Below are 72,089 nucleotides of genomic sequence, written 5' to 3'. Positions count from 1 at the left end.
ACGGAGGGATTGTCTGCCGAGTCTCTGTGCGTGGGAGTTAGAGACAGTAAGGGGTCAGGCTACTGGGTGTTTTTAATAGACCACCCAATAGTAGCAGGGGACATAGAAGAACAGATAGGGAGTCTGATCCTGGAAAGGTGTAACAATGTCATAACCACGTCGTGGTGGGAGATTTTAATGTCCCAAATGTTGATTAGTAACTCCATAGAGCAAGAGTTTTAGATGGGGTGGACTTGGTGCCGTTTGTCCAAGAAGGTTTCCTGACATAATATGTAGATATGTAGATATGCCTAGCAGAGCAGAGTCTGTACTTGGCCTGGTATTGGGTAATGAACCCGGTCTGAACCCGGTCAGGTGTCTGGTCTCTCAGTGGAAGAGCATTTTGGAGGAAGTGACCACAATTCTATCTCCATTACCATAGCATTGGAGAGGGAGAGGGACGGACACGTTAGAAAATCTTTACTTGGAGTAAGGGAAAATAAGAAGATGTCTGTCGGGAATCTGGAAGCATTATTTGGTAGTAGTTGCTCCAAGGGAAATGTACGGCAGGAATGTGGCAAATGTTCAGGGGTTCTTTACGTGGCATTCTGCAGTGGTACGTTCCAAAGAGACAGGGGAAGGATGACAAGGTACAGGAACCGTGGTGTACAAAGACTGTTCAATGTCTCAGGAGAATGGGGGCGGGGGTGTTCGTGAAAACATTCCGAATGTCAAAAGCCTGAACAGAATAGATATGGCAAAGTTACTTCCCGTGATAGGGGAATCTAGGACAAGAGGACAGAAACTCAGGATTAAAGGATGTCTATTTGGAACGGAGATGCTCAGAAATCACTTTTGTCAGACGGTGGTAAATATGTGGAAATTGTTTCCACGAGCGGCTGTGGGGGAGAAGTCATTGGGTGCATTTAATGCAGAGATAGACAGGCTATTGATTAGCCAGGGAATCAAAGGGTATGGGGTGAAGGCAGGGGAGCGGGGATTACTGGAGGAATTGGGTCAGCCCATGAGTGAATGACGGAACAGAGTCGATGGCCCGAATTGCCTATCACTGTGTCTTATGGTGTTATGGTGGCGTGGTCTCTCCACAGCTGCTCATGAAAAGGAGCCGAAAGGGAACATCGGAAGGAGACCGTACCGTCTGATCTGCCTACTCTGCCTTGTTATGTCCGCCCTCGCCATTATTGTGGCCGGTCTCTCGATCCACGGTGAGTGGAACGGGCTCCTGGTGGAGACAGACCGTAAGTAAAAAGAGTGGAATAAATAGTTATTGTAAAAGACCACAGGGGCACCGACACGCCCCTCACCGTAACACCGACTAAAACCCATCACCATGATACGGTCACCACTCTAACCGTGATGAAGACACCGCCTTTACCGTAACACAATCAAGACTCGTCCTGACACTGACACGCCAGTCATTCTACCATGAACAACACTGTCCCGGTCACGACCTTGAACGAGACACAGATGCACTCCTAACCGCGACACTGACACGGCCATCGCCGTGACACACACGTGGCTGTCACACTGACCACAACGTACCCCTCACTGTCACATCGACATTCTCCTGACCGTGTCACTGATAAGCTCCTCAAATGGACACATAAACACACTTCACAGTGACACCGACACGCGGTTCACCGTGACACTGAGGTACCGTATTCCGAGACACCTTCAAACTCATCAACGTGATCCGCCCCGCAACGCATCGTGACAAAGACTCAGAAGTCACGGTAACACCACTTACCGAGACAGTATCGTCCCTCAACATAACACCGATGCACAGCTCGCTGAGGCAATTACCCACACCTCACCCTGACACAGGCAAATCCGTCACCGTGATACGGACACCTAAATTCACAATGACACCGACATAGTACTCTCCGTGACACCGACACACACCTCAGCGTCATACCCTCGCTAAAACTGTGGTGATGATTTGTCTCTTGCCGTGACACAGACATACCCTTCTTAGCACACCCCACACCATGACACAGATACTCCACGAACAGTGCCACCACAGGACCCCTCACCCTGACATTTCCCTCGTCTTGATATCGAGATACACTTCATTGTGACCCGTTACACCTCTCGGTGGTGCACAGGAACTCCTATTAGAGTGACACCGACACGTCCGTCACAACAACCTGAACATGCCCCGCACGGTAGTGACGCAAACCCTCATGGTAAAAACAAAAAAAAACCTTCACCGTGACATTGATATACCCCTCAGCGCGACCCCGACACGTCCCTGATGGTGACGCCGACACTGCTCACTGTAACAGCCCTTACCGAGACAATATCACCCCTCAACATAACACCGATGTACCGCTCCTTGAGGCAGGTACCCACACCTCACCCTGACACATGGAAACCACTTAACGTGAAACAGACGTTCACAATGCCACCGAAGTCCTCTCCATGACACCAACACATCCCTCAGCGTGACACTCTCACACACACCGTGGCCATGACATATCTCACCGTGACACAGACATAACCCCGCTCTGCGAGAACGGCACACCATTACACACATACTCCACCCTCGGTAACACCCCAGGGCCCCTCACACTGAAATGTTCCTCGTTTTGACATCGTGATCCAGTTCGTTGTGACCCGGCACAACTCACGCCGGGGCACAGAAACTCCTATTAGATTGAACACTGACAAGTCCCTATTCGGACATGTCCCGCACGATACAGACGCAGCCCTTACTGGTAACAACAATAAAAACTTCAGATGGATATTGAAATACTCCTCAGCGTGACAACGACACGTCGCTCATGGTGACGCCGACGCCTCTCACTGTGCCACAATCACATCCTTCACTGTGACACACTTCACCGTGACACTGACACCGCACTCTCAGGGACCCGTTCGGTAGCGTGACGCTGACTCACGTGTCACTGTAAACGCTAAACATCCTTCACCATCTCTCTCAGTATCACAGAATCGTCAGTCTAATGTCACCTCCGGCCGAAACTGCGATGAGTTAAACTCAACCGTTGAATCCAAGCTTTCTGCGCTCAACTTAGATCTGTCCGATCTTAACCGAAGGCACAGCGATCTCCATCACCAGTTCACTGAGATGGAAACGAAGTACAGATCTGTCAACGAAACCAAGGCTCAAATCTGTGAATTTTTGACCAGCAGAAGAGGTGAGACGTCATTCCCCTCTTTCACCCGCTCCTCATCACAGGACAGGCATGGAGACAGGAAGCGTCACTCCGTGCCTAACATCGGGAGAGTGTGTAGAGATGGTATATGGCGTGATTCAATCTGGGTTTGACCCGTGGGTGTGTGATAGGTCTACGAGAAGGAAGTTTCACTCTATCACTGAATCCAGGAGAATATGATGGGACGTTGTGAGGTGGAGTCACCGTGTCTGACCAGGGATTGTGAGACGAAACATTAACGCTTCACTCTATGTCTCACTCCGGGAATCTCTGATGCGGCAGTATAGATCCAGCTTCACCTTGTGTCTGACAGCCGGATTGTGTGATGGAACAGTGCCCAGAGAGCTTCAACCCATGTCTGACCCTTGAAAGTTGTTATGGGGCCATGAAGAAAGAGTTTCACTCTGACTGAATCCGGTAGTGTGTGATGGGACGGTGCAGAGAGGTTTTCAGTCTGTCTGAATCCGGGAGTGTGAAACGGGACGGTGCAGTTGGAGGTTCACTCTGTGTCTGACTCCGGAGTGTGTAATGATATCGTAGAGAGACTCCTGGTATTTTTACTTGAGGTGTGAATGATGGGTTCCTGGGAAAGAAGGATTCAGTCTGCGTCTGATCCCGGGAGTGAGTGGTAAGACAGTGTGATAGGATGGTTTGACTGGACCTTCACTCTGTGTCTGATTTCCGGAGTATGAAATGGCAATGGAGAGAGAGAGAGAGAGAGAGAGAGAGAGAGAGAGAGAGAGAGAGAGAGAGAGAGAGAGAGAGGAAGAGAGAGAGAGAGAGAGAGAGAGAGAGAGAGAGAGAGAGAGAGAGAGAGAGAGGAGAGAGAGGAGAGAGAGAGAGAGAGAGAGAGAGAGAGAGGGAGGAGAGAGAGAGAGGGAGGGAGGGAGAGAGAGAGAGAGAGAGAGAGAGAGAGAGAGAGAGAGAGAGAGAGAGAGAGAGAGAGAGAGAGAGAGAGAGAACAGCGTCTAAGTCTGACTGCGGGAGTGAGTGTGGGATCTGGCCGAGATAGTTTCAATCTGTGTCTGACTCCTAGATTCTGTCATGCGACGTGTAGAGCGAGGTACACTCTGTGTCTGAATCAGCAGTACGTGATGGGACGGTGTGGATGAAGCTTCACTGTGTGTCTGACTCCCAGAGTGTCTAATGGGATCGTAGAGAGAGTGCGTCTGTGTCTGAATCAGTGAGTGACTGTGCAGAGAGAAGTTCACTCTGTGTGACACAGGATATGGTGACTGGATGTTTTCGAGGGAGTCTGACCCAGTGAGTGTGCCATGGGTGGGGATGGGCCGAACTACTCTTTGTGTGAGAAGACAGGAAGGAGTGATGGGGGTGGGGGGGGGGGTGTCAGACAGAGCTACACTCTGTGAATCGCCAGGGAGTGTGTTGGGACGTAAGGAGGGGGATTCACGTTTTCTTAGACTCGGGAGTATCTGATGGTACCGAGTGGAGCCAGCTTCCCTCGATTTGCTGTGTTGTGTGTTGAGAAGCTCTGGAGGGAGAATCACTCCCCCTCTGACATTTATCGTGTGTGCTGAGGGAGTTTCTTTCCGTGTCTGACTGCTGGAGTGTGTGATGTGGCCGGGGAGAGAGGGATTCACACTCTGCCTAACCAAGGCTGTGTGTTATTGGAATTGGTGGAGGTTACTAATTTCTGATCTCTGAACAAGGGAGTGTGTGATGAGACAGTGTGGTACGATGTTCACTCTGTGTCTTATCCACGCGAGTGTGTCGTGGATGGACTGCTGGGAACTTCACTCTTCCTGATCCTTGTTAATGTCCGATTGGATGGTGTGGGGGGAGTGTGGGGGTGTTCACTCTGTGCCTGACCTCAGGTGTGCGTGATGAGATACACTCTGTGTGACACTCCACGTGGTGTGTGACGGGACAGTCTGAAGTGAGATTCACTCTGTGTCTCACTGTTCCCTTGTTCCTGATTTCCAGAGCAAACGTGTTCCAAGGAATGGGTCACAAATAATGACAGGTGTTATTACGTCTCGACGTTTGAAGCTTCTTTCCCCAGAGCGATGCAAGAATGTTCAAACCGTGATTCAAGGCTGCTCGAAATCAATTCAAGTGATGAAACGGTATGTATCACAGCACGAGCAAATCCCACAGTAACACGGGAATCATCACAAAATCCCGGGATCAGACACCGAGTGAATCTCCATCCATACCGTCCCATCACACGCTGCCGGGGCCAGACACAGATTGAATCTCCCTCCACACCGTCCCATCACACACTTCCAGTGTCAGGCACAAGAGTGAATCTCCCTCCCCACCGTACCATCACACACTCCCGGGGTAAATAACAGAGTGAATCCGCCTCCAAACCGTCCCATCACAGAATCCCAGGGTCAGACACAGAGTGAATCTCCCTCCACACCGTCTCATCACACACTCACATGGTCAGACACAGAGTGAATCTCCCTCCACACCGTCCCATCACACACACCCATGGTCAGACACAGAGTGATTCTCCCACCATACCATCCCATCACACACTTCCGGGGTCAGGCACAGAGTGAATCTCCCTCCACACCTTCCCATCACACACGCCCCGGACCAGACACAGAGTGAATACCCACCATGCACTCCCAGCACACTCTCACGGTGTCTAATGCGGAGTGAAGTTCCTTCCACACCGTCTCCGCACACACTCTCAAGGTCAGACACAGAATGCACACCGCCCCATCACACTTTCCTGTTGTCATCAACAGAGTGAAGCTCCGTAGATATTTTTCAATTTTTGGCAATAATGAAATAAATTTTATTTTCCAGAGCCTTGTATCCCACAAACTTTTGTACCGAAACCTTGCACACTGGATTGGAAAATGCGAAAACGGGTGAGATTTGTACTGATACATGGGGTAAGAGTTGGACTTTGACCTAGTCCTGACGGGACAAAATGGGATTAGTTTACGATTAAACTGTACGAGGTTGTCGGGAGCGTGTGGTACAATGGGAACGTTTTTTGGCCGACACGTGTCTGTCGGGGAAGGACAGGGCAGTGGAAATAGTTCGGAAACTGTTAGGTGACAGTGGGGAGAGTTCAATACACAGAAATTAATTCATTCTTGTAGTGACGCATGATTTTGGAGATAGTCGCCGGGCAACAGTGGAGAAGGAGCAACAGTGGGATTAGTTTGGTGAATTACATGGCTCTGAGGGGCGAGAGTAGGACAACTGGATGAGTTTGGAGATCGATACAGGGCGGTGGTCACAGAGTGGGTTAATGGGATTAGTTTGCGAACTGAGGCAATGGTGTGGGAGAGAGGGTGCCAGTGGTATAATTCTGGAGGAAAACGAGAGGCTGTGGGGAGAGCGCGGTGTAGTGGCATATGTCTGGAGACAGACACGAAGCTCTGGATAGAGGGAGGGGCAACAGGATTGATTTGGGACCGAAAAAGGCCTGACAGATATAACTCTGTGGGGGGACGGTGGGACAGTGGGGTTTGTTCGGGGACTGAAACAGATCAGAGGGAAGAGGGTTGGTCTGTTCGATTCGTATGATGACTGACAGAGGTCTGTGGTGAGAAAGCGATTCGGTGGGATTAGTTTGGGAGACACAGGGCTGTCGGGAGACATTGGGACCGTGGTATCTGTCTGTATGCTGACACGGGACGGTGGGGAGGGAGTGGTTGAGTGGGATGAGTTGTGGGTGTGACGCAGGAGAGAGCGATTTCATAGATTATCTTGGGGACGGTCTCGGCTCGGGTTCTCTGCTGGAGCTGTTTTGTCTCTGTTGAAATTGCTTAACCCTCTTCGATAGGACTGTTGGCTTGGCCCTCCTGTACAATGTGTCCCCGGGGACGTCCGTCTGCAGAGACTGCGGACCACGCGTAGGAAGTTACCCTTGTGATAGTGATCGGCGTTTCATCTGCGAGAAGTCGGCACCTTTGCTACCGGATATTCCTGAAGAGATCCAGGGTCTCTGTCAACAGCCAGTGGAGTCGATATGTATCTATTGAATACCCGGACATTCTCCTCCTTCTGTCTCCTTCACTCTCACTAATAAATTCTTTCAAATTTGCTCCCCACACTCCAACTCCCTCCTCCTCTTATCTCAAGCATAATCTCTCCACGAGACACCGACAAACCCCTCCTGCCGTCTATCTCCTATTCCCCGCGTCCCGCTCTTCCGAGCTCCCTCTACCTTTCTCTCTGCCGCTCAGCTCCCCTTATTCCCTCGAACCTACTCCGCCCGCTCTTTCTCTACATCATCTGCATATATCTTACCCCTCTCTTCCCTTCCCCCCTCATGAACTCTCTACCTCCACTCCCCGTTCTCTCTAAAACCTCCGTCTCTCTTTCTGCTTTCCACACACTCTCATCTCAATCCTGTGCCGTTGTTGCTCGACAACCCAACCCTGGATAAATGGCTATGCCTATTTCCTCTGTCTGTGCCCCTCTTGGGTTTAAGGACATCTGTAAATGTACAACTACTCTACAGGAAATAGTCCCAACTTTCCCTCCCTCCCTCCATAACTCAGTCCTCCGAGTTTCAGTCACATCCCTGGAGACATTCTGTCCAGTTCACTGACATTTTTCCTGAAGCAGGGCGGCCACACCGCTATTTGATTTATTATCTGTAACTTATAAAACCTGGAATTTGTTGTGTTGCAGCATCGATACGGCGCAAAGATGTAGAATCAATGTAAATTACCAAAAAAAAAGTTAATGAAAGACCTGAAAAATGTGGGGGTGGTGCACATGCGTTCGAAACCGTGGTGCTGGAGGGGAAGGAGGTGTTTCCGAATCCTTGAGTGTTCAGGCTTCTGTTTCTCTTCCCCGATGGTGGTATTGAGCAGGGAGAATCTCCCGGGGTGAGGGGCCTGACTGATGGATGCTCCCTTCTCGAGGCATCGCATCTTGAAGATGTCCCCAATGCTGGGGAAGGTGGTGCATTTGACGCTGGTTGAGTCTACACCCCTCTGCAGCCTCCGGTGACCCTGTCCCTTGCGGCCTCCACACCAGGCGGACATGCTCCAAGTCAGAATGCTCCCAACGTTAATCTGTAGACAATTCCTGGTCTTCAGTGAAAGGTCAAATATTCTCAATCTCCTGGCGTTGTAACGCCTTCTGTAATGGGAGAGATACGGGTGGTGGTGAAGGTAAGTGTGGAGTATGGTCCAGAATATACTCAGACTCAGACTCGAAATAAACAAGACGACAGTGACGAAAATCCAAAGATTAAATCACAATCTGTACCATTAAAACTACTAGTACAGCACGAGCCCTTTAATTACTGCCGGGCAATCATTGGCAGTCACACCCTTAAAAGGACAGTGACAGCTAACCATTCTCCGGGGAATGGAGGTTCCGAATCCTGGACGCCCAGTGTCGATCCTCTGAGATGCCGACTCTCAGCAACACAGGAACTTCAAATGCGATCATACGGTTGAGAGGCAGAATTAAGCTCTTTGCCCCATCGGGTCTGCTCCGCCATTTCATGATGGCCGATCCATTTCCCTCTCAGCCCCAATCTCCCGCCGTCTCCCTGTATCCCGACATGGCATGACTAATCAAGATTCCCTCTGCCTCTCCTTTAAATATCAGGCCTTAACTTTCGCAGCCTGCTGTGGCAACAGATTCCATAGCTTCATCCCAGAAAGGCGAACGAAACTCTCCTCAGCTGCGTTTTAAAATGACGGCCCGCTATTCCAGGTGGGCCCACTGGCCTTAGACTCTCCCACCGTAGGGAAACTTCTCTCCACATCTATTTTAGCGAGGCCTTTAAGCATTTGATCGGTTTCAACAACACTAACCACCACCCTCCCACCTCCCACCACCCCACCATTCTTCAGAGCTCCAGCCATAAAACGCCCTTAATTTGATAAACTTATCAATCCGGAGCGATTTCCGTGAACTTCCTTTCAACCCTTTCCAATACAAAGGCATCCGGCCGGGTTAGGTAAAGGACCCGGAACTGCTTACGATCTTCGTTGAGACCTCACCAGTGCTTTATAAAGCCTCAACTTTACATCCCTGCTGTTCTATTCTAATCCTCTCGACATGAATGCTGCATTGCATTTTGCTTCCTCGCCACCGACTCCGCCTACAAATTCATCTTCAGGGAATCCAGCACAAGGACTCCCAAGTCTTTTTGTAGCTCAAGTGTTTGAATTCTCTCCCCGTTTATAGAACAGTCTGTGCCATTATTTTCTCCACCAAAGTGCATGACCATACACATCCCGGCACTGGGATCCATGAACCGCTTCTTTCCCCATTCGCTGAATCTCTCTGGAACATTCTGTAGCCTCTCTGCTTCCTCAACACTATCTGTAGATCGGGGATTTCACTGCCGATCTGCACTGACTGAGGTTTCCCGATGAGGAGGACAGCTGCCCGGTGTTGTATTGTCCAGGTGGTCCAGTGACCAGTGGGGAGAGAACAGGGTCGTATCGGATGTAGACCTATTGTGCTCATCGTCAGGGTGCAGCGCGTCCACGTCCTTGCTGGAGAAGGTGTGACCCGACTCTCAAAGCACTTAATCACAGCAGTTGTGAGGGTCACTGGGCGAGTGTAGTTGAGGAAGCTCACCCTACTCTTCTCGGGCATGGTGTGATTGTTGGCATTTTCAAGTGGGGGTGGGTAAATGCGTCTGCAGCAGTGAGAGATTGAAGATATCCTCGGCAACTCCAGTTCACTCTACTGTCCTCCCCGTCTCCGCCACCGTGTCCCGCATCTACACCCCTCCCCACTCCGTCAGCTTATCCCTCATCTACACCCCTCCCCGTCTCCGTCACCTTATCCCTCATCTACACCCCTCCCCGTCTCCGTCACCTTATCCCCCATCTACACCCCCCCCCCGCCCCTTCAATCGAAACGAATTGACTTTATTACTTCCATACTTCATATACATGAGTAAAAATGTTTATGTTATGTCTAAATGTGGAATGTGCATTTTATAGCAATTTGTAATAAACATTGTGTACAACAGGACAGTGAATATAACTTAGAAATTCTGTTGTATCAGCGTGCATTAATCAGTCTGACGGCCTGACGGAAGACGCTCTCACGGAGCATGTTGGTCCTGTGTTTTTTTTTTTTGCTGTGCTACACGTTCTCGGATGGTAGCAGCTGGAACAGTTGGTTGTTGGGTTGACTCGGGTCCCCGATAATACTTCACGCCCCTTTTACACACCTGTCTCTGTAAATGTTCTGAATCCTGGGCAGTTGACATCTACAGATGCGCTGGGCTGTCCACACCGCTCTCTGAAGAGTCCTGTGATTGAGTGGGATAAGGTTCCCATACCAGTCAGTGATGTATCCACTCAGGATGCTCCCTGTTGTGTCTCTGTGGAAAGTTCTAATGTTTTGATGACCCATACCAAACATTGTCTACTGTCTGAGGTGTAAGAGGCGCCGTTGTGCATTTTTCACCGCACAGCCGCTATGTACAGTCCGCATTAGGTCCTCGGTGATGTAAATGCCGAGGAACGTAAAGCTGGTCACCTCTCAACCGCAATTCCATTGATGTCAATAGAGCTCAGCCTGTCTCCAGTCCGCTTATAGTCCAAAAACAGCCCCTATGTTTTTGCGACATTGTGGGATCTACACCCCTCCCCTTCTCTGGCATGCTCTCCCTCCCCGATGCCCAGTTCCCGTTTCCGGCCTCATCACCAGCAGCCCCACCGTCTCCGATACTACCCTCTCGCATCCAAACGCTTCCCGCTCTGTGATCACAGGGAATTGTGGGGAGAATGAGGGAGACCTGACGTCCCGTGTTACACTTCCTCCTCACCATCTGATATCGATCTCTCGGGCTGAGCTTCTCTGCGTTTCCATGTGGACAGACCGGTCGTGTGGTTCAAAACGGTTTCCTGTCAGTAACTGCAACCTCACCACATCTTCAGTGCCCTCACTCTCCCCCTTTTCCTTCTGCGCTGCTTCCGGTCACACACACATACCATCACTGAAACAGACACAGAATGCAAGACTAGAGGAACGCGGAAGTGCTGGGGATTGGTGAGAGGAGAGAGTGGTCAGAGAGAAAGGGATTCGCAGAGTTTCTGACCCCGTTACCGTATTATGGCAGAGAGCGAAGGGAACTTCACTGAGGGTCTGGCCCACGGATTGTGTGATTGGACGGTGCGGACGAAGCGCCACCTGGTGCCTGGCCTTTGAAGTGTGTGATGGGACGGTGTGGAGGGAGATTCACTCTGTGTCTGACCCCGGGAGTGTGTGATGGGACGGTGTGGAGGGAGATTCACTCTGTGTCTGACCCCGGGAGTGAGTGATGGGTCGGTGTGCAGGGAGGTGCACACTGGATTTGACCCTATTAAATATGTGATATTTCAGGGTGTAGGGACCTTAACACTGTGTCCGACACCGGGAGCGTATGATGGGGCCGTCTTGAGGAGCGTCACTCTGTCTCTGACCCCGGGAGGTGTGTTCGAGCTGTCAGATTTCCGTCAGGAGACAATTCTGTGGGAATGGGAGAGAGAGGGAAGAGAAAGGTGTGTTGAATGGATAGGGGAGATATTCCGAGACGGCCCAGTGAGGAGTGCAGTGAGGTGGAAAGGCAGAGGGATAGAGAGAGTAGAGAGACGGAACGAGCTGGGGAGGGAGAGAAAAGGACAATCAACGTGATAGCAGGCATTAGAGAGAGGTCACGGAGATATAGCGAGAGGTGAATGGTTGAAAAAGTTATATAGGGACGGTGAGAAAGACAAGGGTGTGGGATGGAGGGAGAGGGAGTGGAGAAGGAGGGGTGGTTGTTGAAAACACTTCTGAATTTCTCTGAAGCTCCAGCTTCGTATGGCAAGACTCTATTTTTCCGTTTGCTTTGCTCCTTCCAGCGGTCTGCTGGGCTGACGTCACTACTGTTTATTTTTGTTGTTGCTGTCTTGACGATGGGCCAGTCCGGGTAGCCGCTCGCCTTCAAGGTTTCTGTCAAATACCTGCGCTCCCTGACTTTAGCTGTAATATTGATGGGCTTCCACTTGGCCGGGTGATGTCGTGTTCTGATAACCCACAATTATGTTCTAATGGGTGATCAGAGTCAAACCGTAGATGGTGATCTGTCTGTGTTGGTTTCCTGTGAACTTCAATATCCAGATGTCCATTTCCTTTGATAAGGACTCCACAGTCTAAAAAAGGCAGTCCATTGTTCTCGACGCGTCCGGTGTAAATTTAATGTTTTCATCCACCGAGCTGATGTGTTCTGTGAAGGCTTTGGCGTCATGGAGTTTGAGGTTAACCCTATAACAATAACAGCACGGAAACAGGCCATCTCGTTCCTTCTAGTCCGTGCCGAACACTTAATCTCACCTAGTCCCAACGACCTGCACTCAGCCCATAACCCTCCATTCCTTTCCTGTCCATGTACCTATTGATTTTTTTTATGACTAGCACCACCATCTTCATCTACCACTTCTACTGGAATCTCGCTCCACGGAGCTACCACTCTCTGAGTAAAGAAATTCCCCCTGGTATTACCCCTAAACTTTTGCCCCCTAACTCTCAGCTCATGTCCTCTTGTTTGAATCCCCGCTACTCTCAATGGAAAAAGCCTAACCACGTCAACTGTATCCCCCTCATAAATTTAAATACCTCTATCAAGTCCGTCCCCCCCTCAACCTTCTTCTCTCCAAAGAGTAAATTCCTAACTTATTCAACCTTTCCCTGTAACATAGGTGCAGAAACCCAGGTAACATTCTAGTAAATCTCGTTACTAACTATATTTTGTTGACATCTTTCCTATAATTCGGTGATCACAACTGTAACAATAGTCGAAATGGATTCTCTCTATTATAGACACACATCCATCCGTGATTCCCTCCAATTCCACCTCCTTGCGCCTGTCCTCTCTCTACTCCCCTCCCTCCCCACCCCCTCGCTTAAATTATTTCCTCTCTCTCCCGCTTATTCGAGAACTCTCCGCCTCCATCGTCATTCTCTCTCCTTCATTCCTCCCTTCCATGAGCCCCTTTTCACCCTTCCCGCTCTCCCTCTCGTCCCCCTTCTCCTCTCCGTTCCTCACATTCCATCTCTCACTCTCTGTTTTCCCAGTTTGCTCGCCTTCTCCTTACTCCATCTGCGTCCCTCTCCAAGTCTTCCTAACCTTACGATTGTCGTCTCCATCTCTTACGTTCCCAGGTCACGCCTCACACTCCCACTTCTCTCTTTCTCTCTAACCAGACTGCAACCTGTTAGCCAGTTCTCTCTCTCCAGCAACACCAAACTATCTAACTCCCCCCTACCTCCCCACTCTCACTATTCATTGCCCCGCCACCTTCGACTCACTCGATCACGCTCCCAAACATCCTCAATTTCTCTCCTCCCCCGGTCTCTTTATCAGCTGCTCATCCGATATTTGTGTCGTTCTGATTCCCTTATCAACGCAGGCTTCCTCTGACAACGGTTACTTCCCCTCACTGAGCTCAGAGACGCAGAGAATCCTCGACAGGACGACTGAGCGATACATACATGAATGCAAAGGTCGCCAAGCTGGAATCACGGACTCCTTCCAGAGGTGAGCGGGGCAGAATGATGAAGGGAGAGAGCTCCATTACATGCCTGATCACGGGTGCGTTTGATCGGACAGGTGGAGGGAGTTTCGCTCCCTCTCTGAATTCTGGAGTGTTTGCTGGAACGGTGTGGAGGAAGCATTATTCTGTGTCGGACCCCGAAAGTGTGTGATAAGATGGTGTGGAGTGAGATTCACTCTGTGTCTGACCCCGGGAGTGTGTGATGGGACGGAGTGGAGGGAGAGGCACTCTGAGTCTGACCCCGGGATTGTGATGAGACGGTCTGGAGGGAGATTCACTCGGTGTCTGACCCCGGGCGTGTGTGATCTGAGGGTGTGGAGGGTGATTCTCTCTGTGTATGACCTCAGGTGTGTATGATGGGACGGTGTGGAGGGAGATTCACTCTGTGCATGACCCCCTGAGTGTGTGATGTGACGGTGTGCAGGGAGATTCCCTCTGTTTCTGACCACGGTGGTGTGTGATGGGACGCTGCGGAGGGAGATTCACTCTGTGTCTGAACCCGGTAGTGTGTGATAGGACGGCGTGGAGAGAGATTCACTCTGTGTCTGACCCCAAGATTGTGTGATGGGCGGTGTGGAGGGAGATTCACTCTGTGTCTGAACCCGGGAGTGTGTGAAGGGACGGTGTGGAGGGAGATTCACTGTGTGTCTGACCCCGGGAGTGTGTGATGGGACGGTGTGGAGGGAGATTCACTCTGCGTCTGACCACGGAAGTGTGTGATGGGACGGTGTGGAGGGAGATTCACTCTGTGTCTGACCCCTTGAGAGTGTGATGGGACTGTGTGGAGGGAGATTCACTCTGTGTCTGACCCGGGAGAGTGTGATGGGACGGTGTGGAGGGAGATTCACTCTGTGTCTGACCACGGGAGTGTGCGATGGGACGGTGCGGAGGGAGATTCACTCTGTGTCTGACCCCTTAAGTGTGTGATGGGACGGTGTTGAGGGGGATTCTCACTGTGTCTGACCCCGGGAGTGTGTGATGGGACGGTGTGGAGGGAGATTCACTCTGCGTCTGACAACGGAAGTGTGTGATGGGACGGTGTGGAGGGAGATTCACTCTGTGTTTGACCCCTTGAGAGTGTGATGGGACTGTGTGGAGGGAGATTCACTCTGTGTCTGAACCCGGGAGAGTGTGATGGGACGGTGTGGAGGGAGATTCACTCTGTGTCTGACCACGGGAGTGTGCGATGGGACGGTGCGGAGGGAGATTAACTCTGTGTCTGACCCAGGGCGTGTGTGATGGGGCGGTGTGGAGGGAGATTCACTCTGTGTCTGACCCCGGAAGTGTGTGATGGGACGGTGTGGAGGGAGATTCACTCTGTGTCTGACCCCGGGAGAGTGTGATGGGACGGTGTGGAGGGAGATTCACTCTGTGTCTGACCCCGGAAGTGTGTGATGGGACGGTGTGGAGGGAGATTCACTCTGTGTCTGACCCCGGGAGAGTGTGATGGGACGGTGTGGAGGGAGATTCACTCTGTGTCTGACCCCGGAAGTGTGTGACTGGACGGTGTGGAGGGATATCCACTCTGTGTCTGACCCCGGGAGTGTGTGCCGGGACGGTGTGGAGGGAGGTTCACTCTGTGTCTGACCCCGGAAGTCTGTGATGGGACGGTGTGGAGGGAGATTCACTCTGTGTCTGACCCCGGGAGAGTGTGATGGGACGGTGTGGAAGGAGATTCACTCTGTGTCTGACCACGGGAGAGCGTGATGGGACGGTGTGGAGGGAGCTTCACTGTGTGTCTGACCCCGGGACTGTGTGACGGGACGGTGTGGAGGGAGATTCACTCTGTGTCTGACCACGGGACTGTGTGATGGGACGGTGTGGAGGGAGATTCACTCTGTGTCTGACCCCGGAAGTTTGTGATGGGACGGTGTGGAGGGAGATTCACTCTGTGTCTGACCCCTTGAGAGTGTGAAGGGACTGTGTGGAGGGAGATTCACTCTGTGTCAGACCCCGGGAGAGTGTGATGGGACGGTGTGGAGGGAGATTCACTCTGTGTCTGACCCCGGAAGTGTGTGATGGGATGGTGTGGAGGGAGATTCACTCTGTGTCTGACCCCGGAAGTTTGTGATGGGACGGTGTGGAGGGAGATTCACTGTGTGTCTGACCCCGGGAGTGTGTGACGGGACGATGTGGAGGGAGATTCACTCTGCGTCTGACCACGGGAGTGTGTGATGGGACGGTGTGGAGGGAGATTCTCTCTGTGTCTGACCCCGGGAGTGTTTGATGCAACGGTGTGGAGGGAGATTCACTCTGTGTCTGACACCGGAAGTGTGTGATGGTACGGTGTGGAGGTAGATTCACTCTGTGTGTCTGACACTGGGAGAGGTTGATGAGACGGTGTGGAGAGAGATTCCCTATGTGTGTGACCCCGGTAGTATGTAAATTGGACGGTGTGGAGGGAGATTCACTCTATGTCTAATCCCGGGAGTGTGTGATGGGACGGTGTGGAGGGAGATTCACTCGGTGTCTGACACTGGGAGAGGTGATGAGACGGTGTGGAGGGAGATTCACTCTGTGTGTAACCCCGGGAATATGTGAATGGGACGGTGTGGAGGGAGCTTCACTGTGTGTCTGACCACCGGAGTGTGTGATGAGACGGTGTGGAGGGAGATTCACTCTGCGTCTGACACGTTGAGTGTTTTCTGGAACGGTGTGGAGTGAGCTTCACTCTGTGTCTGACCCCGGGAATGAGTGACGGGACGGTGTGCTGGGAGATTCACTCTGTGTCTGACCCCGGGAGTTTGTGATGGGAAGGTGTGGAGGGAGATTCACTCTGTTTCTGACCCCTGGACGGTGTGACGGGACGGTGTGGAGGGAGATTCACTCTGTGTCTGACCCCGGGAGTGTGTGATGGGACGGTGTGGAGGGAGATTCACTCTGTGTCTGACCCCGGAAGTGTGTGATGGTACAGTTTGGAGGGAGATTCACTCTGTGTCTGACCCAGGGAGTGTGTGATGGGGCGGTGTGGAGGGAGATTCACTCTGTGTCTGTCCCCGGAAGTGTGTGATGGGACGGTGCAGAGGGAGATTCAGTCCATGTCTGACCCCGGTAGTGTGTGGTAGGACGGTGTGGAGAGCGATTCCCTGTGTGTGTGACCCCGGGAGTGTGTAACGCGACGGTGTGTAGGAAGATTCACTCTGTGTCTGACCCCTTGAGAGTGTGATGGGACTGTGTGGAGGGAGATTCACTCTGTGTCTGACCACGGGAGTGTGCGATGGGACGGTGTGGAGGGAGATTCACTCTGTGTCTGACCCCGGAAGTGTGTGATGTGACGGTGTGGAGGGAGATTCACTCTGTGTCTGATCCCGGAAGTGTGATGGGACGGTGTGGAGGGAGATTCACTCTGTGTCTGACCACGGGAGTGTGCGATGGGACGGTGTGGAGGGAGATTCACTCTGTGTCTGATCCCGGAAGTGTGATGGGACGGTGCAGAGGGAGATTCAGTCCATGTCTGACCCCGGTAGTGTGTGGTAGGACGGTGCGGAGAGCGATTCCCTGTGTGTGTGACCCCGGGAGTGTGTAATGCGACGGTGTGTAGGGAGATTCACTCTGTGTCTGACCCCGGGAGAGTGTGATGGGACGGTGTGGAGGGAGATTCACTCTGTGTCTGACCACGGGAGTGTGCGATGGGACGGTGTGGAGGGAGATTCACTCTGTGTCTGACCCCGGAAGTGTGTGATGGGACGGTGTGGAGGGAGATTCACTCTGTGTCTGATCCCGGAAGTGTGATGGGACGGTGCAGAGGGAGATTCAGTCCATGTCTGACCCCGGTAGTGTGTGGTAGGACGGTGCGGAGAGCGATTCCCTGTGTGTGTGACCCCGGGAGTGTGTAATGCGACGGTGTGTAGCGAGATTCACTCTGTGTCTGACCCCTTGAGAGTGTGATGGGACTGTGTGGAGGGAGATTCACTCTGTGTCTGACCCCGGAAGTGTGTGATGGGACGGTGCAGAGGGAGATTCAGTCCATGTCTGACCCCGGTAGTGTGTGGTAGGACGGTGCGGAGAGCGATTCCCTGTGTGTGTGACCCCGGGAATGTGTAATGCGACGGTGTGTAGGGAGATTCACTCTGTGTCTGACCCCGGGAGAGTGTGATGGGACGGTGTGGAGGGAGATTCACTCTGTGTCTGACCACGGGAGTGTGCGATGGGACGGTGTGGAGGGAGATTCACTCTGTGTCTGACCCCGGAAGTGTGTGATGGGACGGTGTGGAGGGAGATTCACTCTGTGTCTGATCCCGGAAGTGTGATGGGACGGTGCAGAGGGAGATTCAGTCCATGTCTGACCCCGGTAGTGTGTGGTAGGACGGTGCGGAGAGCGATTCCCTGTGTGTGTGACACCGGGAGTGTGTAATGCGACGGTGTGTAGCGAGATTCACTCTGTGTCTGACCCCTTGAGAGTGTGATGGGACTGTGTGGAGGGAGATTCACTCTGTGTCTGACCCCGGAAGTGTGTGATGGGACGGTGCAGAGGGAGATTCAGTCCATGTCTGACCCCGGTAGTGTGTGGTAGGACGGTGCGGAGAGCGATTCCCTGTGTGTGTGACCCCGGGAGTGTGTAATGCGACGGTGTGTAGGGAGATTCACTCTGTGTCTGACCCCGGGAGAGTGTGATGGGACGGTGTGTAGGGAGATTCACTCTGTGTCTGACCCCGGAAGTGTGTGATGGGACGGTGTGGAGGGAGATTCACTCTGTGTCTGATCCCGGAAGTGTGATGGGACGGGGCAGAGGGAGATTCAGTCCATGTCTGACCCCGGTTGTGTGTGGTAGGACGGTGCGGAGAGAGATTCTCTGTGTGTGTGACCCCGGGAGTGTGTAATGCGACGGTGTGTAGGGAGATTCACTCTGTGTCTGACCCCGGAAGTGTGTGATGGGACGGTGTGGAGGGAGATTCACTCTGTGTCTGATCCCGGAAGTGTGATGGGACGGGGCAGAGGGAGATTCAGTCCATGTCTGACCCCGGTTGTGTGTGGTAGGACGGTGCGGAGAGAGATTCTCTGTGTGTGTGACCCCGGGAGTGTGTAATGCGACGGTGTGTAGGGAGATTCACTCTGTGTCTAACCCCGGGGGTGTGTAATGGGACGGTGCAGAGTAAGCTTCACTCTGTTTCTGACGTCGGGTATGTGTGTATGGGCATTGCTGAGGTTGTCCGTGTCACTTTTCGTGTCTCACTCTCTCTCTCTCTGCACCTGTCCGGACAATCCCCACCTGCTCCCTCTCTACACCTCCATCATTTCCAAAGATACGTTCTGCTTTCCCCGCGCACCTGCCTTACAGCGGAATGTGTGACCGATCCCGATTGCGGTGATAAAAATGGTGACGAGTACGTACCTGTCCAGCTGGGGCGCCTTTCCCGGAAACGGAACAGTGAGCCGCTCTGTTATCGGATATCAGTCTGGTGCGAATTCAGTGCGGGCGGGAGAGATTGGGAAGAGAGAAAGGATGAGAGTGAGGGTCGTGGAGAAAGGTAGAAGGGAGAGTGAAAGAGAGGACTGTGTGTCAAGCACAGTGAGAATGATAGGGATAGGGAGAGAGTGGGTACAGTGCGTGAGCGAGCTGGACAGAGGAGCTAAATTTAAGGAGGTTGGGGATATTCATGGTGGATAGCGAGGGTGGTTAGTGACGGGGAGGCAGAGAAAGAATCGTAAAATAAGTTTAGACCGTTAGAAACTTTCTCCTATTGAGAGTGAAGGCAGCGAACCAGAGAAAGGGGGAGTGGGAGAGAGAGGAGAGGTGAACGGAAGGGGAGAGGATGGGATGGAGTTTGGGGAGAGGAAGTGTGTGGGAGAGAGAGGGTGTGGGAAGGCACATGGGCAGTTAGAGAGGGGGTAGCGGCATAACAGAGTCGGGAGAGAGTGAGGAATATGGGGAGAGAGATGACGAAGGGTGGTCTAGAGGGAGAAAGGCGATAGGGACGGTGATGACGGCGAGAGGGGTAATATGGAGGGGGGAGAGAAAGTTAGAGACGGTTGCAGAGGGAGGCTGTGTGACAGATGCAGATGTAACTGTAGGGAGAGATAGGAAGTGAAACGTTTAGAGAATCCATGGCTGGCGGACAGTGAAGGAGAGTGTGAGACAGGGAGAAAGGATCGTGAGGATGGAGAGGTGAGGAACCGTGAGATTCAAGGGATAGGAGCGGGATAGGGAGAGGGAGGCAGAGTGGAAAAAAAAAACCTGTGCATTTATATCTAGAAGAGAGAGAGACAGCGAGGTTGGAGAAACAAGTAGGGCAGACGGCGTTGTTGTAGTGAATAGGAGAGGGAGATGGAGTGGATTCCACTCTGTCCCTCGCCTTGCCGTGCGCCGCCATCGGCCGTGATGTTTCCGTTCGGATGTTCCGAGCCTTCACAGAGAGGCAGAGAGCCACGGTCAGAGACGGCCGGAGTGGAGAACAGGGTCATGAAGCAGATCTCTAACATTTGCTATCCAACCCGCCACCCCTCCTCACATCCTCCGTTCCCCTCTCACCTCTCTACCCATTCAGTCTCTAACTTCTCTTTGAGAATCTCCTCCTTCTGAGCGAGGGAACCACGAGTTAGGGGGGAAAGATTTTCCTGCCTATAATGTTCAACCCCACCTGCACTCTCTACTCCACTCCTAATGTTGATCCGAGGCTCCAACCTGTCCACACAATAACTCGTCAACAATCTCTCCCTACCACAACACTCCCCCCGGGTTCTTACCTCATTCCGTCCCGTTGCCGTTTTCCTCCCTCTTTCGAACATTCATTTATCTCCCACTCATCTGCTCTCTCCACTTCTATCGCTTTAACAAACGGCCCACACATATCGCTTGCTTGTCCCTCCCTCCCCCTCCCTCCATTTCCTCATCCTCTGCACAAGAATCGGTCCGTCTGTTGCAAAACTCACCAGTCTTTCCCTTGCTCTCCTCGCCTCTGCACCAAGAACAGCAGAAGACTATCGGAAACTCATCCTAACGCCGAGAAAAGAGGTGCGCCGGGCGGAAGGCGTGGGTGGGTGGGGTCCCTCTGACTGAGGGGGAGAGAGAAAGAGATGGATGCAGCGGGCGGGTGATATGGGTAAGGAGAGAAGGGGAGTGAGGCGGGAGGGTGGGAGAAGTGGTGGGGGGGTGGGGTAAACGGAGAGGGAGAGAGCAGTGTGGGGGTGGGAAGAGGGACAGGAACAGAAAGGCGAAGGGTTGTTATATGGATAGTGGAGGAAGCGGAAAAGGAGATGAGTGAAAGAGGTGATGTAAGGTTGCAGTGGAGTAGGGAGGGAGTTTGAGGTACAGCAGGAGGGAGAAACAGAAGAGGGAGAGAGGATCCTGGAGAGTGGAAAGGCGGGTAGTTAGAGGGAGGGGTGGAGGGCGAGAGCGATTTTGGGGCGGTGGAGAGAGAGGCGGTAAGTGTTGGGAAGTGAAGAACCATGGGAGTAGAATGTGGGAGAAATGGAGGGGAGTGGTGGAGCGAGAAGGTGAGGATGACAGTCCGAGGGAGGCGGATGAGAGAGGGTACCAAGGGGACTGATGCAAGGGAGGGGCAAGGTGGGGACGAAGGAGATTTTGGAGGTGGAGGACAGAGAATGGCAGGCAAAAACAAGTGTGGGTGAACGAGTGGGAAGAAGGAAGGATGTCACGGGATAACTTATCTCCCGCCACCCCCGTGAATGATTCCCGCATCTCCCGGATCTGCGCGACGCTGGGGCCTTCTTTTCCCGTTCCACGGTGCCCCAGAGGGATTACCCTATGGCGGACGGGCATGGAAGTACCCTCTCCTTCTCCTTCTCCTCTTCCCCACGCGTCCCCCTCTGATCTCCTTCTTCTCCGCTCTGATCTCTTCGCGACCTCTCTGGCGATCTCTTCCTCGCCTTCACGGTCTTGTGTGAAAGGCGGCGGTTCCTGCAGAGGGACATCGGCAGGTGAAGGGGGTGCGAAAGCTGGGGGTGAAAAGGAGGTGGAGGGCAAAATTTGGAGGAAACTCGTCTTTGGAATCGCGGCTCCTGGGGAAGTTCCGAAAGGCTACTTGGCCTTCACCATTTTATTCATCCCCCTGCCCCGGAGGGAGCTGGCTGCCCACCAGCGTGGAGCGATGCCCGGGTGGACGTGACGGCGTGGAGCTCCCTCATCACAGCGCTCCACAGGGGAGGCTCTAACGGAGTGGGTGGGTCCCAGCTCAATATCGGGAACTGTGGATAGCGGAGTAGGGAGGGATGGATGGAGGGGAATGGCAGAAGGTAGTAAGTGAATGACGGGAGGGAGCTGGACTATGACGGAGGAGAATGAGGAAAGGGGAGGGAAGAGGTGAAAGGAGTGCTAACAGGAGTTTGGAGGGGAAGGCAGCTGTGGTAGTGGGAGTTGTGATGAGCGAACGATAGGTTGGGAGGTACTGGGGAGGGAGGGAAGGCTAGGAGGGGATAAATTGTAGATACTGGCGATGTTGGGAGAGGAGAGAGAGGGAGGGAGTGTGGCAGAGAAAGGTGGCGGAGAGGGCAAAATGAAATGAGGAACGATGTGGTGCAAGAGAAGGGGGAGTATTGGGTGGAGGAGTAACGAAGGGAGAAAGGGATAGAGGGCCAAGGAGGGGGAGTTCGGGAAATTGGAAGAAGGGAGAGAAATTCTGAGACAGCTGCAAGTCCCGATCTGAACATTACCAAGTTCCCAAACTCTTCCTCAACCCCCCTCCTCGGAAAGGCGGAACGGACGGGGAAAATTCAGTGGGTTGTGGTCGGGGTGTAAGGTTGGTGGGCAGAGGGTGTTCTCTCCAGATTGGGGTGACACTGGTGTTGGTGGTGGAGAGGAAGCAGAGGGAGGGGCAGACAAATGGGGCAATGGGAATGTTGGAGGCAGAAGGCTGAGAGAGCAGGGGCAGAGAAGGAGAAAGAGAGAGAGAGAGAGAGAGAGAGAGAGAGAGAGAGAGAGAGAGAGAGAGAGAGAGAGAGAGAGAGAGAGAGAGAGAGCGAACGAGAGAGAGAGAGAGAGAGAGAGAGAGAGAGAGAGAGAGGGAGAGAGAGAGAGAGAGAGAGCGAGCGAGCGAGAGAGAGAGAGAGAGAGAGAGAGAGAGAGAGAGGGAGAGAGAGAGAGAGAGAGAGAGAGAGAGAGCGAGCGAGAGAGAGAGAGAGCGAGCGAGAGAGAAAGAGAGAGAGAGAGCGAGAGAGAGAGGGAGAGAGCGAGAGAGAGAGAGAGATGTGATAAAGGGAAGGTATATTGCGCCAATGGCAGGGGAAGTCGAGGAAACACGAGTTTTGAGGGGAGCTGTTCACGTTACTCGGAGGGAGGGGGCTCACTGAGATCGGTGGGTTTTGGGAGTTTGTCCTGGGCCCGTGGTTTCTCGCAGACTGAAGTGCCGGCGATGCGCAGGAGCAGTGGGAGTGTCCGTCATACAAACCAGGAACAAACCGGGAGATGTAAATCTACAGAACAACAGAAGCTCTGTATGAGTGAAACAAATCACTCCGACATTCTTTCCACACGCCCTCCTTCTCCACTTCCTCCTTTCCATTCCATTCGTCTCTCTCCCCATTCGACTACTCCCGCCATCTATCGTCTACATTCCTTCTCCCTCATCCCTCCCTTTGCTACACTCCGCTTTCTTCTCTGTAACACCCTCTCTCTCCTTCCAATCCTCCTCTCCGCTCCATTCTATCTCTCTCCCTCTCTTCCTCACTTTAAACGCGCCCACATTTCTCCCTCTCTCTCCCAATTTCTTCTCCCTATATTTCTCTACTCATCTTTCTCATCCTTTCCCGTTTGGCCATCTCCATCGCTCTTATTTTCCCTTCTCTCCTTCCTCTCCCATCACTCCCATCTTCTACCCTCCCCTCCACCCACTCAGTCCACTGTCACTCACTTCTCTCACGGCCAATACACTATCTCCCCCACTCTCCTTCCCCCTCTTTCTCCCCACTCTCACTACTCTTCACAGCGCCACTCTTATCACTGTGGGCTGCCCTCTCACACACTCTCAATCCCTCTCCACGACACCTCCCCCGCCCCCTGCTCTCGGTTCCTCTGCATCAGCTGTTCAGCTCGAGTTTGTTGGCGTCGGACTGACTCCCTTGACATATCCGGCTTCCTCTGACAACGGTTGCTTCTCCTTCCTGAGCTCAGAGACGCAGAGGATCCTCCACAGGATGGACGACAGCGAGACTTACATGAATAAGAAACCCACAAATACCCGGGCTCCTTCACGAGGTGATCGGGGCAGAAAGTCGGAGGGAGGGAGTTTCAATCTGAGACTGATTCCGAGAGCGTGTGATGGACAGTATGGATGGAAACCACTCTGCGTTTGACCTCGGGGGTTTGTGACGGCACAGTGGGGAGGGAGCATCACCATGCGTCTGAGCACAGGTCTGTGAGACGCCGCAGTGGGAGATTCGCTCTGTGTTTGACCCCGGGAGTATGTGAAGGAACGGTGTGGAGGGAGATTCACTCTGTGTCTGACCCCAGGAGAGTGTGATGGGACGGTGTGGAGGGAGATTCACTCTGTGTCTGACCCCGTGAGTGTGTGATGGGACGGTGTGGAAGGAGATTCACTCTGTGTTTGATCCCGGGAGAGTGTGATGGGACGGTGTGGAGCGAGGGTCACACCGTGTCTGATCTCGGGTGTCAGTGCTGGGTCAATGATGAGAGAGCCTCAGCCAATTTCTGAACATGCCGTATCTTTGCCTAAAGTCAAGACCCTCTCTGTGCACCAGGTCCGTAGAGATGGAGGTCAGCTTCATTATTTTGCCTTGACTGTGTTCATACAATGTGTCCTTTCCTGTCGAAAGACCTCAGGGCAAACTGACAGATGACCATTTAGATTCAGTGTTTGAGAATATGTCGGAGGGAGCGCGCAGGAGAGGCGAGTATGAGGAGCAACGTAAGGGGGTGGGGGGGTGGGGGTCAGTGACAGTGGCGCGCTTAGGGAAGGGTGGATTGGATCGGCCGGCATAGGAGGGCGGTATCGAGGCAGCAGTGTGGAGTGAGGTGCAGAGAGAGTGGTGTGGGAGAACGGAACGCCATGGGAGGGGCAGTGCTGTGGAAGTGTCGTGGTCGGGGCGCTGGGGTGGATGGGTGACTGAGGGGTGAGCGTTGAATACTGCAAAAGGAGGCAGCGCTGTGGAATGGCAGGTATATAATGAGCGCCGTGGGAAGGGTCGTGTTTAGAGAGGGGATTGAGAGATGCCGTGATGTGGGAGACCTCCAGAGTGTATTTTTAATCCCCCCTCGCCTCTTCGCTCTCCTCTCCCCCCTCTCTCTCTTCACAAGCCTTATCTCGTCCCACCTTCCCTCTCCCTTTTTCTCTCACGCTCATTCATGTTACCTTTCTCTTCTCCCGTCGATCCCCCTTTTCCCATCTCATCCACTCTCACTTCTCTTGTCCTCACTCTTTGCACTCTCACTATTCTCCACATGCTGTCTCTCTCTAACGCCCCTCCCCTCGCTCTCAGTCCTTCAACCACTCTGTCCTCCGTACACCCTCTCCCCCTACCCTGTCTCTCATGGTATCGTTCCCTCTATTCACTCTCTCCAAACCTCTTTACCTGCCCCTTCCTTTCCATCCTCTCTTGCCTCCCTTGCACACTCATTCTGTCCGCTGTCTAACTATCTCCCAGTCTCTCTCTACTCCTTCTTCCCCATTAAATCTTCCCTCTCTCATTGCTCACTTTATCATTCCTCTTCGCTCGGTCACCGTCTCCCGGTCTCTCACTCTCGTTCTCCCTTCTGCACTCTTTCCCTCACTATCTCACTCCGTTTAACTCTTCCGACCTCCCTTTTCCACATTTCTTCACCCTTTCGTTTATATTCTCTCACCCCTCTGTTTCACCTCTGAATCCTACTCTCCGCGCTGACTACCTCATTCCTTCACCTCACTTTATTCCCTCTTTCTCCCCATCTCTCCTTGTTCTCTGTTCCCATTCTATTCCATTTTCCCGCCCATCGCCTCTCTTCGATCACCCCTCTCCCAACCACTCCATCCATCCATTTCAGCCTCTCTGTCTTTGTACTCCGTCTCGCTTCCCCCGCTTGCCCATTTCCCGTCATCCCTTTCGCTGTCCCCAACCTTCTCTTCCCTCTCTGTCTGTACTCTCTTCCTTTCCCTCTGTATCTCACTGTCCCCGATTCTCCACCGCGCTCACTTTTCCTTGTCTATCTCTCTCTCGCAGACCAGCTGACATCCACATACACCGAACTGAATATTCGGGAAGTCGAAACCCTCATCAATATACAAACAGGTCAGTGATGCAACAACGATGTCATTCTGGAGGCCTCACATGTCATACACCCAAATGCCCAAGTGTGTGAGGCATTCGTGTCCATCAATTACCTGGCAGCTTGTTCCACAAACTGACGACCATCTGGGTAACAAACGGTTGGATCTATTTCCCCCTCTCTCCTTATACCTGTACGATCAGGCCGTCGATTGTCCAGGTCTAGGGGAAATAATTGCACCCATTCACTCTGTTGATGCTCCTCGTGGCTTTAAATACCACTCAAAGATACCCCCTGCGCCTCGAGGAATAAAGTTCCAATCACCACAACCTCTTTACCGAACTCAGTCCCTGGAGTCCAGGCAACGTCGTCGTACATTTCCCCGAGCACTCATTTCCAGTTCGATGGTATCTTTCCGGGAAGAGAACGTCCAACACTGAGCACCGTACTACACGTGTATCCACGTCATGTACAAATGCAACATGTTCGCCTAATTCCTGTACTCAGTGACATTCTGTTGAAGGTCTGCGTTCAGGCACATTCTGCACCGCCCTGTATACTTATGGCTTCACTTTCTGGGAACCGTGTTCCTGGACCGCGAGTTCGTCTGTTCTCCAACACTCCTTAGTGTTCCTCCGATACTCCGTGAAAGCCCAACCCTGGGCAGCCTGTCAGAAATACCATAGTTCGCACTTAACAGATTTAAAATGCATTTGCTTCTGCTAGCGACGGGTTCCCAGTCCGAGAAAGGAACAGCAACATTAACCCTTTGCTTCTCACACAGAGCCAATTGTATATCTCTTGTATATCTTCATCTCTCGCCCTATTTCCTCTCTCCATCCATTCCTCTCTCTGATGTTCTGTCTCCACGTCTTTCCCTACTCACTTCCTCATTTCCATCATAATTCATCCGTCTCTCACTCCACCCCTTCATTCTCTACCTGTCCCTTGCACTTCTATTTGTCTCTCTCTCACATTCTCTTCCATTCTCTCCCAGATGGTCTGGACCCCACCTATTCTCAGCTGAACATTCGCCAAAATGAACTTGTCGTCGCTAAGGATGAAGATCCTCCTGTTGCGTCGGGACTAGGAGAAATGCCAGTGACTGCTCAGGCAGGTCAGAGTTCACATTGATGACGCCATTCTGATGGTGGTTACGTGCTATACGCACAAGTATAGAAGTACTAATACATCTGAATCGACCATTTCTCTGGCAGTTCCTTCCAAAGATATAGCATCGCCTGATTAAAAAAAAAATCACTTTAGTCCGCAGTTAAATCTCTTTCTACTATCACCTCAGAACTGTGCGTCCTGATCCTCGATTCTGCAAGTGTATATAAAATAACTCTGTGCATTCACCTTGCCTTGCCCCACGTTTTTTAAGCCTCTGTCAGTCACCCATGAAAGCCAAGGTGTAAAATCCTAACCCCCCCTCCACATTAAATTCCTCAATCTGCCTGTTTAGTAGACTCTTCAATTTCACTAGTGTATCTGCCTCTCCCTCTACCACTGACTCGGGCAGTGCATTCCACGCACCAACCAATTTCTGGGTGAAAATCCTTCCTCTAATATCCCCCTGGAACTTCCCTCCCCTTACCATAAAACCATGTTCTCTTGTACTAAGCAGTGTTGCCCTGGGGAAGAAGCGCTGGCTGTCCACTGTCAATTCCTCTTAATATCTTGTAAATTTCTATCATGCATCCTGTCATCCTCCTTCTCTCCAAAGAGTAAAGCCTTAGCTCCTTTAATCTCTGATCATAATTCATACTCTCTTAACCAGGCAGCATCCTGGTAAATCTCCTCTGTACCATTTCCAGTGCTTCCACTTCCTTCCTATAGTGAAGTAACCAGAACTGGACACAGTACTCCAAGTGTGGCCTAACTAGAGTTTTATAGTGCTATATTATTACATCGTTTCTCTTAAACTCTATCCCTTGACTTATGAAAGCTAACACCACATAAGCTTTCTTAACTACACTATCTACCTGTGAGACAACTTTCAGGGGTCTGTGGATATGTACCCCCATATCCCTATGCTCCTTCACACTACCAAGTGTCCTCTCATTTACTTTGATCTCTGCCTTGGAGTTTGTCCTTCCAAAGTGTACCGCCTCACACTTCTCCGGTTTGTACTCCATCTGCCACTTCTTAGCCCAATTCTGCATTGCATCAATATCTGTCTGCTATCTTCAAAAATCCCCTACACTATGTACAACACCACCGACCTCTGTATCGTCTGCAAACTTTCCAACCCACACTTCTACCACGAGATTCAGGTCACTAATAAAAATCACGAGAAGTAGAGGTCCCAGAACAGATCGTTGTGGGTCACCACTGGTTAGAACCCTCCGATCTGAATGTAATTCCTCCAACGCGGTCCTCTGCCTTTTGCAGGCAAGCCAATCTGAATCCACCTGACCAGCCGTCCCTGGATCCCATGCAATCCGACTTTCTAAATAAGCCTACCGTGTTGAACCTTGTCAAACACCTTACTAAAATCCATGTAGAACACATCTACTGCACTAACCTCATATATAAGCCCGGTCACCTCCTCACAGAACTCTATCACACTTGTTAGAGACGGTCTGCCTTTCCCAAAGCCATGCTGCCTGTACTTTATCAGACCATGATTCTCAAAATGCCTACAGAATCTATCTCTAAGAATCTTTTCCCACAGCTCTCCTACCATAGACGTAAGGCTCACTGGTCTATAATTACCCGGACTATCCCTATTACAGTTTTGAACAAGGGGACAACACTCGCCTACCTCCAATCCTCCAGTAACATTCCCGTGGATAACAAGGACATAACGATCCTAGCCAGAGTCACAGCAATCTCTTCCCTCGTGGAGCAGTCTGGGTAATGTTTCGTTAGGCCCCGGGGACTTATCCGTCCTAATGTATTTTACCAACTCCAACACCTCCTCTCCTTTAATATCAACATGCACCAGAACATCAATGACTCATATTGTCCTCACCGTCATCAGGTTCCCTCTCAGTGGTGAATACAGAAGAGAAGTATTCATTAAGGACCTCGCTCACTTCCACAGCCTCCATCCCACTTTTTTCTTAAATCGGCACTACTTTCACGCCTGTCATCCTTTTGATAATTAAAGAATGCCTTCACATAATTGAAGAATGCCTTGGGGTTTTCCTTTTCCCTTCTTGCCAAGGCCTTCTCGTGCCTACTTCATGCTCCTCTCAGTCCCCCAATAAGCTCCTTTATTCCTACCCTATATTCCTCAATAGACCCATTTTATCCTTCCTTCCTAAACATCATGTCTGCTGCCTTCTTCCACCTGACTAGATTTTCCATCTCACTTGTCACCCATGGTTCCTTGAAACTATCTTTTTTTTTATCTTCCTCACCAGGGCAGATTTATCCCGAACTTCCTGCAAGACATCCTGAATCATCGACCACATGTCCATAGTAGATGTCCCTGCAAAAACATCATTTCAATTCACACCCGCAAGTTCTAGCCTTATAGCCTCATAATTTGCCGTTCCCCAATTAAAAATTTTGCTGCCCTCTCTGATTCTATCCTTTTCCATGACAATGCTCAAGGACAGGGAGCGATGATCACTGTCCTACAGATGCTCACACACTGACAGATTTGTGACCTGACTCTGCTCGTTACCTAATACTAGTTCTAGTATGGCATTTCCCCAGTGACATACTGTGACAGGAATCCGTCCTGGACACACTTGTCAAACACTGCCCCATCTGCACCCTTGGAACTAGTCAAGTGCCAGTCAATATTAGGGAAGTAAGGACACCCATGATAACAACGCTGTCATTATTGCACCTTTTCAAAATCTGCCTCCCAATCTGTTCCTCGGTATCTCTGTTGCTACCAGGGAGTCCATACAAATACCCCCAGTAGTGTAACTGCTCCCTTCCTGTTCCTGACCTCCAGCCATACAGACTCAAAAGAGGATCCTGCTACATTACCCACCCTTTCTGTAGGTGTAACAGTATCCCTGGCCAGTAATGCCACCCTCCTCCCCTACCCCCTCTCTATCACTTTTAAAGCACTGAAATCCAGGAATAATGAGAATCCATGTCTGCCCTGGTGCCAGCCAAGTCTGCTTAATGGCCACTACATCATAATTCCATGTATGCAACCACGCTCTCAGATCATCACCTTTGTTCCTCATGCTTCTTGTTTTGATGTGTACACACATTAGCCCTTCTACTTTACTACCTTTACAGCCTTTATTCTGCTTCTCTATCCTCAAAGCCTATCGATATGTTATATCTGGTTTTACTACATGCACTTCTTTCACTGCACGATAGCTCCGGGTCCCATCCCGCTTGAAATTTAGTTTAAACCCTCCCGAAGCATGCGAACAAACTGCAGGCTTATCAAACGCGTATTGTGTAATCTGTTACAAATGTTCGATATAGTTGACAAAGATCCTTGGTCCCACTAGCGACATTCTGGTAAACATGGCTGGGGTCCGGCCTCCAGTCTGAGAAACGAACTTCAACCATCAAACTTAGCTCCTACCGCCGAGTCAATTTTATATTGTATGATCAACCATGATATCAGTGAATAGCGGTGCTGGCTAGATGACCGAATGGCCTACTCCTGCACCTACTATCTATTGCGTATTGTCTAGATCCAGTCAGGCATCCCTCCTTTTGTTGTACACCAACTTTCAGAGCGGTAGACCATCTGGGAGCGTGCTAAATCTGTGTATATTACATCTACCACCCTGACCGGATCAGTCCTCCGCAGTCTAACAAGTCAGACAGATCTCTTTCATATCATCTTCCAGAGCAGTCTACTATCTGAACACTTGTCGATAGGCCTTTTCAACACTACGTACGATACACCCACTACCCGTGCTTGATCTGTCCTCCCTGTCAAATTATCCGACAACTCTCTCTAGGTCTCACGCAATCTAGTATCTCCCTTCCCCCATTATCTTCCACACTTCATATATTCTCCTCGCCCTCCTTGTCTAACCACTCCATTCTTCTCCGTCCCTACCGATGTCCCTTCCTTCCATCTTCCAGTGGGATAAACAATCTGGGGACTTGTCAGTCAGCGTACCTTATGTCTGCCCATGCGCACAAATCAGTCAGACAAATTTCGCTGTGCCTCCCACCATTTTACAGAGTAGCCCACCGACTGGAACGGTTAAATGTCTTATAGAGTTCCCTATTCTCTCCTTCCCTGTTCTCATGAAACGCCCTGGTTCCTCACTCACAATATAGAAACTGCTTCACCCGTGACCGCAAGTAACTGCTGAGCTTTGTTCCTCACTCACAATGTCGAATCCGCTTCACCCGTGACCGCAAGTAACTGCTGAGCTTTGTTCCTCACTCACAATGTTGAAACAGCTTCACCCGTGACCGCAAGAACCTACTGAGCGTTTTGAAAAGAGCTGAGCCTATCTCGGAAACCCGCGTCCCTTCCATGAACGTCGTCCCCAGGTCCTGGTGCCTCGATGAAGCAGCCAGCAGCATCACAGAACAACCTCCAGCCACGCCGGCCATTCTGTCTTCTGCACCTTCCCATCGGAGGGTAGATACGAAGGCATGTCTCACTCGGCTGAAGGACAGCTTCTACCCCAGAGTTATCAGACTATTGAACCGTCCTCTACCATGCAAAGTGTACTCTTGACCTCGCAATTTGCTGTCGCTTTGCCGCTGCATCTTATTCTATGCACATTCTCTGTGACTGTCACCGTTTATTCTGCATTCTGTGATCGATTTCCACTGCAGCACTACCATGAAGTGATCGGTATCTCTGGATGTAACTGGCACCTCTCCTGTCTGTGATGACAGTTTAGAGGAGCGGTTTGGTTAGAAGGTCTTGAGTAGCCTCCGGAGATGTTGAACGGGAGGTCCGACAGAGGTTTATACGATCACGAGAGACATAGACTGAGTCTACAGACAGGACCTTTTACCAAAGTTGAAATGTCTAGTACAAGAGTGAATGCATTCGGGACAACATTGTCGGCCAGTTTCTGTACTCTGCTGGGTGGGCTCTGCTCTCTACCTCGAAATAATAAAACAATTCACTAACTCTCAAAGGCAGGACATCATAAAGACACAAAGCCTAGTTGAATATCCAGATTTGCATCCGCAACATTGCCACGAACAGCAGCAGTCGGAGGACGGATCTATGCACTACACCGTAGTCATGGAGTTCCAACCAGCGACCGCCGCTCTCGGAGGTCTGTACACAAGATAACTCTGAGCCCAAGTTCCTAGTTCATTATGAATCCCAGTCATCGCAATCTTGTGAATGTATCTCCCATGAAAGGGACGTGGCCAAATGCCCGTTTAAAACCATGTGCCTAACGTAAGCGTGTAAACGTGATCCCTTTCGATAGGGAAGGTCCTGTCCCACCAAATTTGACTTTCCAGATCGCAGAACCTCATTCTTACCCGGAGGAAACTCCGTTTGCCATTTCCCCATCCATCTACAGCTGATCCCCTTCCTATTTAATCAATCAGCGATGTTCCACACTTTCCACAACACCAGCAATCTGTGTGCCGGCAGCGATTTGGCAAATGGGCAAGGGTAATTCGGACCAGCTCGTTGCGGTCAGTGGCGGGAATTGAACCCGGGACTCTGGTACTGTAAACCACCACGTTCCCGTACCGCTTTTCCTCTTGCAAGCAGCCACAACACAAAGAAACACAATGGAGGGCAAAAATCACTACAACATGTTAGTCCCCACAAAACCGTGGTATATCCAGTGTGTGGAAATTGTAGAAAGCTTGCAAATAATACAACTATGAAAAACAATAAAAACAACCTCTCGCATGACTTCTCTCTCTCTCCCTCTGTCCCTCTCCATCTCCGTCCCATTCCCCCCTCACTCTACCCCTCTCTCCCTCAGTTGCACTGCCGCTCTCACTCTTGTCTCTCCCCATCCACTCAAAACCTCTCTCCCTCTGTTTTCTCCCCCACATTCTCTCCCATTCTCATCTTGTTCTGTTCCCCCATATATATTCAATATTCCCGCCCATTACATCGCTCTGTTACCCTCCAACCCCCCTTCCCACATCGATCCGTTATACGTTCTCACTCCCACTTGGAATTCCCGTCTTGACCGCTCACTTCTCCCTCTCCCTCACCTGCTCCCCTTAACTGTCAGCCTACTCGCTCCGTGTCTGCTTTGTCTCCCTGTCCTCACACCCACCATTCTCTACCACCTTCACTTTCTCACCCTCCCTCACATTTTCTCTCTTTCTTTCCCAGACAGTCTAACATCCTCCTACACAGTACTGAAGCTTGGGACAAATGAACTTCTCATCGATGAAGATGAAGACACTCCAATCGCCTCCGGACCCGCCACAGTGTCAGTGACTGCCCAAGCAGGTCAGAGTTCACAGTATTAACATTAGCATGAAGGGGTCACATGCTATACGCACAGATGTTTAAGTTCTAATGCATCTGCATCGACCATTTCCCCTGGCAGCTCGTTCCATTGACGGAACACAATCTCAATATGAAAACATATCTTCACTCGTGTCCCCAAATGCACCAGCTTCTACAGTCAACTGATCCCTGTGGGGTTCTGGTTCTCTATTCTCAAAACCTAGATAGGAAAAAAAAACGACTCTGTGCATTCACCTTGTCTGTGCCCCATGTGCTTTTAAACAACTGCACAAGGTCACCTGTGCGTTCCGAGGTATAAACTAACAACCCGTCTAACTTATCTCCACAATTCTGTTACTCGAGTTCCTGCAATGTCCTCGTAAATCACCTCTGCACTCTCTCCAGCTCAGTGGCATCTTATCCAGAGCAAGACGACGGCAACGGAACAAACTACTCCAAGTGTAGCTTCACTAACGACTTGTACAATTCCAATGTGACCTCCCTACTCCTGTACTCATTGCCCTCACTGATGAAGGGCGGCGTGTCAGACGTCTTCCCCACCACCATGTCTAGCTGTGACTTACTTCCTGGCAACCGTGCACCTCAAGCCCTGGGTCCCTCTATTCCACATCACTCCCCAGGGTCCTTGTCTACCTGTGACTGTATTTTCTGGGAACAGTTCACCTTGAGCCCTGGGTCTCTCTGCCCCACATCACTCCCCAGGAACCCTGTCTACCTGTGACTGTACTTTCAAGGACCGTGTACCTGTAGCCCTGCGTCAGGCTGTTCCTTAACATTTCCCAAGTTTCCTCCCTTGCACCGTGTAAGTCCAACCCCGCTGTTTGTCCTCCTGATATACGGTAGCACAAACTTAATTGCATTAGCTCCTGTTCAGCCACATTCCCCGGCGAATCGAGATCCCACTGTAAGAGATAACTGTCTTCACTGTTTGAAACGCCGACAACGTTAATGTCGTCTGCAAGTTCACCTACCGTGTATTGTATAATCTGCTATAAATGGTCGATATTGTTCAGAAAGATAACTGGTCCCACCGCCGACCGCCCGTGAACACCTCCAGTGACGGGCTTCCAGTCTACGAAATTAACTGTCACCCTAGACCTTGTCGCAGAGCCATTCTTATATCAAATCAGCCACCACTGCGTGTGTCCCACACCATCAATCCTCCGCAATCAAATTAGCCATACAGATCACCTTGGGTTCCACAACATCTCTAGACCAGTCTACCATCTGAGCCCTTGTTAACAGCCTTGGGCAAGCCTCTGTGAGGTCAAATCCCCAGACAAATCGGCACGACAAATCTCCCTGGGTTTCACGCCACCTGTCATCTCCTTCCCCATTGTCTCCTCTGCACTCACTACCTTTCCATCGCCGGCCCATTTGCACCGCTCCATTCCTTTTCGGTCACTCCCTACATTCCTCTCTTGCATCTTCCAGACTGATCTACCAACTGCGATCTTGATACGGGACTTGTCAAGCGTCCATTATGTCTATCATTCCGGACATATCTGTCTTTAAACCCCCCATTCAGCCGAGTAGTCTACCAGGGGGAAAAGTGACTTATCGTCTTCATTTTCACCATTTCTACTACCCTGTTCTCATGAAAAGTCTTGGTTCATCACTAAAAATATAAACACTGCTCCGCCCATGACCACAGAAAAATGCTGAGCGTTGTGGAAAGAGCTAAGCCCAGTTCTGAAAACAGCTTCCCCTCCATGAACCCTTTCTACACACACTGCGGATTCTGTAAAGCAGCCAGCAGCATCAAAAAAACCCCTCCACCCACCCCGAACCTTCTCACTTCTGTACACACCCATCGGAGCTACTCGGAACATGTGCCTACTTTAGAAATTGCATCGTGTTGCACATAGCCCTCTATTTCTCTAAGCACCCTGTACCTTTCCAGGAGTCTCTTAAAAGACCCTATCGTTTTTGCATTCACCACCGTTTCCGGCAGCCCATTCCACTGACATTTCTTCTGTACCAACTTCCAACCGCATTAAAACTGTGCTCTCTCGCGTCAGCCATTTGGACTCAATCAATGTTTCTTATCAACTAATACACCTCTCTCAGGTCACATCTCATCCTCCTTCGCTCCAAGGAGAAAAGGTCCAGTTCGCACATGCTCCCCAAACCAGGAAACATCCTTGTAATCTCCATTGGACTTTCTCTATAGTTTCCACATACATCCTGGAGTGAGTTTACCGGATCTGAGCAGAGTAGACCCAGTGGGTCTGGCCAGAGTGTTATATAGCTGTAACATTGCCTGTTGGTTCTTCAATTCAGTACCACGGTTGATGAAGACCAATGCACCGTATGCATTTTATAACCACTTACTATAAAGTCTATATTCTAACATCATATTTGACCTAGAACAATTAAGCACCTCATACTTCTCTGAGTTGGACTCCATCAGCTAATTCTCAGCCCAATTTGGCATCCTATCGATGTCCCGCTGTCAGCAATGACAGCCCTCCAGACTATCCTCAACACCCCAACCTTTTTGTTATCAGCAAATTTACTGACCTATCAAATCATTTCCCATTCCAGGTCACTTATAAAATCCAGGAAGGAAATTGGACCCATAATAGGACCCTTGAGTCACACCAATCCTCACCGATTTCCATACAGAATATGACCCGTCCAAAACGACACATTGCTTTCTGTGGGAAAGCCAATTCTGGATCAACAAAGCAAGGCCCTCTTGGATCCCTTGACACCTTACATTCTCAACAAGTCTTGCATGCGGTACCATATCCAATGGCTTACTGTAATCCATATACACTACATCTACTGATCAACCTTCATCAATGTGTTCAGTCGTATCCTCAAAATATTGATACAGGCTCGTAAAGTACGACGTATCTTTGACTAAGCCATGCTGACTATCCCTAATCCTATCATGCCTCTCCCGACTTTCATAAATCCTGCCTCTGAGGATCTTTTCCAGCAACTTACCAACCATTGAAGTAAGTGTATCTGGTCTATAATTTCCTCGGCTACCTCTACTCTCCTTTAATTGGGAAGCAACATCTGCAAACCTCCGATTCTTCAGAAACTTTCCTGTCCCCATTGATGATGCTTATAGATGCTGCCTGGTATGCTGGAGTGTTGCTGGAAGTTCCAGCATCTGAGGATTTTATCGTGTTTGTGTTTTTAAACTCTTTCTTAACCTACTTGTTCCTATCCCTCTCCAATGCAGTGGTGAAGGAGATAAAACTGTTTTATCTATCTCCAAAATGCTCTTCAACTGAGAGACATGACACCTGACCAGGTTCATTTACCAACATCAGATCAAGTACAGACTGTTCCCCTGTACGCCTATCTACAACTTGTGTCAAGAAACGTTTCTGAAGGCACCTTACAATCTCTATCCTCTCGAAACCCTTTGATCCAGGGAGATGCCAATAAATATTCGGGAAATTCTAATCTTCCACCACGACAACTCTGTTATTATTACAGCTTTCCTGAATAGGTCTCCCTATCTGTTCCTCGATATCGTGTAACTATTCTGTGCTCGATAAAAAAGTCCAAGTAGATTTAGTAACCCCTCCCCGCGTCTAACATCAGACTCAGTAGACAATCCCGCGATGACTTCCTCCTTTTCTTTTGCGGTGACACAGACTCTGATCAGCTGAGCCAGGACCCCAGAACATTTGCCTCACTCACTGTCCTTTCCGAAGCATCCAAAGCCTGGTACATGTATGTCTTATTTTGATTTGTCCCAGCTAAGTGTAGCACCTCATATCTATCAGCATTAAAGTCCATCTGCATTCTTTCAGCCCACTCTTCTAACTGGCCTAAATCTCTCCCTAAGCTTTCAAAAACAACTTCATTATCTAGCCACCTATCTTAGTATCATCTGCAGACTTACTAATCCAATTTACTACCCCATCATCCAGATCATTAATGCACATTACAAACAACATTGGACCCAGTACAGATCCCTGAGACGCACCACTAGTCACCGGCCTCCAACCCGGCAAATAGTTATTCACAACTACACTCTGGCATCTCCCATCCAGCCACTGTTAAATCCATTTTACTACTTCAATATTAATACCTAACGATTGAACCTTCCGAACCAACCTTCCGTGTGGAAATTTGTAAAAGGCCTTACTGAAGTCCATTTCGACAATATCCACTGCTTTACCCTGGTCAACTTTCGGAGTAACCTCTTCAAAAAATCCAATAGGATTTGTCAAACACGGCCTTCTACGCACAAATCCATGCTGACTGTTTCGAATCAGCCCTTGTCTATATAGACAATTATATATACCACCTCTAAGAATACTTTCCATTCATTTACCAACCTCTGACGTCAAACGTACAGGCTGATAATTGATAGCTGTACTCCTAGATCTATTTTTAAATAATGCAACCACATGAGCAATACGCTAATCCTCCGTCACCATCCCCGTTTAGGATGATATTTGAAATATTTCTGTCAGAACCCCTGCTATTTCTACACGGACTTCCCTCAAGGTCATAGGGAATATCCTGTCAGCACCCGGAGACTTATCCACCTTTATGTTCCTTAAAATCGCCAGTGCTTCCTCTTCTTTAATCTTCATAGTTTCCATAACTACCCTGCTTGTTTCTCTTATATTAGACAATTCAATATCCTTCTCCTTAGTGAAGACCGAAGAAAATAAATTAGTCCAAATCTCCCCCATCTCTTTCGGCTCCACACATAACTGAGCACACTGATTCTCTAAGTGACCAATTTTATACATCGCTATCATTTTGGTATCAATATAACTGTAGAAACCCTTTTGATTTATCTTCAACTCAGTTGCCCAAGCAACTTCATATCTTTCTTTAGCTTTTCTAATTTCCCTCTTCAGTTTCTTTTTTACATTCTTTATATTTCTCGAGCACCTGAGTTACTCCATGCTGCCAATATTTATTGTCGTTCTCTCTCCTTTTCCGAACCATGTCTCCAATATCCCTCGAATATCATGGCAGTGTCAAACCATTAACCTTTCCTTTCAACCTAACAGGAATAGAAAAATGCTGCACCATCAAAATTTCAACTTTTAATGGCCTCCTGTTCTCTATTACATCCTTCCCATAAATCAAATTGTCCCAGCCCACTCCTACTAAATCCTTTCACATCTCTTCAAAGCAGGCCTTTTTCCAAACAAAAATATCACTCTTGATCCAGACCTTTTCTTTTGCAAAATTATATAGAAACTAATGGCATCGGGATCAGTGGTCCGGAAGTGCTCCCGAACACATAACTCCGGCATCTGACCTCTCCCAATACCTAAAAAAAGAGATACAACATTGCTCCTTCTCGAGTTGGTACTTCCATGTATTGCTGCAAAAACTATCCTGCACACATTTTATAAACTCCAAACCATCCATCCCTTTTACATAAATGGACTTCCCTGCCTAAGTGTGGAGAATTATATTCTCCCACAATCACAACCTTGTTCTTACTACAAATATCTGTTATCGCCTGACAGATTTGCTCCTCTAATTCTCCCCATCAGGTGGTCAATAATATACCTCGGGAAGTGCTACTATACCTTTCCCGTTCCTCAATTCCACTCACATAGCCTTCTAATCTATCCTGTCTAAACACCGCGGAAATATTTTCTCTGACAAGCAATTAAATACCTCCCCCTCTTGCCCCTCCGATTCTATCACACCTGAAGCAACGAAATCCAGGTATATTTAGTTGCCAATCACACCCGCCATGCAACCATGTTTCAGTAATAACTACAACATCATATTTCCATGTATCAATCCATACTCTAAGCTCACTCACTTTTCTTAAAATGCTCCTAGCATTAAAATAAATACATTTAAGAAATTCTGCACTTCTTACTCTCTGTGTATCCGTAATGGTGCAAACAACTTTACTATCTTCTTTTTCTTCCTTCTCCCCTACATCTTCGGACTAGCGCACCCCTTATCTAACACCTCCCTATCCTCCCTCACACACTGTCTACTAGCTTTCTCGATTTGTGAACTACTATCCTCTCTCTGGTCTCTTCAATTTGATTCCCACCCTCAACCGTTCTATTTTAAAGACTCTCCAGTACCCTTAGTAAATCTCCCCGCCAGGATATTTGCCCCCTTAGGTTTCAAGAGCAACCCGTCCTTATTGTACAGGTTACACCTGCCCCAAAAGAGATCCCAGTGATATAGAAACTTGTATCCCTGCCCCTTGCTCCAAAGCCTCAGCCACGTATTTATCCTCTATCTCGTTCCATTCCTGCGCTCACTGTGGCATGGCACTGGCAGCAATCCCGAGATTACTACCTTTGCGGTCCTTCTTCTTAACTGCCTTCCCAACTCCCTATGTTATGCTTTCAGAACCTCTTCCCTTTTCCTACCTATGCCATTGGTGACGATACGTACCGCGATCACTGGCTCTTCACAATCCCACTTCAGGAAATTTGGACGCTATCAGAAACATCCCGGACCCTGGCACCAGGGAGACAAACTACCATCCGGGTCTCCCGACAGCGTCCACACCATCGCCTATCAGACGCCCTAACTATCGAGTCCCCTATTACTACCACCTTCCTTCCCCTATCCTTCTGGGTTACGGGGCCGGACTCTGTGCCGGAGGCACGGCCACTGTTGCCTCCCCCAGGCAGGCTGTCTTCCCCCCCCCCCCCACCAACAGTACTCAAACAGGAGTACTTATTGTCAAGGGGTACAGCCACTGGGGTACACTCCAGTACTTGACTCTTCCCCTTCCCTCTCCTGACCGTGATCAACTTGTTTGCCTCCCGTGGCCCTGGTGTGACCACCTGGTTGTAACTAATCTCTAACATCTCCTCACTCTCCCTGACCAGACCAAGGTCATCGAGCCGCAGCTCCAGTTCCCTAACCCGGTCCCTTAGGAGCTGCAGCTCGGCGCTCCTGGCGCAGATATGGACGTCCTGGAGGCTAGGAGACTCCATTAGCTTCAACATCTGAAACCGAGAACAACAAGCTGCCCCCTCACTCATAATTCCCCCTTTTCTCTTATAACAGGAAAAACTGAAAACCAGACCTGCCTTGCCTTGCCTGATTCCGTCTAAGCCCCTTGAGCGAAAGCCCTTAAGCCTTCACTCTGCTCCCCGATCACTCCGTTGCCCGCAAAGCGACGCTGCCCGCTGGATAAGGCCGTGTTCTTTTTTAAATCTTCCACGCTTCACTGCACGACGTCACACGCCTGCGCAGTCTCGCCTCTCTTAACCCCGATGGGAAGAAAATTCAGAATGACTCCTGCAGCTCTCCGGTTCCGATTCTCAGACTTCCTTCTCCAAATAAACTCAAATCAGGATTTCTGTTCTCTGTCACCTGACTATCCTCCCTCTCACACTGTCTCCCAACAGTCTATATATAATATTACTTTATTGTCGCCAAACAATTGATACCAGAGCGTACAATCAACACAGCCATATTTGATTCTGCGCTTCGCGTTGCCTGGAGTGCAGAAGTATGTGCAGAGCAGTACTGCGTCTGCAGTGGGTGAGAGTTCATTTGACCGTCTCTTCACTTCGGTTCCAACCACCCAGCAATTCTAGTTTAAAATTGCTTCTATAGGCTTTGCAATCCTCCTCGCTCGACTACTGGTACCCCTCGCATTCAAGTGTAACCCGCCCTTTTTGTGCAGGTCACGCCTGTCCAAAACGGGGACACATTGAACCCTGCTCCAGTCCCTCAGCCAGGCATTTATCATCCAACTCACTATATCACTGGACTCAGCGTCCACAGAGTCGCCTGCCTGACCCTCTAACTATAGAGTCCCCTATTACTGCTGTCGTCCTCTTCGCTTCCCTACCCTTCTGAGCCACAGGACCAGACCCTATGCCAGAGAAGCGGCCATAGTTGTATCCCATAGGAATGCCGTCACCAACCACTCCCTCCCTAACAGTACTCAAACAGGAGTACTTATTGTTTAGAGGGACAGCCACTAGGGTACTTCCTAATGTCTGCCTCCTGCTCTTCCCTCTCGGGACTGTTGCCTACTTATCTGGCTCCCAAGCCCTGGTGTAACTACTTGCATATTGCTCCTGCCTATCACCTCCTCAATTTCCAAGACCAGCTGAAGGTCATCGGGCTGCATCTCCAGTTCCTTAACCCGGTCCCCAAGTAGCTCCAGCCAAGGCCCGACTACTCTGTCTCAGATCACTCCTTTGATTAACGCTCCGCTCGGCAGTGTCTCCTTTTTGTGCCGGAACCTTCCCTACCACCCAACTCACAACTGGTGCTCCGGTTAGAGCCACTGACAGGCCACGCAAAATGGACTAACACTCTCAGAGCTCCTTTTGGAAACAACCGCCGCCGATAGACAACGTACGTTCCCGACCGGACTGTCCTCCTTCTATTTCTCTTTCTCTCTCTCATTCTCTCTCAGACGGTCTGAACTCCACCTACTCAGTGCTGAAACTTCCGAAAGATGAACTTCACATCGATGCTCATGAAGATCCTCCCATTGCCTCGGGACCCGCCGAATTGTCAGTGGCTGCACAGTCAGGTCAGAGTTCACAATAATGACATCACTCTAAAGGGGTCACGTGCTTTAAGCAAAAGTGTACAAGTTCTAATGCATTTGCATCGACCACTTCCTCTGGCAGCTCTTCCCAAAGACGGACCACTCTCTGGATAAAAAAAAAATGTTGTCACTCTTCTCCCCAGTTACATCACCTACAGCTATCACCATATCCCGGAGCGTTTTGGTCCTCGATTCTCCAAGCTAAGAGAAAAATGACTCTGCGTTCATCTTGTCCGTGCCCCGAGTGGTTTTATACAACCCTGTTAGGTCACCTCTGCGCTCCGTGGCATTTAATCATAAACTGCCTGAATTATTTCCATAACTCAGTCACTGGAGTCTATGAATGTTCGTAAATCTCCTCTGTTCTGTCTCCAGTTCAGTGGCATCTATCCAAAGGAGGACAGGGAAACGAAACACTCTACCCCAAGTGTGGATTCCCTGAAGTCTGCACATTTCCAAAGTGACCTCCCATCCCCTGTATCCTTGTCCTGACGGATGAAGGGCGGAGCGACAGAAGCTTTCTTCACCGCCCTGTCTACCTGTGAATCCTCTTTCAGAGAACAGTGTCCCTGTAACCTTGGATCCCTCTGTTCTACAACACTCTCCAGCGTCCCTGTTTACCTGTGACTCCACTTTCAGAGAACCATGTCCCTGTAACCTTGAGTCCCTCTGTTCTACAACACTCCCCTGCGTCCCTATCGACCTGTGACTCGACTTTCAGAGATTCATGTCCCTGTACCCCTGGGTCCCTCTGTTCTACAACATTTCCCAGCGTCCCTGACTAGCCGTGACTCCAATTGTAGGGAACAATGTCCCTTTGCCTCTGGGACCCTCTGTTCTACAACACTCTACACGGTCCTGCCTACCGCCGACTTCAGTTTAACGTAACCATGTATTTGTAGCCCTCCGTTCTTTAACATCTCCCAAGTTTTCTCTCGTTGACCGTGGAAGTCCCACCCTGTTGTTTGTCTGCATGAAATGAAATAGCTCAAAATAAAATGTATGTGCTCCTGCTCGGCCGACTTCTCCGGCTAATCGTGATCCCACTGTAAGAGATAAATGTCTCCACTGCCTAAAACGCCGTCAGTGTTAATGTCATCTGCAAGCTCACCTACCGCGTATTGTGTAACCTGCTGTATTGACAAACCATCCGGTTGATTTCGCTATTGACGGGCTTCCGGTCTGAGAAATGAACTGCAACGCTTAAGCTTGTTCCCTATCGCCGAGCCAATTGTAGACCTAATCAGCCATTCCTCCCTGCGTCGCACACTGTCTCCCAGAGCGGTATGCCGTTTTGGGCCTTTTTAAAATCTGTGTACATTACATCCAGCACCTCGACCTGATCAGTCCTCCGCAATCAAATTGGCCAGACAGATCTCCTTGGTTTCCATCCCATCTCCAGACCAGTCTACCATCGGAGCTCTTGTTAATAACCTTGTTCAAGCCACCGTATGGTACATCTACTATCAATTTCTGTTCTGTCCCCCACCGTCAAATCCGCCCAACAATTCTCCCTGAGTTTCTCGCCACCTGTCATCTCCTTCCCCCTTCTCTCCTCTACTCTCCCTATCTTTCCCTCTCTCGCCCATTCTCACCGCTCCATTCCTTCTCGGTCTCTCTGTACATTCCTGTTTTCCATCACCCAGAGTGTTCTACCATCTGGGATCTTGATAAGGGACTTGTCAAGAGTCCGTTACAGCGACCAATTTGTACGTATCAGCGAGTCAAATTCCCCTGGGTGTCGTGGTCCGAAATCCGCATTCCAGTTCACGGTCCGGTCCGATGACCGCATTCCAGTTCACGGTCCGGTCCGAGGTCCACATTCCAGTTCAAGGTCCGGTCCGAGGTCCACATTCCAGTTCACGGTCCGTTCCGAAGTCCGCATTCCAGTTCACGGTCCGGTCCGATGTCAGCATTCCAGTTCACGGTCCGGCCCGATGACCGCATTCCAGTTCACGGTCCGGTCCGAGGTCCACATTCCAGTTCAAGGTCCGGTCCGAGGTCCACATTCCAGTTCACGGTCCGTTCCGAAGTCCGCATTCCAGTTCACGGTCCGGTCCGATGTCAGCATTCCAGTTCACGGTCCGGCCCGAGGTCCACATTCCAGTTCACGGTCCGGTCATAGGTCCACATTCCAGTTCACGGTCCGGTCCGATGTCCACATTCCAGTTCACGGTCCGGTCCGAGGTCCGCATTCCTGTTCACGGTCCGGTCCGAGATCCGCATTCCAGTTCACGGTCCGGTCCGAGGTCCGCATTCCAGTTCAAGGTCCGGTCCGAGGTCCACATTCCAGTTCACGGTCCGGTCCGATGTCAACATTCCAGTTCACGGTCCGGTCCAAGGTCCACATTCCAATTCACGGTCCGGTCCGATGTCAACATTCCAGTTCACGGACCGGTCCAAGGTCCGCATTCCAGTTCACGGTCCGGTCCGATGACCGCATTCCATTTCACGGTCCGGTCCGAGGTCCACATTCCAGTTCAAGGTCCGGTCCGAGGTCCACATTCCAGTTCACGGTCCGGTCCGAGGTCCACATTCCAGTTCACGGTCCGGTCCGAGGTCCACATTCCAGTTCACGGTCCGGTCCGAGGTCCGCATTCCTGTTCACGGTCCGGTCCGAGATCCGCATTCCAGTTCACGGTCTGGTCCGAGGTCCGCATTCCAGGTCACGGTCCGGTCCGAGGTCCGCATTCCAGTTCAAGGTGCGGTCTGCAGTCTCCGGACTCGGGTCCTCCGACTGTCCCTTGTTTCGGTTGAACTTAATCATAGCACCTGAACCTCATCCTGTAGCTGGGAATATAAGTGGCCCTGGGATTGAGTGTGGTTGGGGGTTGGTCATCTTGTCAAGCTTCCCTGGGATCAAATGTCCGGCGGAAAGCTAGCACCGACACCGACCATCTTTAGGCTGGGGTGGAGAACCCTCGCTTCTTGGAGCCTTGCAGTCAGTGGTCGGGGCTGTCATTGTGGGACGGATTCGGCCGCCTCCCGGGCCAGCTGGGTGGCCGTCAGCCACTCCGAGCTCGGTAGGGATCCGGTTGCTTCCGGAGCCAGTCAAGGTTGCTGGCCGTAACTACGATTCGGAGCATCCCCGATGCAGAGGTGGAACTGTCTGTCGTTCTTCGGTCTCTTCCTGTCCTCGGCCCGTGGGGTAATTCAGGCATTTCTGCCGTTGCCCTACGGGATGATCTGTTTTGTCTTGTCCTCGCCTCCGTGGGGCAAATCAGGCCGTTCTGCTGTTGCGTTGCGGGGAAATCTGTCTTGTATTGTCTTTGCCTCCGTCGGGTAATTCAGTCCGTTCTGCCATTACCCGATGGATGGTCCTGCCCAACCTTCGTGTGGAGTGACAGTTGAGTCCCGGCTTGTCGAAGGATAAGTCCCGGCTCCATGTCTACGTACTGTCCATGTTCGTGTCTTGTTAAAGAGGAGTCCCGACTTGTCGAAGGATAAGTCCCGGCTCTGTGTTGAGGTACAGTTCCTAGTCTGCCTCCAAGCTCCAGCCTCTGAGTTATTCAAGCTCCAAGCTCCCCAAGAACCCAAGCCCAAAGCTCGATCTCCAAGAACCCCAGCCTCAAGCCTCGAGAATCAAGAATACCAATCTCAAGCCTCGAGCTCCAAGAACCCCAGCCTCAAGCCTCGAGCTCCAAGAACTCCAGCCTCAAGCCTCGAGAAACAAGAATCCCAGCCTCAAGCCTCGAGCTCCAAGAACTCCAGCCTCACGCCTCGAGAAACCAGAATCCCAGCCTCACGCCTCGAGCTCCAAGAACCCCAGCCTCAAGCCTCGAGAAACAAGAATCCCAATCTCAAGCCCCGAACTCCACGAATCCCAATCTCAAGCTCCAAGAACCCAGGCCTCGTCACGTCTACGCCTGGTTTGGGGTCCGAACCCAAGTCAAGACTCGGTCCTTGTGCAGTCACGCGCTCGGAGTCCACGCCAAGGCTCCTTGCCCACAGTCCCTCGTCCTGGTCCTGCTTTCCTAGCCTAGTCTGCGACCTGTCCCGTCCGTTAGTTCTGTCCCGTCTTGTTCTTAGTGCTTTAGTGTCTGTGTCCTGCATCAACGCCCACCTAACCTTATGACACTGAGACCCACAAAATTCTGCAGAGTCGTCTACAAAGTGAAAAACAAAATATTGTCTTCCCTGTTCACCATGTCCACTACACTGTTCTCATGAAACGTCCTGGTTCCTCACTAAAAATATAATCACTGCTCCGCCCATGACCGCAAGAAACTGCAGAGCGTTGTGGAAAGAGCTGAGCCCAGCTCCGCAACCAGCTTCCCCTCCATGAACTCTGACTGCACTTCCTGCTGCCTCGGGAATACAGTCAGCATCATCAAATAAATGGTTCCACCCACCCCGAACAGTCTCTCCTCTGCACCCTCCCATCGGAGTGAAAATGGGAAATCATGTATCCGGAGGCTCAAGGACAGTTTGTACACGACAGTAATCAGACTACTGAACGGACACCTAATGCGATAAGATGTACTCTTGACCTCAAATCCTCCTCTTCGTGGCTCTTCAACCTTATAGTCTGCCTGCACAGCAATTTCGCAGTAACGTTGATACTTTATTCTGCATTCTGAGATCGAGTAACCTTGTTCTCCTCCAATGAAGTGACTTGTAACTATGGACGTGGGTGGGATCTCCCCTGTCTGTGATGTATATAAACGATCTGAATGAAAGTATAGGTGCGTGGTTTGTTCTGTTTCTAGATGATAGGCTAATGGGTCTTGTGGATCGCTTAGAGGACCTGTAAAGACATGGATCAGTTTCTGATTTGTGATGGAGAAATGTTAAAAGCTGTTTAACCCGGACAATCTTAAACTGTCGCACCTTGGTAGGTCAAATATCCAGAGATAGCGGACTATTAAAGACAGAACCTTCAAGTGTGTTGTTCAGCACCGGGGTCCTGTAGACCTTTGCATTGGTTCATCCATTCTGAGAGGATGGCGAAGAAGGCTTATATCATTCTTTCCATTATCAGTTATACCAAGCTTATATCAGTTGGGGCACTGAGTTTAAAACTTCGGCTGTTATAATGCAACTTCATAAAAACAAAAATCACTGGTTAGGCTGAATCAGGCGTATTGTATACAGTTCTGGTCACCCCATTATCGGAAGGATGTCAGGGCGTTGGGGAGCCTCCGGAGAGGTTTAACAGGATTCTGACGGGATTCGGTGCCACGTGTTACAACGAGAGGTCGGACACCTGGGTCGCTTCCTCTGGAGCCGAGGAGGCTCAGGGGAGATCTGACTGATCTCTGGAATCCGTCAGACACCTGTCAGCCTTTGCCAAGTTAAGTAATTTGGACTGTCGGGGATGACGGCTGAAAGTAGATGGGATTGTGAGAGGGAGGGGTGATCGTGATGGAGGGATAGGGCGCGGATGGTGGGTGGAAGGGAGATCCAGTGGGGGAGAAGGCTGATTTCACACACACTCTGATGGGCTTTCGACAGGTGCGCAGAAACAGGAGCCGAAGCAGAACATCGGAAATCGATCCGTCCGTAAGATCTCCCTACTCTGTCTCGCTACGATCGGCCTCGTCGCGATGGTGGCCGGGCTTTCGATCTATGGTGAGTGGAACGGGCTCCGGGTGTAGTTATACCGTAAACAAACAGAGTCAAATGAAATGTTAGCGCAAAAAGCTCACTCTGACACCGACACGTTCCTCACCGTGACAGCGGCAAGACCCCCGCCGTGACACAGACGTTACCCTCAACATAGCATAGAGAAGACCCTTACCATTATTACGATAGTACCCTCACACCGTGCACGACAGTACACTTGCCGTGACACCGACACATCTCTCACCGCTACACTGACACAGCCTTCACCGTGAGATCTGTACACCCTTCTCTGTGACATCGACACTCCCCTATCCATGACACCAGCATTCCCGACACTCCCAACACCGTGCCACCGTCCAGTCCACACCATTACACCAACACTCCCCTAACCGTGACTTTTACCTCACATCGTAACGCTGACACTGTCACGTCCCTCAACCGTGACACCTTTCAGACCCCACTTCGGGACATTGTCACGCCCCTTACCATGTCCTGGACTTCCCCCTCACTGTGACATGGACACTCCGTCTCACTGTAATACTGACACTCCGAGCACAGTGATCCGGACACTCCCTCTCACCGTGACACCTTTCAGACCCCACTTCGGGACATCGTCACGCCCCTTTCCATGTCATGGACAGTCCCTCTCACTGTTACATGGACACTCCCTCTCACTATGACACTTCCAGCACAGTGATCCGGACACTCTCCACACCGTGACACCGACTCTCCCTTTAATGTGACACCGCTACTCCCCTGAACGTGACACCGAGACTGCGAACTGTGACTCCCTTACACCGACACTCCCTCTCACCGTGACACTTACACTCCCCACACCGCAACATTGACACCCCCCTCACAGTGACACCACCACTCCGCTCACCGTGACACCAACACTCTCCTCACTGTGACACCGGCACAAACTTCTCCGGAACAATGATGCAACCTTCTGCGTGACAGCAACACACACCACACCGTGACATAGACAGGCTCCTCTCTGTGACACCAACATTCCCCACATTGTGTCACAGAGAGGTCAATCACTGTGACACAAACAGACATATCACTGCGACATCGTCACACACCACTCACTGTGACATCTTCACACAACTCACTGTGACACAGACGCACTGCTCAGTGTGACACCGACACATCTCTCATTGTAACACCGACAGGCCCCTCACTATGACAGTCACACATCCCTTACTGTGACATAGACACGCACCTCAGTGCGACACCGACACTCCCCACACAGTGACATCGACACTCCTCAGACCTCGTCACATAGAGACCTCTCACTGTGACACAGACACTCCCCTCATCTGACACCGACACATCTCATACCGTGTCACTGACACGCACTTTACTATCCCTCTCAGTATCACAGACTCGACAGTCTCTGATCACCGCCGACCGAAACTACCGGAGACTTTGGAAACAACATCAGGAGATGAACAGGACCCAGCGCCAATGTCAACAGCATGTCCATGAGTTGAACACAACCCTTGAATCCAGGACATCCGAGAACTCCCTCCTGGATATCTCTCAGAGAACCTGTCTGAATAGTCTTTTCGCCATGAACAACAACCTGACTATCCTCGAAAACAACATTTCCGTCCTCAACTCGGATCTCTCGGAGCTGAATCGAACGCACAACGATCTCCGTTATCAGTTCAATCAGCTCGAAATGAAGTACAGAAACATCAACGAAAACAAAGCTCAGATTTGCCAATACCTCATCAGGAGAACAGGTGAGACGGCATCCTCCGTTTCAACTGCTCCATATAACAGGGGGTGAGAATGGAAGATGTGGAGAGTTTCACTGCATCACTTACCCCGGGAGTATGCGATGGAACAGTGTGGAGGGAGATTCACTCTGTGTCTGACACCGGGAGTGTGTGAAGGAACGGTGTGGAGGGAGTTTCACTCTGTGTCTGACCCCGAGAGTGTGTGATCGGACGGTGTGGAGGAAGATTCACTCTGTCTCTGACCCGGAGAGTGCGTTATGGAACGGTGTGGAGGGAGTTTCACTGTGTGTTTGACCCTGGGAGTATGTGATGGGATGGTGTGGAGGGGGTTTCTCTGTATGTCTGATATCGGGAGTATGTGATGGGACTGTGTGGAGGGAGATTCACTCTGTGCCTGACCCCGGGATGTGTGATGTGACGTTGTGGACCGAAATTTACTCTGCGCCTGACCCCGGGAGTTTGTGACGGGACTGTGTGGAGGGAGATTCACTCTGTGCCTGACCCCGGGATGTGTGATGTGACGTTGTGGACCGAAATTTACTCTGCGCCTGACCCCGGGAGTTTGTGACGGGACGGTGTGGAGGGAGATTCACTCTGTGTCTGACCCCGGGAGTGTGTGATGGGACAGTGTGGAGGGAGATTCAATCTGTGTCTGACCCCGGGAGTGTGTGATGGGACGGTGTGGAGGGAGATTCACTCTGTGTCTGACCCCGGAAGAGTGTGATGGGACGGTGTGGAGGGAGATTCACTCTGTGTCTGACCCCGGGAGTGTGTGATGGGCGGTGTGGAGGGAGATTCACTCTGTGTCTGACCCCGGAAGAGTGTGATGGGACGGTGTGGAGGGAGATTCACTCTGTGTCTGACCCCGTGTGTGTGTGATGGGACGGTGTGGAGGGAGACTCACTCTGTGTCTGACACCGGGATTGTGTGATGGGGCGGTGTGTAAGAAGCTTAAACACAAAGTACTCTGCAGATGTTGCGGTCAAAGCAACACACACAATACGATTGATGAATTTAACAGGTCGGGCAGCTTCCGAGGAAAGGAACAGTCAACGTGTTATAGCTGTGACCCTTCGCCAGGACTGAGGGGTGGGCCAGGGACTCTATAGAGAACATGGGGGAAGTTTGGGAAGGTTAACGATGGTCGGTGCTTGGTGAAAAACAAGTGAGGGTTGAGATCAAGATGAGTGTAATGGGAAGCAGCGAGGGGATAGGCAGGAAAGGTAAAGAAGCGTCCCCTATGGATGTTGCCTCATGTGGAGATCAAGTCGTATGAATCAAGGTTAGCAGTGCTGGGACTTTTCTATTTGGAACGTAGAAGAATGAGAGGGGACGATATGGTCTACAAGATTATGAGAGGCATTGATAGGGTGGATAGTCAGTATCTGTTTTGGAGGGCACCAATAGCAAACACCAGGCAGCATATGTAAAACGTCAGGTAGGGAAGTTTAGGGGAGATATCAGGGGTAAGGTTTTTACATAGACGGTTGTGAGCGCCTGGAATGACTTGCCAAGGATGGTGGTGGAGGCTAAAACTTTAGGGACATTTACGAGCCTCTTGGACAGGCACGGGGTTGAAAGAAAAATGGAGGGTAATGGGGTAGTGTGGCTTTAGTAATTTTTTTAAAGGATTATATGGGTCGGTAAAACACGGAGGGCTGAAGTGCCTGCATTGAGCCACTTGTGTTCTATTGTTCGAAGGAATGTAAGGGAAAAACATTATGTGTAGTAGAAGAAGGAAAAACCATGAGGGAGGTGAGAGTGAGCTGGAGGCGGAGGAAGAGTGAAAGTGGGAAGAGGAAGGGAGCTGGAGGGATTTACTGGAAGTTGGAGAATTCAAGGCAGCTTCCATCTGTGTCTGACACTGGAAAGTGTGTTGGGACACCTACTGTCTGCTGCCGGGAATGCGTGATTCGGCAGGACGGGAACTGTATTGCATCACTTTGCGTCTGACCCTGACTGTGTGAAGAGATGATGCATCAGGACCTTCTCTCTGCGATTGACGTCCCTGTAATAGCTCGGGAGAAGCGGGTTTTGCACTATGTTTGACTGCTAGAATGAGTGACGTCACTGGCGGAGTGAGCTTCGCTCCACGTCTGATCCCAAAGGAATGTGACAGGACGTTGTGGAGGGTGTTTCACATCGACCCCGGGTGTGGGTGATGGGACGGTGTGCAGGAAGTTTCACTCTATGTCTGACCCCGGGCGTGTGTGATGGGACGGTGTGGAGGGAGTTTCACTCTATGCCTGACCCCGGGAGTTTGTGATGGGACTGTGTGAAGGGAGATTCACTCTGTGTCTGACGTCTGGTGTGTGTGATGGGACGGTGTGGGGGGAGATTCACTCTGTGTCTGACCCCGGGAGTGTGTGATGGGACGGTACGGAGGAAGATTCACTCTGTGTCTGACCCCGGGAGTGTGTGATGGGACGGAGTGGAGGGAGATTCACTCTGTGTCTGACCCCGGGAGTGTGTGATGGGACGGTGTGGAGGGAGATTCACTCTGTGTCTGACCCCGGGAGTGTGTGATGGGACGGTGTGGAGGGAGATTCACTCTGTGTCTGACCCCGGGAGTGTGTGATGGGACGGTACGGAGGAAGATTCACTCTGTGTCTGAACCAAGGAGAGTGCGACGGGACAGTGTGGAGGGAATTTCACTCTGTTTGATCCTGGAAAATGTGATGGGACCATGTGGAATGACCGACATTTGGTTTCCGAGCCCGGGAGTGTGTTAAAGGACGAAGTGGAGGGAGCTTAAACACAACATATTCTGCACATGCTGCGGGCAAAGCAACACGCACATCACGATTGATGCACTCAGCAGGTCGGGAGGCTTCCGTGGAAAGGAACAGTCAACGTTTTATGGCTGCGACCCTTCGTCAGGACTGAGGGGTGGGAGCAGGGGCTCTATAGAGAACATGGGAGAAAGGTGGGAAGGATAAGTATGGTAGGTGCTGGATGAGAAACCGGTAAGAGGGAAGATCAAGATGAGAGTTATGGGTAGCAGGGAAGGTAAAGAATCCTCCCCTATGGATGCTGCCGGGTTTGGAGATCAAGTCATATGAAGCAAGGTTAGCAGAGCTGTGACTTTTTTCTTTGGAGCGTAGAAGACTGAGAGGGGACTTGATAGAGGTCTACAAGATTAAGAGAGGCATAGATAGGCTGGAGAGTCAGTGCCTGTTTCCCAGACCGCCAATAGGCTAAAAAATTCAGGGTATTTTAGAGCCTCTTTGACAAGCACATTAATGAAAGAAACATGGAAGGTTATAGGGTAGCGTGGGTTTAGTACATTTTGCAAAGATTACATTGGTTGGCACAACATGGAGGGCTGAGGTGCCTGCATTGTGCTGTGGTGTTCAATGGTTCTAAGGAATGTAATAGAAAAGCACGATAGATAGTCGAAGGAAGCGGTACCATGAGGGAACTGATAGGGAGCTGGAGGAGGAGGGAACAAAGAAACACAGAAAATAGGTGAAGGAGTAGGCTATTCGGCCCTTCGAGCCTGCACCGCCATTCAGTATGGTCATGGCTGATCAACCAACTCAGATCGCTGAACCTGCTTTCTCTCCATACCCACTGATCCCTTTAGCCAAAAGTGTCATATCTAACTTCCTCATAAATATAGCCAATGAACCGGCCTCAACTGTTTCCTGTGGCAGAGAATTCCACAGATTCACCACTCTCTGTCTGAAGAAGTTTTTCCTCATATCGTTTTTCCTCATATAAGTGTTTCCTTTTCCTAAAAGGCTTCCCCTTTAGACTAGAACTGTGACACCTTGTTCCGGACTTCCCCAACGTCGGACACAACCTTCCAGCATTTAGCCTGTCCAATTCCTTTCGAATTTTATATGTTTCAATATCCCCCCTTATCTTCTAAATTCCAGTGATTAAAACTGGGATGTGGGAAGGTAGGGGGAAGGAATTACTGGAAACTGGAAAGTTCAAGGGAGCTTCGTTCTGTGTCTGACACTGGAAAGTGAGAAGCGACGATGTGCAAAACAGCGACAACTACTGTCTGATGCCGGGACTGTGTAATGCGGCATGTCGGGTACTGTATTACATTACTTTGCGTCTGACCCTGACTGTGTGAAGAGATGATGGATCAGGACCTTCTCTCTGCGTTTGACATCTCTGTGATAGCTCGGAAGAAGCGGCTTTTGCTCTCCGTTTGACTACCTGAATGAGTGACGTCATTGACGGAGTGGGCTTCACTCCACGTCTGATCTCAAAAGAATGTGACAGAGCGATGTGGAGGGAGTTTCACAGCGTCCCCGGCTGTGTGTGAGATGGGACGGTGTAGAGGGTGTTTCACTCTGTGACTGACCCCGGGAGTGTGTGATGGCACGGTGTGGAGGGAGAATTCCACTGTGTCTGAACCAGGGAGTGAGTGATAGGACTTTGTGGAGGGAGAATCACTCTGTGTCTGACCACGGGAGTGTGTGATCGGGAGGTGTGGAGGGAGATTCACTGTGTCTGACCCCGGTAGTGTGTGATGGGACAGTGCGGAGAGATTTTCACTCTGTGTTTGACCCCGGGTGTGTGTGATGGGACGGTGTGGAGGGAGATTCACTCTGTGTCTGACCCCGGTAGTGTGCGATGGGACAGTGTGGAGGGAGATTCACTCTGTGTCTGACCCCGGGAGTGTGTGATGGGACAGTGCGGAGAGATTTTCACTCTGTGTTTGACCCTGGAAAATGTGATTGGCCGTGTGGAATGAGCGACATCTAGTGTCTGAGCCCGGGAGTGTGTTATAGAATGGTGTGGAGGGAACTTAAACACAAAGTACTCTGCATATGATGCGGTCAAGGCAACACAAACAACATGCTTGATGAACTTAGCAGGTCGGGCAGCTTCCGTGGAAAGGAACAGTCAATGTTTTATGATCGTCACCCTTCCTCAGGACTGGGGTAGGGCAGGGGCACTATAGAGAACGTGGGGGAAGGGTGGGAAGGTTAAGGATGGTAGGTGCTAGGTGAAAAGTCAGTGAAGGGAAAAATGAAGCTGTGGGTTATGGGTAGCAGCTAGTGCATAGGCAGGAAAGGTAAAGAAGCCTCCCCTATGGATGTTGCCTGATGTGGAGATCAAGTCGTATGAAGCAAGGTTAACAGAACTGGGAATTTTCTGTTTGGAGTGTAGAAGAATGAGACGGGACTTGATAGAGGTGTTCAGAATTATCAGAGGCATAGATAGGGAGGATAGACAGTACCTGTTTTGCAGGGCACCAATAGCAAACAACAGAGGGCATATGTAAACAGTAAGGGAGGGAAGTTTATTGGAAACCACAGGGTTATGACTTTTTAGACAGAGGGTTTGTGAGCGGCTGGAATGACTTGCCAGCGATGGTGGTGGAGGCTAAAACATTAGGGGCATTTAAAAGTCTTTTGGACAGGCACATATTTGAAAGAATAATGGAGTGTTACTGGGTAGTGTGGGTTTAGTACATGTTTTTAAGAATTATATGGACGGCACAGCATGGAGGGCTGAAGGGCCTGCATTGTGCTGTTGTGGTCTGTGGTTCTAACGAAGGTAAGAGGAAAGCTCCATGGGTAGTTGTAGGAGGTGGAAGCATGGTGGAGGTGACAGGGTGCTGGAGGAGGAGGAAGAGTGAAACTGGGATGCTAGTACGGAAGGGGAGGGAATTACTGGAAGGTGGAGAATCCATGGGAGCATCGTTCTGTATCTGACCCCGGAAAGTGTGAAGGGGCGTTGTGCAAACAGCGACACCTAGTGTCTGATGCCGGGATTGTGAGATTCGGCTGGTCGGTACTGTATTACATCACTTCGAGTCTGACCCTGACTTTGTGAAGAGATGATGCATCAGGACATTCTCTCTGCGATTGACATTCTGTGATAGCTCGGAAGAAGCAGGTTTTGCTCTATGTTTGACTGCTAGAATGAGTGACGTGACTGGGCGGAGTGAGCTTCGCTCCGCGTCTGATCCAAACAATAATGTGATAGAACGATGTGGAGGGAGATTCACATCGACCCCGGGGGTGTGTGATGAAACGGTGTGGCGGGAGATTCATTCGGTGTCTGACCCAGGGTATATCTGAAAGGACGGTGTGGAGGGAGGTTCACTCTATGCCTGATCCCGTGAGAGTGTGATGGACAGTGTGAAGGGAGCCTGTTTCTGTGTCTGACCCAAGGTTTGTATGATGGGACGGTGTGGAGGGAGATTCATTCTGTGTCTGACCTCGGGAGTGTGTGATGGGACGGTGTGGAGAGAGCTTGACTCTGTGTCTGACCTCGGGAGTGTGTGATAGGTCCGTGTAGAGGGAGATTCTCTCTGTGTCTGACCCAGGGAATTTGTGATCGGACGGTGTGGAGGGAGATTCACACTGTGTCTGACCCAGGGTATGTCTGATAGGACGGTGTGGAGGGAGGTTCACTTTATGCCTGGCCCCGTGAGTGTCTGATGGACGGTGTGGAGGGAGATTCACTGTGTGCCTGACCACGGGGTTGTGTGATGGGACGGTGTGGAGGGAGCGTCACACTGTGTCTGAGCCCGTTGGTGTGTGATGGGACGGTGTGGAGGGAGATCCACTCTGTGTTTGACCCCGGGAGTGTGTGATGGGACGGTGTGGAGGGAGATCCACTCTGTGTTTGACCCCGGGAGTGTGTGATGGGACGGTGTCGTGGGAGCTTCACTCTGTGACTGAACACGGGAGTGTGTGATGGGGCGGTGTGGAGGGACTGAGAGATGGGACGGTGTGGAGGGAGATCCACTCTGTGTTTGACCCCGGGAGTGTGTGATGGGACGGTGTCGTGGGAGCTTCACTCTGTGACTGAACACGGGAGTGTGTGATGGGACGGTGTGGAGGGAGTGAGAGATGGGACGGTGTGGAGGGAGATCCACTCTGTGATTGACCCCGGGAGTGTGTGATGGGACGGTGTCGTGGGAGCTTCACTCTGTGACTGAACACGGGAGTGTGTGATGGGACGGTGTGGAGGGAGATCCACTCTGTGTTTGACCCCGGGAGTGTGTGATGGGACGGTGTCGTGGGAGCTTCACTCTGTGACTGAACACGGGAGTGTGTGATGGGACGGTGTGGAGGGAGCTTGACTCTGTGTCTGACCCCGGGAGTGTGTGATGGGACGGTGTGGAGGGAGCTTGACTCTGTGTCTGACCCCGGGAGTGTGTGATGGGACGGTGTCGTGGGAGATTCACTCTGTGACTGAACACGGGAGTGTGTGATGGGACGGTGTGGAGGGAGGCTAACTTTTTACTGATCCCAGTTGATGCGACGGGAATTATGGAGGGAGATATATGGTTCCTTTATTCTTAGTTGCAGAGCAAACGTGTCCGCAAATCTGGATCAAAAATGAAGACCGGTGTTATTTCATATCCAAGATCGCAAATACTTATGATGGAGCGAGGCAACATTGTTCAGAACTTGATTCAGGGCTCCTCGAAATAAATTCAAACAAGGAAAAGGTATGTCTTGCCCTGAGAAGAGATATCAGTAATCAGGAGATCACGGGATGAGACAAACAGTGATTCTCCCCCCCACACAATCCTAATCCGGCCACCGCCCCACCCCCCACACTCCTGGGAAGATCCTTCCACAATGTCCCGGCGCACACTCCCGGGGTCAGACAGAGTGAATCTCCCTCCACAGCGTCTCATCACACACTCCCGGGGTCAGATACAGAGTGAATCTCCGTCCACCCCGTCCCATCAAACACTCCCCGGGGTCAGACATAGAGTGAATCTCCCTCCACACCGTCCAATCACACACTCCCGGGGTCAGACACAGAGTGAAACTCCCTCCACACCGTCCTATCACACACTCCCGGGGTCGGACACAGAGTGAATCTGCCTCCACACCGTCCCATCACACACTCCCGGGGTCGGACACAGAGTGAATCCCCCTCCACACCGTCCCATCACACACTCCCGGGGTCATACACAGAGTGAATTTCCCTCCACACCGTCCCATCACACACCACCGGGGTCAGACAGAGTGAATCTCCCTCCGGACCGTCCCATGAAACACTCCCTGGGTCAGACACAGAATGAATGTCCCTCCAGACCGTCCCATCACACACTCCCGAGGTCAGACACAGAGTGAATCTCCCTCCACACGGTCCCATCACACACTCCCGGGGTCAGAGAGAGTGAATCTCCCTCCACACCGTCCCATCACACACTCCCGGGTTCAGACAGAAAGTGAATCTCCCTCCACACCGTCCAATCACACACTCCCGGGGTCCGACACAGAGTGAAACTCCCTCCACACCGTCCCATCACACACTCCCGGGTTCAGACACAGAGTGACGCTGACTCCACCCCGTCCCATCACACACTCCCGGGTTCAGACACAGAGTGACGCTGACTCCACCCCGTCCTATCACACACTCCCGTGGTCTGACACAGAGTGAATCTCCCTCCACCCCATCCCATCACACACTCCCGGGGTCAAACACAGAGTGAATCTCCCTCCACACTCCCGAGCTCAGTCAATGGGTGTTTCCCTCTCTGTTCCGTCCCTTCAAATGGATATGCAATGAGAGAGTCTGTTTCTAAACATTATCTGAAATGATTTAATTTCACAGAATTTTGTTTCTAATGCTGTCTATCAATCTGTATCATACTGGATCGGAAAATGCGCAGACAGGTGAGGTTTGGACTGTTGCCGGTCTGTGGTATTGGATTGGGACAGTGGGTTAGTTTGGAGAATGAAACGAGGTCGTGTGGATAGAGTCGGGCAGTGGTATCAATTTGAGTTCTGACTCAGATCTATGGGAAGAGAGGGTGTCAGTGAGATTAGTTTGGACAAAGGCTCGGTGTTGTTTTGAGAGTGGAACCGCGGGATTAGTTTGTTGACTGACAGAGTGTTGTCCCGAGAGGGTGAGGAAGGGGGATTAATTTGGGAGATTATTCGGGATTTTAGCGGAGCGCGGTATAATGAGATTCGTTCGGCCATGGACCTGGAGCTGTGGGGAGAGCGCGGTATCATGGGATTAGTTCCGAGGCTGACAGGAGGCTGTGGGGAGAGTGCGGTATCATGGGATTAGTTCCGAGGCTGACAGAGGGCTGTGGGGAGAGCGCGGTATCATGGGATTAGTTCGAGGCTGACAGGGGGCTGTGGGGAGAGCGCGGTATCATGGGATTAGTTCCGAGGCTGACAGGGGGCTGTGGGGAGAGCGCGGTATCATGGGATTAGTTCCGAGGCTGACAGGGGACTGTGGGCAGAGCGCAGTATCATGGGATTAGTTCCGAGGCTGACAGGGGGCTGTGGGGAGAGCGCGGTATCATGGGATTAGTTCCGAGGCTGACAGGGGGCTGTGGGGAGAATGCAGATCAGAGCTATTAGTTTGGCGACGTCTCCGGTTGTCTACTGTTGTGTCTCTATTGAAATTGTCTAACCCTCTTTGATAGAAATGTGGCCTCTGATCTTCTGTACAAGATATCCTATGGGTCGACCAGCTGCAGTAACTGCGGCTCGTACGGGAGTTATAATTGCAAATGGAAACACAGATTCATCTGCGAGAAGTCGGCACATTTAGACACGGATATTCCTGCAGAGATCCAAGGTTTCTGTCAACAGCCCGTGGGGCCGAGTTCAATCAACTGACTGCACCTCACTTCTCGCCATTCAATCTGCCCCACTCTCAAACCATTTCTACATCTCCCCCTTTCTACTGTTTTTCTCTTTTTACCCTTCATCTCTCTAAATCATTCCCTTTCCACCCCTCCTCTCCCGATCGAACCCCAGTCTCTGCCTCTCCTCTCTCCGTTCTCTATACACACTCTCAACCAAGGGGGAAAAAGACTGCACATTCACCCTATCTGTGCCCCTCCTGGCTTCATACCCACGCTCTAACGAATATAGACACATCCTTCTTGTCTTCTCTCCATATCTCAGACGCTCGAGTCCCGGGAACATCCTCGGAATGCTCCCTCAGGCACTCTTTCCAGCTCAGTGACATCTTTCCTCCATGAGGGCGACCGGAACTGAACACTGCTCTCCAAACGCGGCCTCAGTGACGCCTTGTACAACTTCAACGTGAGCTCAGCACGGTGAAAAGTTGTAAAATTAACATAAATTTGGAAAATTAATAAATACTGCATACAGTTGAATACCGAGGCAGTGTTTCAGTGTTCAGGGAGCGTTCGCAATCTGATGGCGGAGGGGAAGCAACTGCTCGTAATTGGTTGAGTTTTAAGACGCCTGTACACTTCCCCGATGGTTTCGATGAACACAGGGTATTTCCCGGCGGGAGACCGGGGCATTTCACCGGCACTTCCTCGGTGATGAATGTGGTCTTCCCGAGGCATTTCTTCTTGAACATGTTCTCGGTGGAGGGGACGATTGCTGACAGGCAATAATTAGCAGTCTGAACCTTCAAGGGAAAGTGACAGCGAACCACACTCCGGGGAAAGCTGGATGTTCAGTCGGGAACATGGCACCTTCTCCGTGTTTGAATGAATGAGCTATGTGTAACCAGATGGATTCAGCATTCTGCTCTCTAGGTCTTAGCGTATATTGTCTCTCAGTGTCGGTCTAATCTCGTCCTTAATTACGAACGCCAATCCAACTCCTTGACATTCCTGCTTATCTTTCAATATTGCCTGATATCCTTGGATATTAAATTCCCAATCCTCTCCACCCTGCAACCACGTCTCTATAATGGCCACTATATCATTCCCTTTTGTACTGCTTTGTGCCACACGTTCACCGACCTTATTTGGAAAAATACGGGCATTCAGACAAAGTGACTTAACGCTCATTGTGCTTTTAAAATCATGTTATCTTTCTCTCGATACACTTGAATTTTCTTCGCTTCACTTCACTCCACTCTTACTTATTACTTTTAAACTTTTTATTTTTCTCGCACAATGGAATGAAGGGAATGACTGACGCATGAGAGAGGAGCTTGCCCAGGGGGATTGGAGGAGGTTACTGGGGGCGACCACGGCATAGCAGAGTTGGGTAGAGTTTCGAGGAACAGTTCACAAGGCGCAGGATAGATATACCCCAGAGATAGAGAAGTTCTCATATGGCATCCGCGGCTGACGAGAGATAATAAGGACTACATTAAAGTCAACGGAATTTAATGTAAGTTAGCAATAGTGAGTGTGAAGTCGGATGATGAAGTAGTTTTTTAAAAAAACAGCCTCAACTGGCTGCGGAAGAATCAGTCTCTGTTCCTCAGGAGAAGGTTGTGGTCCTTTAAGAGGAATCAGAAAATAAGTGAACGTCAGCATGGCGACTGTGAGTGCGGATCTTCCCGGACAAGCCTGTTAGAGTTCTCAGAGGGAGTAACAAGCCGAGTGGACACAGGAGAGACAGTGGATGTCACTGTGAGTGTCTGTGAGTGTGAATCCTGCCGGACAAGCCTGTTAGAGTTCTCAGAGGGAGTAACAAACCGAGTGGACACAGGAGAGACAGTGGATGTCACTGTGAGTGTCTGTGAGTGCGAATCTTGCCGGACAAGTTGTTAGAGTTCTCAGAGGGAGTAACAAAACGAGTGGACGCAGGACAGACAGTTGTTGTCACTCTCGTGGTTTTTCAGAGGGCATTCGACAAGGCGCCACACTTTAGGCAACTGAACAAGGGAAAATCCTATGGCGTTACAGGAGAGATTCTGGCATGGATCGCGGAATGGCTGACAGGCAGAAGGAAGAGCGTGGTAATAAAAGGCTGCTTTTCTGATTGGCCGTTGGTGTCTATTGGGGATCCTCAGTGGTCTGAATTGCGACAGTTAATTTTACCATGTTTGTCAACGATTTGGGAGATTGAATTGATAAATTCATGGCCAAGTGTGAGGATGATGAAAAGGTCGGTGAAGGGGTAGGTCGAGCTGAGGAAGCAATGCGATTACAGCAGGTTACAGATAAATTGGAAGAATGGGCAAAATGGCAGAGCGAATGTAATTTTGCGAAACGTATGAAAATGAATTTTGGAATAAGGCACAACAGGGCGGACAATTATCAGTTGGGAGGAAGTTTCAAATATCAGAGGTGCAGAGTGAGTTAGGAGTCCTCGTGTAAGGTTCCCAGACAGTTTATTTGCAGTTTGGGTCTGTTGTAAAGAAGGCAAGTGAATGTTACCATTTATGTGAAAGGGAATGAAACGGGAAAACAGGGCAATAATGCTGAGCCTTCTTTACGCTCTAACCAGGCAGAAACGAGTATTTGCAACGGTTCTGGGCCCCATATCCCAGATATGAGATATATCTACGGATAATATATGGCTAATGGAATGTTGGCCTTGATTACAAAGGGAATTGAGTACAAGAGCAAGGGAATCCTTCTGCATTTGTACAGAGCCCTGGTGAGACCTCACCTGGAGTATTGGGTACAGTTTTGGTCTCCAGGGTTAAGGAAGGTCATCCTGGCTGTAGAGGAAGTGCAGCGTAGATTCATGAGGTTAATTCCTGGGATGTCTGGACTGTCTTACGCAGAGAGTTTAGAGAGACTGGGTTTGTACACACTGGAATTAAGGAGATTGAGAGGGGATCTGATTGAAACATGATTATTATGGGATTGGACAAGATAGAGGCAGGAAATATGTTCCAGATGCTGGGATAGTCCAGTACCAGAGGGCATGGTTTGAGAATAAGGGGTAGGTCATTTTGGACAGAGTTAAGGAAAAACTTCTTCTCCCAGGCTGTTGTGGGGGTCTGGAATGCACTGCCTCGGAAGGTCGTGGAGGCCAATTCTCTGTATGCTTTCAAGTAGGAGCTAGATAGGTATCTTATGGATAGGGGAATCAAAGGATGAAGGGACAAGGCAGGAACCTGGTATTGATAGCAGATGATCAGCCATGATCTCAGAATGGCGGTGCAGGCTCGAAGGGACAAATGGTCTACTTCTGCACCTATTGTCTATTATCTATTGCATATTGTAAATAAAGGATGGGTTCTGATTGAAGAGAGTTCAGAGGAGGTTATCAAGGGTAATTAAGGAAATGAAGGGGTAAACTCTAAATAACATTTAGCTGCTTGGGGACTGCATTCACTGGAATTTAGAAGAATGCGGAAGAGCGGGAGTGGGAGTGGGCTAAGTCTGATTGAAACCTAACCAATGCTGAAAGAAGAGACAGGGTGGATAGGGAAGGTCTCTTCCTTTGGGGTTGGTGTATAGAACTAAACTACACAGCCTCAGAATTGAGGAGCACCCTCTCAGAACAGGGGTAGGGAGGAATTATTTATTTAACCAGCGAGTCGTGAATCTGTGGAATGCTCTACCACAGACCGAAGGAGACCAGGTTTCAGTGTGTATTTAAGTCGGTTTTTGATCGTTGATTTCTCTTCTCCTCATCTGGAAATGAATGCTGACGTGTATTTTCCTTCCTCACCAACTACAGCTCCTGTAACTTAATTTTGAGGGAATCCTGCACGTGGATGCCCAAACCCTTTTGTCCGTAGACTGCTGAATTTTCTCTACATTTAGAAAATAGTCTACACCTTTGTTTCTGATACCAAATTGCATGATCATGTACCTGCAAACACGTTATCCCATCAGACACTAGCTTGCCCGTTTTTCCTAATCTGCATGAACCCCTCTGTAGCCTGCCTGCTACTTAAGCACTGTTTGTTGATCGGAAATATTTTGGCCGATCTACACTGACTGTGGTTTCCCGATGAGGAAGTAAAACATTCGGTTGCAGAGGGAGATGCACTGCCCGGGATTTGGAGCTTGTTGATTAGAAATGAGGAAATGACTGTGCTGAACTCTGAGCTGTAGTCAGTAAACCGCAGGCTGCTGTAGGTATTGTAATTGTCCAGATGGTCCGAGGCCCAGCAGGGGAGCTTCTCTGATCGTGTTCCATTTGGCTACCAATGGCATGGGTAGGATAAGTGAGGAGAAGACACAGGGTGTTAGTTTAAAGGGCAGGATCTCCAATATTGCTACCAGTGCCATGTGCTAGCAAGTCTAGAACCAGATTATACAATCTCCACGCAGAGGTTTCTGATAGCCACTGAGAAGTAGGCGACAGAGTTCCAGAACAGTTTTTGCTGAGGTTGTGGAGGCGGATGGTGATAGGAACTCACGTAAAATTGGTAATCAGCTGGTAGAGATCAGTGCAGATATTTTCCTGGGCTGTATACATTTCAATGCAGAATAAACTGCTTTGGCTGAAAATAGTGCTGAAGATGACGCAACTGGCTTACAAACAGAGTGAATGTGTACTGAGGAGAGGCTATTGAGGAGGCAACATCGCAGTAAAATGGTTGAGTTGCAGCGTAAAATGTAGACGCCATCGAACTGGATGAATAGAGGTGATGAATTCTAATGTCCAGAGTATAATGGACAAAGCGGTGTTTCAGTGACAGGAGGCAAAGGGTGGGAATGAGCGGAGACTTTTTGTTTGGCTGCCGGTGGCTCATCACTTTCCACAGGGGCCTGTGTTGGGAGCAATACTTTCTACCTTGTATGACAATCATTTGGATGATGGAGCTGATTGCGTAGTTGCGACGTTTGCAGAGGATTTGAAGATGGGTGGAGGGGCAAGCTGTTTTCAGGAAGCCGAGAGCGCAGAGCCTCTTCTTTAAATGGAGAGAAAATTCGGAAAAATATCGAAGGATGAATGGGATCCTCTAAACGTTATCTTGCGGGTTGAAGAAAGTAAATGCAAAATCGGAATTCATTTCAAGAGGGCTGGAACATAAAAGCAATGATGTAATACTGAGAATTTACAAAGCATTGGTGAGGCCTCTCGTGGAGTACTGTGAACGGTTGTGGGCCTTTTATTTAGTAAAGGATGTACTGAAGCTGAAGAGGGTTCTAAAGAGTGTCAAGAGGTTGATTCCATAAAAATCGTTTGAAGACTCTGGGCCTACACCAGGATTAAGTCAATAAGTTGTGACCTCATCGAAACCTCTCAAATGGAGAAAGGCTTTGCTCGAGTGGATGTGGAGATGATTTCCCCGCAGTGAAAGACCAGAGGATACATCTAAGAATAGAGAGGCACCCTCTGTGCACCCCTTATCCTTTGATTTCCAGTGTATTCCGGCCCAGAGCCGTGAAAGCTTCCCGTATAACAAAGCTTTCAATCACAGAATAAGTATTGTGCACCTGTTGTGAACCCTGTCCAAACTATGGACATCCTTTCCTCCATCAGGAGCCCCAAGATACTCACAACACTTAAACTGAGCCGCACCTGTGCCTTATAAAGTCACAAAATTCCATCCTTGCTTATATATTTCAGTCCTCCACAATAAAAAAAGTAACATCATATTTTCCTTCCTCAGTACCGACTGAACCTGCAAATAAATCTTAAAGGAATCCTGCACGAGATCCCTTTGTACCGTAAATATTTCTGCAATTAGAGAATGGTCAACTATCATATTTTTCTATCAAAGTGTTTGGCCATACACTCTCCCATACTGTACTCTATCTGCTGCACATTTGTACATTTTCCTAATGTGTTTATGTCCTTCTGCAGCCTCGCTTCTACCTCAAAATTGCCTCTTGATCGGTAATGTTATTATTGGACTGCACTCACTGTGGTTCCCTGATGAGAAATTAAACATCCTGTTGCAGACGGTGATAACACTTTAACCGTCCATTGGGTTAGACGGGGCAAAGTGTCTTTAGTGTGTCCAGGAGGGTTTCCTGTCACAGTATGTTGACAGGCCGAATAGGGGGAATGCCATACTAAATCTAGTAATAGACAAGGAACCGGGTCAGATCACAGATCTCTCAGTGGGTGAGCATCTGAGGGACAGTGACCTCCTCTGTTGGCCTTTGGAATTATCATGGAAAAGAATAGAATCAGAGAGAATAGGATAATTTTTAATTGGGGAAATTGAAATTATGAAGATATAAGACTAGAACTTGCAGGTGTTAATTGGGGTGATGTTATCGCAAGGAAATATACAATGGACATGTGGTCGAAATTTAGGGATCAGGATGTTGGGGATGATTCGACCCAATGAGGAAGATAAAGACTGGTAGGGAGATGGAACCAGGGGTGACAAGTGAGGTGGACATCTAGTCAGGTGGTAGAGGGCAGCATACATGGGGTTTAGGAAGCAAGGATCAGATGGAGCTATTAAGGAATATAGGGTAGCAAGCAAGAAGGTTCAGAAGGGGCTGAGGAGAGCAAGTAGGGGGCATGAGAAAGCCTTGGCGAGAAGGGTAAAGGAAAACCCCAAGGCCTCTTTCAATGATGTGAAGAGCAAAAGGATGATAGGGGTGAAGGTAGGACCGATTACAGATAAAGGTGGGAATGTGTACCTGCAGGCTGTGGAAGTGTGTGAGATCCTTAATGAATACTTCTCTTCGGCATTTACCAATGAGAGGGAACTTGATGACAGTGAGGACAATATGAGTGAGGTTGATATTCTGGAGCATGATGGTCCTGGGCTCCAGGCTTTTCGCGATTTTTATTAACGGATTGGATGTGTGGGTAGAAGGGTTGGAAAGTTTGCATGAGACACAAAGTTTGTGTTGTTTTGGGTAGTGTTGAGGATTATCGAAGATTGCAGAAAAACGTTGACAGGATGCAGAAGTGGGCTCAGAAGTGGCAGATGGAGTTCAAACCTGAGAGGGGTCAGGTGTGCACTTTGACAGGACAAACTCCAAGGAAGAGTACTAAGTAAATGGCAGGATACTTGGTACCATGGAGAAGCTGATATATCTGGGGGTAGATGTCCACAGATCCCAGAAATTTGTCTCACAGGTAGATAGGGCAGTTACGAAAGTTCACGGGGTGTTAGCTTCATTATACGAAGGATAGAATTTGTTCAAGTTGTAATGATGCGGCCATATCAAACTCTGGTTCAGCCACACTTGGAATACCGTGTCCAGTTCTGATCGCCTCACTATTGGAAGGATGCGAAAACATTGGGAAGGGTACAGAGGAGATTTACCAGGATGCTGCCTGGTTTAGAGAGTATGGATTATGGTCAGAGATTAAGGGAGCTCGGGCCTTACTCACTGGAGAGAAGGAGGATGACAGGAGATATGATAGAGGTGTACAAGATATTAAGAGGAATAGATAAAGTGGACAGGCAGCACCTCTTCCTCAGGGCACAGTACAAGAGGACATGTCTTTAAGCTAAGGGGAGGGAAGTTTAAGGGGGATGAGAGGACGTTTATTTTTACTCAGAGACTTGTTGGTGCGTGGAATGCACTACCTGAGTCAGTGGTGGAGGCAGTTGCACTAGTGGAATTTAATAGAGTACTAGACCGGTATGTGGAGGAATTTCAGTTGGGGGGGGGGGGGTGATATAGAATGCAGGGATTAAATGTCGACACAACATTGTGGGCCTACGGGCTTGTACTGTGCATTCTACGTTCTACGTTATATACCCTGGACCAGAATTTGGAGCTTGTTTTTAAGAACTGAGGAAATGATTGTGCTGAACGCTCAGCTATGGACAATAAACCGCAGCCTGGCGTAACCATTACTGTTGTGCAATGGTCCAAGGCCCAGTGGAGAGCAAATGAGGTTGCACCCGCTGTGGACGTATCGTGGAGAGTGACAAAGTACAGCTGGTCCACGTTCTGGGCCCTGTGTAGATCCTGTGAGACGCTAATAATCCGAGATATTCAAATAATACGAGAGCCTTGTCGGGTGACAGATGTGACAAAGACAGGCAGTTACACCAAAGGAAGAGGACACAGGAAACTGGGTGACAGCGAGACAGGGGAAAGCAGTTAATGAACCAGTGCAGAGTAGCCCTGTGGTCATCATCATTAGTAGAATGCAGAACACTTTAGATACAGTCGTGCAAACAAACTAATAGAGGGGTCCCATTGGTCGGCTGTTTTGCAGTGAGTCTGCCTCTTGACTCAAAAGGGAAGAAGGAAGAAGAAATACGCTGTGGTGATAGGGGATTCGTTAGATAGGCTAACAGACTGGAGGCTTGTTGTGACAGAATGAGATTCCCGGATGGCATGATGCCTTCGGCGTGCCAGGGTCCGGGATATCTCAAACCGAATCCTTCGTATTTAGTAGTGCGAGGGTCAAAAGCCTGAAGTCTGTTTACTGAAGAGGTATAATTAAATTAATTCTGCAATTTGTGAGGGAGAAGCATAAGTCACATGTATCAGTATCTCAATGGAATAATGGGATGTGCAGAGGCATAAGATTGGACCACTTGTTCAAGTCTCCCAAAAGTTAGAGGATGATGAGTAGATCCCTGGAGCAAGAATCCCAGAAGTTTAATTTGCAGGCTGAGTCTGGGTTAAGAAGGCAAATGCGATGGTGGCATTTATTTTAAGGGGATAATAATAATAATAATAATAATAATAATAATAATAATAATAATAATAATAATAATAATAATAATAATAATAATAATAATAATAATAATAATAATAATAATAATAATAATAATAATAATAATACTGAACAACAAGTATATAATGCTGATGCTTTATAAGGAAACAACAAAGGCCGCACTTGGAGTATTGGCAACAGATCTGTTCCCCATATCGCATAAAGGATATGTTGTCGTTGGAGAGAGTGCAGGCGAGGTTCACAAGGATAATACTGGAAATGAAGGGGTTAACCTATGAGAAGCGTTCGGTAACTTTGGGCCTGTACGCATTGGAAGTTAGAAGAATGCGTGGTGATAGAACGATAGAACCATTGAACATTACAGCACTAAACAGGACCTCCGGCCCTTCTTGGCTGTGCTGAACCATTTTTCTGCCTAGTCCCGCTGACCTGCACCTGAATCTTATCTTTCCATACATCTCTCATCCATGTATCTGTCCAAGTTTTTCTTAACTTTTATAAGTGAGCCTGAATTTACGTCATCCCACAGCTCATTCCACACTCCCACCATTCACTGTGTGAAGAAACCACACCTCTTCCCAAATTTCCTTTAAACTGTTCCTCCTTCATCCTTAACCTATGTCCTTTGTGCTTTTTCTATCCCCTCGTCTCAGTGAAAAAAAGGCTGCTTGCATTCACTCTATCTATACCCATCATAATTATATATCGCTCTTCAATTCTCGCCTCATTCTTTTACGCTCCAGGGAATAAATTCTTAACCCATTCAAGCTTTCTCTGTAACTCAGTTTCTCAAGTCCCGGCAACATCCTTGTAAACCTTCTCTACACTCTTTTTACTATCATTCCTTTAATTGGGTGTCCAAAACTCCAAATTCGCCTTCACCATTGTCTAATATATCCTTCCTAAAACAATCCAACTCTTATACTCAATACTTTGATTTATAAAGGCCAATGTACCAATAGCTCTCTTTACTACCCTATCTATCTTTGACGCCAGTTTTTGGAAATTCAGTATCTGTATTGCCATATCCCTCTGTTCTACTGCACTCCTCAGTACCCTACCATTTACCTTGTATGTTCTAGCTTCGATTTTCCATCCAATGTGCAATACCTCACACATGTCTGTATTAATATCCATCTTGCATTTTCAGCCCCTTTTTCCATCTGATCCACATCCATCTCTAAGCTTAGTAAACCTTCCTCACTGTCCACTTCATCTCCAAAATTTGTATCATCAGCAAATCTGCTGATCCAGTTTACCGCATTATCTCCATATCATTGATATAGATGACAAATAACAATGGCACAGCACTGATCCCTGTGGCCCACCACTTGTCACAGGCCTTCACTCAGGGAAGCAATCCTCCACTACCACACTCTGGCTTCTTCCAATAAGCCAATTCCTAATCTAATTTTCTACCTTACCATGTATACCTAGCCCTTGTATCTTCCTAACTAAACCCCCATGCAGGACCTTGTCAAAGGCCTAACTGAGGTCCATGTAGACAGCATCCACTGCCTTCTCTTCATCTACTTTCCTGGCAACCTCCGCGAAAAACTCTAATAGATTGTTTGAACAATCTTGTGATATTGTTGAACCTACCGAATGTTGAAAGGGCTGGGGACGGTGGATGTGGAGGGGATGTTTCCTGTTGTGGGGATACCCAGAACATGAGGCAACCTACTCAGAATTAGGGGGCGTCCTTTCAGAATGGAAGCAAAGAGGAGAACCTGTTGTCAGAGGAAAGCGAATATGCGGAACGCTCTGCCACAAACCATGCTGGAGTCCAAGCCCGTGAATTGAGTTAGGCGGAATATGACAGTTTTCTGATTGGTTAGGGCATCAAAAATACGGCGACAAGGTCGGTTCAGTGTGATCCGTGATTAGCCATGAATGACAAATCAGATTTGATGGGCTGAATAGCCTTATGATTTGCAATGTCATCTGGTTGTATCATCTCCAACGTCAGCAAATCCATTATTTTCTAAGGGGACCAACATTGCTCATAATACAGCAAATGTGACCTCTCCAGTGCCTTGTAAAGCATAGAAAATAAACCCTTTCTCTTATATTCTGGTCATCTGGAAATAAATGCAAACACTTTATTTGTCTTCCTCACCACCGACTCCAAGTAAGTTAACTTCGAGGGAATCCTCCACCAGGACTCCCAAATTCTTTTGCGTGGTAGTTTTGTTTTTTTTTAAGAAAATAGTTCACACTTTTATTTCTTCTGGAAAATTGCATGACCGTACACTTCGAGGCACTGTATTCCATCTGCCAGTACATTTCGCATTTTCCCTATCTATATAAGGCCTGCAGCCTCTCTGCTACTTCAACACTACCTGTAGATCGGAAATGTTATGACCGATCTGCACGGACTGTGGTTTCACTATGCGGAAGTCAAACATTATTTTGCAGAGGGAGATGCAAAGGCCCAGGTTTTGGAGCTTGTTGATGAGAACTGAGGAAATGACTGTGCTGAACGCTGAGCTGTTGCCAATACACAGCAGCGTGACGTAAGCATTTCTATTGTCCTGAAGGTCCAAGGCCCAGGGCAGGGCAAGTGATGCCCTGTTCCTCGTGGGTACCATTGTCATGGGTTGGATGTATAACGAGGGAATACAGGAAGCTAGGTTCAAAATAACCTCTCCCTCAATGTCAGTAAGACGAACGAATTGGTTGTTGATTTCAGAAGGAGTAGCGGACCACACAACGCCATCTAAATCGGCAGTGCGCGGGTGGAACCGGTCAAAAGCTTTAAGTTCTTCGGGGTGAATATCACAAATGGACTGACTTGTTCTAACCAAGCAGAATCGACTGCCAAGAAGGCCCACCAGCGCCTTTACTTCCTGAGAAAGCTGAAGAAGTTTGACCAGTCCCCTAAAACTATCACTAACTTTTTATAGGTGCACTGGAGAAAGTATTCTTCTAGGGTACATCCCAACCTGGTATGGATGTTGTCCTGTCCAAGACCGGAAATAGCTGCAAAAGATCGTGAACACAGCCCAGCACATCACACAAAACAATCTTCCATCTTTGGCCTCAAACTTTACACGACACGCTGTCGGAGGTTGATGTTCCGCAGCATGCTGGTTCTGGGACCCCTACTTCTCGTGATTTTTATTAACATGGGGGTAGAAGGGTGGATTGACAAGGTTGCAGATGACACAAAGGTTGGTGGTGTTGTGGATAGTGTAGAGAATTGTCTAAGATTGCAGAGAAACCTTGATTGGATGCGGACGTGGGCTGAGAAGTGGCAGATTGCGTTAAACTCGGAGAAGTGTGAGGTGGTATACTTTAGAAAGGCAAACTCCAAGACAAAGTAAATGGCAGGATACATGGGAGTGGGGCGGAGCGAAAAGATCTGGGGTACATGTCCATGATCCCTGAAAGTTGCCTCATAGGTTGATAGGGTAGTTAAGAAAGTTTACAGGCTGTTAGCTTTCATAAGACGAAGGGTATAGTTTAAGGTTAGCGAGGTAATGACGCAGCCTTATAAAACACTGATTAAGCCATCTTATTAAGCCTTACAGGAAGGATTTGGAAGCATTGGAATGGGTAGAGAGGAGATTCACCAGGATGGTACCTGGTTTAGAGAGTATGTATTATGATCAGAGATCAAGGGGGCTAGGACTTTACTCTTTGGATAGAAAGAGGATGAGATGATACATGATAGATTGATACAAGTTATGAAGAGGAATAGACAGAGTGGACAGCCAGCGCCTCTTCCTCAGGACACCACTGCTCATTACAAGAGGACATGACTTTAAGGTAAGTGGAGGGAAGTTCAAGGGGGATATTAGAGGAATGTTCTTTTTCCTCAGAGTATGGTTGGTGCGGGGAATGCACTGCCGGAGTCAGTGGTGGAGGCAGATACACTGGTGAAATTTAAGAGACTACTGGTCAGGTATATGGAGAAATTTAAGGGGTCAGTAGTAATAAGGGAGGCATGGCTTAAGGGTCGACTGAACATTGTGGATCGAAGGGACTGCACTGGACTGTAATATTCTATGTTCTATGTTATGTAACCTGGCCCAGGATTTGAAGGTTGTTTATAAGAACTGAGGAAATGATTGTGCTGAACGGTGAGCTGTGGCCAACAAACTGCAGCCTGACGTAACTATTGCTGTTGTGCAATGGTCCAAGGCCCAGTGGAGAGCAAATGAGATTGCACCCTTTGTGGATCTATCGTGGAGAGAGACAAAGTGCAGCTGGTCTACGTTCTGGGCCCTCTATAGACCCTGTGAGATGCTAACATCCGGGATATTGAAATAATTCTTGAGGCTTACCGGGTGACAGATAGGACTTATAGAGAGGCAGTTACACCCAAGGCGGAGGACACAGGAGACTGGGTGAACGCACGGCAGGGGAAAGCGATTAATGAGTCAGTGTATCGCACCCCAGTGGTCATCCTCTTCAGTAGCAGGTATAACACTTCAGATACAGTCGGAAATACGAACTAATATCTCAAACCGAATCCTCAGCATTCGTAAATACAAGGGTCAAAAGCCAGAAGTATTTTTAGTGAAGAGGTATGATTAAATTCATACTGCTGTTTGTGATGGAGAAGCATAAGGGACATGTATCAGTATCGCAATGGAATAATGCGATTTACATCGGCATCGGAGTGGATTCGTTGTGCAAGTATCCCAAAAGATTAATTTACAGGTTGAGTCTGAGGTAAGAAGGCAAATGCAATGGGGGCATATGTTTCAATGGGAAATGAAAACCAAAAAAAAAAAGATTTAATGCTGAGGCTTTTTAACGAAACAGGAAGGCCGCACTTGGAGCATTGACAGCAGATCTGGGCTCCATATCGCATAAAGGATGTGTTGTCATTGGAGAGAGTCCAGACGAGGTGAACGAGGATAATTCTGGAAATGAATG

General features: G+C 49.7%; 1 protein-coding gene across 1 annotated transcript; it reads left to right on the top strand.

Annotated features, from left to right (window-relative positions):
- The first annotated feature begins 24,449 nt into the window (after positions 1–24,449).
- LOC132386220 (B-cell differentiation antigen CD72-like) lies at positions 24,450–59,076 on the top strand. The gene is made up of 9 exons (XM_059958501.1): positions 24,450–24,492; positions 26,824–26,943; positions 33,049–33,168; positions 41,552–41,671; positions 47,144–47,260; positions 48,634–49,005; positions 56,286–56,434; positions 57,556–57,617; positions 58,382–59,076. The coding sequence occupies exons 1-9, from the start codon at positions 24,450–24,452 to the stop codon at positions 58,575–58,577; spliced, it is 1,299 nt and encodes a 432-aa protein (XP_059814484.1). The 3' UTR covers positions 58,578–59,076.
- The last annotated feature ends 13,013 nt before the right edge of the window (positions 59,077–72,089 follow it).

The sequence above is a fragment of the Hypanus sabinus genome, unplaced genomic scaffold (assembly GCF_030144855.1).
Source record: "Hypanus sabinus isolate sHypSab1 unplaced genomic scaffold, sHypSab1.hap1 scaffold_1066, whole genome shotgun sequence".
NCBI classification, from domain to species: Eukaryota; Metazoa; Chordata; class Chondrichthyes; order Myliobatiformes; family Dasyatidae; genus Hypanus; species Hypanus sabinus.
Note: the sequence above shows the minus strand (reverse complement) of the source record. Positions and strands in the feature narration are given on the sequence as shown.

Bases quoted from the DNA above. Each gene is read 5' to 3' on its own strand.
- LOC132386220 (XM_059958501.1), top strand. From the start codon at position 24,450: ATGTCGGAGGGAGCGCGCAGGAGAGGCGAGTATGAGGAGCAAC. The intron at 33,169-41,551 runs GTCAGAGTTCAC...ATTCTCTCTCAG, and splicing joins GTCAGTGACTGCCCAAGCAG to ACGGTCTGAACTCCACCTAC. The intron at 47,261-48,633 runs GTGAGTGGAACG...TATCCCTCTCAG, and splicing joins GGCCGGGCTTTCGATCTATG to TATCACAGACTCGACAGTCT.